Here is a 72,089-nt window from a genome sequence, read left to right as displayed (position 1 = left end):
TTCGTAGCGCTAAGTGGGTAATAGTGGAAAAAAGAATATGTTCAAATATAAACTACACAGAAGCATTGCATGAAACTTCTTTCTGTTCTGTGCATTCAACTAACAGAGTTGAACCTTACTTTTGATTGAGCCGTTCTGAAACACTCTTTCTGAAGAAACTGCAATTGGACATTCTGAGTGATAGGAGGCCTTTTTTGGGAAAAAGAATGTCTACAAATAAAAACTACACAGAAGAATTGTGTGAAACTTCCTTCTGTTCTGTTTGTTCAACTAAAAGAGTTGAACCTTAGTTTTGATTGAGCCGTTCTGAAACACTCTTTCTGTAGAAAATGCAAGTGGAGATTCGGAGCGCTAAGAGGGTAATAGTGGAAAAAGGAATGTCTCCAAATATAAACTACACAGAATCATTCTGTGAAACTTCTTTCTGATCTGTGCATTCAGCTAACAGAGTTAAACCATACTTTTGATTGAGCAGATCTGAACACTCTTTCTGTAGAAAATGCAACTGGACATTTGGAGCGCTAAGAGAGTAGTAGTGGAAAAAGGAATATATTCAAATATAAACTACACAGAAGCATTCTGTGAAACTTCTTTCTGATCTGAGCATTCAGCTAACAGAGTTAAACCGTACTTTTGATTGAGCAGTTTTGAAACACTCTGTCTGTAGAAAATGCAACTGGACATTCGTAGCGCTATGTGGGTAATAGTGGACAAAAGAATATGTTCAAATATAAACTACACAGAAGCATTGTATGAAACTTCTTTCTGTTCTGTGCATTCAACTAACAGAGTTGAACCTTACTTTTGATTGAGCCGTTCTGAAACACTCTTTCTGTAGAAACTGCAATTGGACATTCTGAGCGCTAAGAGGTCTATATTGGGAAAAAGAATGTCTACAAATAAAAACTACACAGAAGAATTGTGTGAAACTTCTTTCTGTTCTGTTTGTTCAACTAAAAGAGTTGAAACTTAGTTTTGATTGAGCCGTTCTGAAACACTCTTTCTGTAGAAAATGCAAGTGGAGATTCGGAGCGCTAAGATGGTAATAGTGGAAAAAGGAATGTCTCCAAATATAAACCACACAGAATCATTCTGTGAAACTTCTTTCTGATCTGCGCATTCAGCTAACAGAGTTAAACCATACTTTTGATTGAGCAGATCTGAACACTCTTTCTGTAGAAAATGCAACTGGACATTTTGAGCGCTAAGAGAGTAGTAGTGGAAAAAGGAATATATTCAAATATAAACTACACAGAAGCATTTTGTGAAACTTCTTTCTGATCTGAGCATTCAGCTAACAGAGTTAAACCATACTTTTGATTGAGCAGTTTTGAAACACTCTGTCTGTAGAAAACGCAACTGGACATTCGTAGCGCTAAGTGGGTAATAGTGGAAAAAAGAATATGTTCAAATATAAACTACACAGAAGCATTGTATGAAACTTCTTTCTGTTCTGTGCATTCAACTAACAGAGTTGAACCTTACTTTTGATTGAGCCGTTCTGAAACACTCTTTCTGTAGAAACTGCAATTGGACATTCTGAGCGCTAGGAGGCCTATATTGGGAAAAAGAATGTCTACAAATAAAAACTACACAGAAGAATTGTGTGAAACTTCTTTCTGTTCTGTTTGTTCGACTAAAAGAGTTGAAACTTAGTTTTGATTGAGCCGTTCTGAAACACTCTTTCTGTAGAAAATGCAAGTGTAGATTCGGAGCGCTAAGAGGGTAATAGTGGAAAAAGGAATGTCTCCAAATATAAACTACACAGAATCATTCTGTGAAACTTCTTTCTGATCTGTGCATTCAGCTAACAGAGTTAAACCATACTTTTGATTGAGCAGATCTGAACACTCTTTCTGTAGAAAATGCAACTGGACATTTTGTGCGCTAAGAGAGTAGTAGTGGAAAAAGGAATATATTCAAATATAAACTACACGGAAGCATTCTGTGAAACTTCTTTCTGATCTGAGCATTCAGCTAACAGAGTTAAACCATACTTTTGATTGAGCAGTTTTGAAACACTCTGTCTGTAGAAAATGCAACTGGACATTCGTAGCGCTAAGTGGGTAATAGTGGAAAAAAAATATGTTCAAATATAAACTACACAGAAGCATTGTATGAAACTTCTTTCTGTTCTGTGCATTCAACTAACAGAGTTGAACCTTACTTTTGATTGAGCCTTTCTGAAACACTCTTTCTGTAGAAACTGCAATTGGACATTCTGAGCGCTAAGAGGCCTCAATTGGGAAAAATAATATCTTCAAATAAAAACTACACAGAAGCATTGTTTGAAACTTATTTCTGATATGTTCATTAAGCTAACAGAGTTAAACCATACTTTTGATTGCGCAGTTCTGAACACTCTTTCTGTAGAAAATGCAAGTGGACATTCGGAGCGCTAAGAGGGTAATAGAGGAAAAAGGAATATATTCAAATATAAACTACACAGTAGCATTCTGTGAAAATTCTTTCTGTTCTGTGCATTCAACTAACAGAGTTGAACCTTACTTTTGATTGAGCCGTTCTGAAACACTCTTTCTGTAGAAACTGCAATTGGACAAGCTAAGCGCTAAGAGGCCTACATTGGGAAAAAGAATATCTTCAAATAAAAACTACACAGATGCATTCTGTGAAACTTATTTCTGATCTGTAAATTCAGTTGACAGAGATAAAACATATTTTTGATTGAGCAGTTATGAAACACTCTTTTTGTAGAAAATGCAAGTGGAGATTCGGAGCGCTAAGAGGGTAATAGTGGAAAAAGGAATGTCTTCAAATATAAACTACACAGAATCATTCGGTGAAACTTCTTTCTGATCTGAGCATTCAGCTAACAGAGTTAAACCATACTTTTGATTGAGCAGTTTTGAAACACTCTGTCTGTAGAAAAGGCAACTGGACATTCGTAGCGCTAAGTGGGTAATAGTGGAAAAAAGAATATGTTCAAATATAAACTACACAGAAGCATTGTATGAAACTTCTTTCTGTTCTGTGCATTCAACTAACAGAGTTGAACCTTACTTTTGATTGAGCCTTTCTGAAACACTCTTTCTGTAGAAACTGCAATTGGACATTCTGAGCGCTAAGAGGCTTCTATTGGGAAAAATAATATCTTCAAATAAAAACTACACAGAAGCATTGTGTGAAACTTATTTCTGATATGTTCATTAAGCTAACAGAGTTAAACCATACTTTTGATTGCGCAGTTCTGAACACTCTTTCTGTAGAAAATGCAAGTGGACATTCGGAGCGCTAAGAGGGTAATTGTGGAAAAAGGAATATATTCAAATATAAACTACACTGTAGCATTCTGTGAAAATTTTTTCTGTTCTGTGCATTCAACTAACAGAGTTGAACCTTACTTTTAATTGAGCCGTTCTGAAACACTCTTTCTGTAGAAACTGCAATTGGACATGCTAAGCGCTAAGAGGCCTATATTGGGAAAAAGAATATCTTCAAATAAAAACTACACAGATGCATTCTGTGAAATTTATTTCTGATCTGTAAATTCAGTTAACAGAGATAAAACATATTTTTGATTGAGCAGTTATGAAACACTCTTTTTGTAGAAAATGCAAGTGGAGATTCGGAGCGCTAAGAGGGTAATAGTGGAAAAAGGAATGTCTTCAAATATAAACTACACAGAATCATTCGGTGAAACTTCTTTCTGATCTGTGCATTCAGCTAACAGATTTAAACCATACTTTTGATTGAGCAGATCTGAACACTCTTTCTGTAGAAAATGCAACTGGACATTTGGAGCGCTAAGAGCGTAGAAGTGGAAAAAGGAATATATTCAAATATAAACTACACAGAAGCATTCTGTGAAACTTCTTTCTGATCTGAGCATTCAGCTAACAGAGTTAAACCATACTTTTGATTGAGCAGTTTTGAAACACTCTGTCTGTAGAAAATGCAACTGCACATTCGTAGCGCTAAGTGGGTAATAGTGGAAAAAAGAATATGTTCAAATATAAACGACACAGAAGCATTGTATGAAACTTCTTTCTCTTCTGTGCATTCAACTAACAGAGTTGAACCTTACTTTTGATTGAGCCTTTCTGAAACACTCTTTCTGTAGAAACTGCAATTGGACATTCTGAGCGCTAAGAGGCGTATATTGGGAAAAATAATATCTTCAAATAAAAACTACACAGAAGCATTGTGTGAAACTTATTTCTGATATGTTCATTAAGCTAACAGAGTTAAACCATACTTTTGATTGCGCAGTTCTGAACACTCTTTCTGTAGAAAATGCAAGTGGACATTCGGAGCGCTAAGAGGGTAATAGTGGAAAAAGGAATATATTCAAATATAAACTACACAGTAGCATTCTGTGAAAATTCTTTCTGTTCTGTGCATTCAACTAACAGAGTTGAACCTTATTTTTGATTGAGCCGTTCTGAAACACTCTTTCTGTAGAAACTGCAATTGGACATGCTAAGCGCTAAGAGGCCTACATTGGGAAAAAGAATATCTTCAAATAAAAACTACACAGATGCATTCTGTGAAACTTATTTCTGATCTGTAAATTCAGTTAACAGAGATAAAACATATTTTTGATTGAGCAGTTATGAAACACTCTTTTTGTAGAAAATGCAAGTGGAGAATCGGAGCGCTAAGAGGGTAATAGTGGAAAAAGGAATGTCTTCAAATATAAACTACACAGAATCATTCGGTGAAACTTCTTTCTGATCTGTGCATTCAGCTAACAGAGTTAAACCATACTTTTGATTGAGCAGATCTGAACACCCTTTCTGTAGAAAATGCAACTGGACATTCGTAGCGCTAAGTGGGTAATAGTGGAAAAAAGAATATGTTCAAATATAAACTACACAGAAGCATTGCATGAAACTTCTTTCTGTTCTGTGCATTCAACTAACAGAGTTGAACCTTACTTTTGATTGAGCCGTTCTGAAACACTCTTTCTGAAGAAACTGCAATTGGACATTCTGAGTGATAGGAGGCCTATTTTGGGAAAAAGAATGTCTACAAATAAAAACTACACAGAAGAATTGTGTGAAACTTCCTTCTGTTCTGTTTGTTCAACTAAAAGAGTTGAACCTTAGTTTTGATTGAGCCGTTCTGAAACACTCTTTCTGTAGAAAATGCAAGTGGAGATTCGGAGCGCTAAGAGGGTAATAGTGGAAAAAGGAATGTCTCCAAATATAAACTACACAGAATCATTCTGTGAAACTTCTTTCTGATCTGTGCATTCAGCTAACAGAGTTAAACCATACTTTTGATTGAGCAGATCTGAACACTCTTTCTGTAGAAAATGCAACTGGACATTTGGAGCGCTAAGAGAGTAGTAGTGGAAAAAGGAATATATTCAAATATAAACTACACAGAAGCATTCTGTGAAACTTCTTTCTGATCTGAGCATTCAGCTAACAGAGTTAAACCGTACTTTTGATTGAGCAGTTTTGAAACACTCTGTCTGTAGAAAATGCAACTGGACATTCGTAGCGCTAAGTGGGTAATAATGGAAAAAAGAATATGTTCAAATATAAACTACACAGAAGCATTGTATGAAACTTCTTTCTGTTCTGTGCATTCAACTAACAGAGTTGAAACTTACTTTTGATTGAGCCTTTCTGAAACACTCTTTCTGTAGAAACTGCAATGGGACATTCTGAGCGCTAAGATTCCTCTATTGGGAAAAATAATATTTTCAAATAAAAACTACACAGAATCATTGTGTGAAACTTATTTCTGATATGTTCATTAAGCTAACAGAGTTAAACCATACTTTTGATTGCGCAGTTCTGAACACTCTTTCTGTAGAAAATGCAAGTGGACATTCGGAGCGCTAAGAGGTTAATAGCGGAAAAAGGAATATATTCAAATATAAACTACACAGTAGCATTCTGTGAAAATTCTTTCTGTTCTGTGCATTCAACTAACAGAGTTGAACCTTACTTTTGATTGAGCCGTTCTGAAACACTCTTTCTGTAGAAAATTCAAGTGGAGATTCGGAGCGCTAAGAGGGTAATTGTGGAAAAAGGAATGTCTCCAAAAATAAACTATACAGAACCTTTCTGTGAAACTTCTTTCTGATCTGTGCATTCAGCTAACAGAGTTAAACCATACTTTTGATTGAGCAGATCTGAACACTCTTTCTGTAGAAAATGCAAGTGGACATTCGGAGCGCTAAGAGGGTAATAGTGGAAAAAGGAATATATTCAAATATAAACTACACAGTAGCATTCTGTGAAAATTCTTTCTGTTCTGTGCATTCAACTAACAGAGTTGAACCTTACTTTTGATTGAGCCGTTCTGAAACACTCTTTCTGTAGAAACTGCAATTGGACATGCTAAGCGCTAAGAGGCCTACATTGGGAAAAAGAATATCTTCAAATAAAAACTACACAGATGCATTCTGTGAAACTTATTTCTGATCTGTAAATTCAGTTAACAGAGATAAAACATATTTTTGATTGAGCAGTTATGAAACACTGTTTTTGTAGAAAATGCAAGTGGAGATTCGTAGCGCTAAGAGGGTAATAGTGGAAAAAGTAATATATTCAAATATAAACTACACAGAAGCATTCTGTGAAACTTCTTTCTGATCTGAGCATTCAGCTATCAGAGTTAAACCATACTTTTGATTGAGCAGTTTTGAAACACTCTGTCTGTAGAAAATGCAACTGGACATTCGTAGCGCTAAGTGGGTAATAGTGGAAAAAAGAATATGTTCAAATATAAACTACACAGAAGTATTGTATGAAACATCTTTCTGTTCTGTGCATTCAATTAACAGAGTTGAACCTTACTTTTGATTGAGCCGTTCTGAAACACTCTTTCTGTAGAAACTGCAATTGGACATGCTAAGCGCTAAGAGGCCTACATTGGGAAAAAGAATATCTTCAAATAAAAACTACACAGATGCATTCTGTGAAACTTATTTCTGATCTGTAAATTCAGTTAACAGAGATAAAACATATTTTTGATTGAGCAGTTATGAAACACTGTTTTTGTAGAAAATGCAAGTGGAGATTCGGAGCGCTAAGGGGGTAATAGTGGAAAAAGTAATGTCTTCAAATATAAACTACACAGAATCATTCGGTGAAACTTCTTTCTGATCTGTGCATTCAGCTAACATAGTTAAACCATACTTTTGATTGAGCAGATCTGAACACCCTTTCTGTAGAAAATGCAACTGGACATTTGGAGCGCTAAGAGCGTAGTAGTGGAAAAAGGAATATATTCAAATATAAACTACACAGAAGCATTCTGTGAAACTTCTTTCTGATCTGAGCGTTCAGCTAACAGAGTTAAACCATACTTTTGATTGAGCAGTTTTGAAACACTCTGTCTGTAGAAAATGGAACTGTACATTCGTAGCGCTAAGTGGGTAATAGTGGACAAAAGAATATGTACAAATATAAACTACACAGAAGCACTGTATGAAACTTCTTTCTGTTCTGTGCATTCAACTAACAGAGTTGAACCTTACTTTTGATTGAGCCGTTCTGAAACACTCTTTCTGTAGAAACTGCAATTGGACATTCTGAGCGCTAAGAGGCCTATATTGGGAAAAAGAATGTCTACAAATAAAAACTACACAGAAGAATTGTGTGAAACTTCTTTCTGTTCGGTTTGTTCAACTAAAAGAGTTGAACCTTAGTTTTGATTGAGCCGTTCTGAAACACTCTTTCTGTAGAAAATGCAAGTGGAGATTTGGAGCGCTAAGAGGGTAATAGTGGAAAAAGGAATGTCTCAAAATATAAACTACACAGAATCATTCTGTGAAACTTCTTTCTGATCTGTGCATTCAGCTAACAGAGTTAAACCATACTTTTGATTGAGCAGATCTGAACACTCTTTCTGTAGAAAATGCAACTGGACATTTGGAGCGCTAAGAGAGTAGTAGTGGAAAAAGGAATATATTCAAATATAAACTACACAGAAGCATTCTGTGAAACTTCATTCTGATCTGAGCATTCAGCTATCAGAGTTAAACCATACTTTTGATTGAGCAGTTTTGAAACACTCTGTCTGCAGAAAATGCAACTGGACATTCGTAGCGCTAAGTGGGTAATAGTGGAAAAAAGAATATGGTCAAATATAAACTACACAGAAGCATTGTATGAAACTTCTTTCTGTTCTGTGCATTCAACTAACAGAGTTGAACCTTACTTTTGATTGAGCCTTTCTGAAACACTCTTTCTGTAGAAACTGCAATTGGACATTCTGAGCGCTAAGAGGCCTCTATTGGGAAAAATAATATCTTCAAATAAAAACTACACAGAAGAATTGTGTGAAACTTATTTCTGATATGTTCATTAAGCTAAGAGATTTAAACCATACTTTTGATTGCGCAGTTTTGAACACTCTTTCTGTAGAAAATGCAAGTGGACATTCGGAGCGCTAAGATGGTAATAGTGGAAAAAGGAATATATTCAAATATAAACTACACAGTAGCATTCTGTGAAAATTCTTTCTGTTCTGTGCATTCAAATAACAGAGTTGAACCTTACTTTTGATTGAGCCGTTCTGAAACACTCTTTCTGTAGAAACTGCAATTGGACATGCTAAGCGCTAAGAGGCCTACATTGGGAAAAAGAATATCTTCAAATAAAAACTACACAGATGCATTCTGTGAATCTTATTTCTGATCTGTAAATTCAGTTAACAGAGATAAAACATATTTTTGATTGAGCAGTTATGAAACACTCTTTTTGTAGTAAATGCAAGTGGAGATTCGGAGCGCTAAGAGGGTAATAATGGAAAAAGGAATGTCTTCAAAAACAAACTACACAGAATCATTCGGTGAAACTTCTTTCTGATCTGTGCATTCAGCTAACAGAGTTAAACCATACTTTTGATTGAGCAGATCTGAACACTCTTTCTGTAGAAAATGCAACTGGACATTTGGAGCGCTAAGAGCGTAGTAGTGGAAAAAGGAATATATTCAAATATAAACTACACAGAAGCATTCTGTGAAACTTCTTTCTGATCTGAGCATTCAGCTAACAGAGTTAAACCATACTTTTGATTGAGCAGTTTTGAAACACTCTGTCTGTAGAAAATGCAACTGGACATTCGTAGCGCTAACTGGGTAATAGTGGAAAATAGAATATGTTCAAATATAAACTACACAGAAGCATTGTATGAAACTTCTTTCTGTTCTGTGCATTCAACTAACAGAGTTGAACCTTACTTTTGAGTGAGCCGTTCTGAAACACTCTTTCTGTAGAAACTGCAATTGGACATTCTGAGCGCTAAGAGGCCTATATTGGGAAAAAGAATGTCTGCAAATAAAAACTACACAGAAGAATTGTGTGAAACATCTTTCTGTTCTGTTTGTTCAACTAAAAGGGTTGAACATTAGTTTTGATTGAGCCGTTCTGAAACACTCTTTCTGTAGAAAATGCAAGTGGATATTCGTAGCGCTAAGAGGGTAATAGTGGAAAAAGGAATGTCTCCAAATATAAACTACACAGAATAATTCTGTGAAAATTCTTTCTGATCTGTGCATTCAGCTAACAGAGTTAAACCATACTTTTGAATGAGCAGATCTGAACACTCTTTCTGTAGAAAATGCAACTGGACATTTGGAGCGCTAAGAGAGTAGTAGTGGAAAAAGGAATATATTCAAATAAAAACTACACAGAAGCATTCTGTGAAACTTCTTTCTGATCTGAGCATTCAGCTAACAGAGTTAAAACATACTTTTGATTGAGCAGTTTTGAAACTCTCTGTCTGTAGAAAATGCAACTGGACATTCGTAGCGCTAAGTGGGTAATAGTGGAAAAAAGAATATGTTCAAATATAAACTACACAGAAGCATTGTATGAAACTTCTTTCTGTTCTGTGCATTCAACTAACGGAGTTGAACCTTACTTTTGATTGAGACTTTCTGAAACACTCTTTCTGTAGAAACTGCAATTGGACATTCTGAGCGCTAAGAGGCCTCTATTGGGAAAAATAATATCTTCAAATAAAAACTACACAGAAGCATTGTGTGAAACTTATTTCTGATATGTTCATTAAGCTAACAGAGTTAAACCATACTTTTGATTGCGCAGTTCTGAACACTCTTTCTGTAGAAAATGCAAGTGGAGATTCGGAGCGCTAAGAGGGTAATAGTGGAAAAAGGAATATATTCAAATATAAACTACACAGTAGCATTCTGTGAAAATTCTTTCTGTTCTGTGCATTCAACTAACAGAGTTGTACCTTACTTTTGATTGAGCCGTTCTGAAACACTCTTTCTGTAGAAACTGCAATTGGACATGCTAAGCGCTAAAAGGCCTACATTGGGAAAAAGAATATCTTCAAATAAAAACTACACAGATGCATTCTGTGAAACTTATTTCTGATCTGTAAATTCAGTTAACAGAGATAAAACATATTTTTGATTGAGCAGTTATGAAACACACTTTTTGTAGAAAATGCAGGTGGAGATTCGGAGAGCTAAGAGGGTAATAGTGGAAAAAGGAATGTCTTCAAATATAAACTACACAGAATCATTCGGTGAAACTTCTTTCTGATCTGTGTATTCAGCTAACAGAGTTAAACCATACTTTTGATTGAGCAGATCTGAACACTCTTTCTGTAGAAAATGCAACTGGACATTTTGAGCGCTAAGAGCGTAGTAGTGGAAAAAGGGATATATTCAAATATAAACTACACAGAAGCATTCTGTGAAACTTCTTTCTGAGCTGAGCATTCAGCTAACAGAGTTAAACCATACTTTTGATTGAGCAGTTTTGAAACACTCTGTCTGTAGAAAATGCAACTGGACATTCGTAGCGCTAAGTGGGTAATAGTGGACAAAAGAATATGTTCAAATATAAACTACACAGAAGCATTGTATGAAACTTCTTTCTGTTCTGTGCATTCAACTAACGGAGTTGAACCTTACTTTTGATTGAGAATTTCTGAAACACTCTTTCTGTAGAAACTGCAATTGGACATTCTGAGCGCTAAGAGGCCTCTATTGGGAAAAATAATATCTTCAAATAAAAACCACACAGAAGCATTTTGTGAAACTTATTTCTGATAAGTTCATTAAGCTAACGGAGTTAAACCATACTTTTGATTGCGCAGTTCTGAACACTCTTTCTGTAGAAAATGCAAGTGGAGATTCGGAGCGCTAAGAGGGTAATAGTGGAAAAAGGAATATATTCAAATATAAACTACACAGTAGCATTCTGTGAAAATTCTTTCTGTTCTGTGCATTCAACTAACAGAGTTGTACCTTACTTTTGATTGAGCCGTTCTGAAACACTCTTTCTGTAGAAACTGCAATTGGACATGCTAAGCGCTAAAAGGCCTACATTGGGAAAAAGAATATCTTCAAATAAAAACTACACAGATGCATTCTGTGAAACTTATTTGTGATCTGTAAATTCAGTTAACAGAGATAAAACATATTTTTGATTGAGCAGTTATGAAACACACTTTTTGTAGAAAATGCAAGTGGAGATTCGGAGCGCTAAGAGGGTAATAGTGGAAAAAGGAATGTCTTCAAATATAAACTACACAGAATCATTCGGTGAAACTTCTTTCTGATCTGTGCATTCAGCTAACAGAGTTAAACCATACTTTTGATTGAGCAGATCTGAACACTCTTTCTGTAGAAAATGCAACTGGACATTTGGAGCGCTAAGAGCGTAGTAGTGGAAAAAGGAATATATTCAAATATAAACTACACAGAAGCATTCTGTGAAACTTCTTTCTGATCTGAGCATTCAGCTAACAGAGTTAAACCATACTTTTGATTGAGCAGTTTTGAAACACTCTGTCTGTAGAAAATGCAACTGGACATTCGTAGCGCTAAGTGGGTAATAGTGGACAAAAGAATATGTTCAAATATAAACTACACAGAAGCATTGTATGAAACTTCTTTCTGTTCTGTGCATTCAACTAACAGAGTTGAACCTTACTTTTGATTGAGCCGTTCTGAAACACTCTTTCTGTAGAAACTGCAATTGGACATTCTGAGCGCTAAGAGGCCTATATTGGGAAAAAGAATGTCTGCAAATAAAAACTACAAAGAAGAATTGTGTGAAACATCTTTCTGTTCTGTTTGTTCAACTAAAATAGTTGAACATTAGTTTTGATTGAGCCGTTCTGAAACACTCTTTCTGTAGAAAATGCAAGTGGAGATTCGGAGCGCTAAGAGGGTAATAGTGGAAAAAGGAATGTCTCCAAATATAAACTACACAGAATCATTCTGTGAAACTTCTTTCTGATCTGTGCATTCAGCTAACAGAGTTAAACCATACTTTTGATTGAGCAGATCTGAACACTCTTTCTGTAGAAAATGCAACTGGACATTTGGAGCGCTAAGAGAGTAGCAGTGGAAAAAGGAATATATTCAAATATAAACTACACAGAAGCATTCTGTGAAACTTCTTTCTGATCTGAGCATTCAGCTAACAGAGTTAAACCATACTTTTGATTGAGCAGTTTTGAAACTCTCTGTCTGTAGAAAATGCAACTGGACATTCGTAGCGCTAAGTGGGTAATAGTGGAAAAAAGAATATGTTCAAATATAAACTACACAGAAGCATTGTATGAAACTTCTTTCTGTTCTGTGCATTCAACTAACGGAGTTGAACCTTACTTTTGATTGAGACTTTCTGAAACACTCTTTCTGTAGAAACTGCAATTGGACATTCTGAGCGCTAAGAGGCCTCTATTGGGAAAAATAATATCTTCAAATAAAAACTACACAGAAGCATTGTGTGAAACTTATTTCTGATATGTTCATTAAGCTAACAGAGTTAAACCATACTTTTGATTGCGCAGTTCTGAACACTCTTTCTGTAGAAAATGCAAGTGGAGATTCGGAGCGCTAAGAGGGTAATAGTGGAAAAAGGAATATATTCAAATATAAACTACACAGTAGCATTCTGTGAAAATTCTTTCTGTTCTGTGCATTCAACTAACAGAGTTGTACCTTACTTTTGATTGAGCCGTTCTGAAACACTCTTTCTGTAGAAACTGCAATTGGACATGCTAAGCGCTAAAAGGCCTACATTGGGAAAAAGAATATCTTCAAATAAAAACTACACAGATGCATTCTGTGAAACTTATTTCTGATCTGTAAATTCAGTTAACAGAGATAAAACATATTTTTGATTGAGCAGTTATGAAACACACTTTTTGTAGAAAATGCAGGTGGAGATTCGGAGAGCTAAGAGGGTAATAGTGGAAAAAGGAATGTCTTCAAATATAAACTACACAGAATCATTCGGTGAAACTTCTTTCTGATCTGTGTATTCAGCTAACAGAGTTAAACCATACTTTTGATTGAGCAGATCTGAACACTCTTTCTGTAGAAAATGCAACTGGACATTTGGAGCGCTAAGAGCGTAGTAGTGGAAAAAGGGATATATTCAAATATAAACTACACAGAAGCATTCTGTGAAACTTCTTTCTGAGCTGAGCATTCAGCTAACAGAGTTAAACCATACTTTTGATTGAGCAGTTTTGAAACACTCTGTCTGTAGAAAATGCAACTGGACATTCGTAGCGCTAAGTGGGTAATAGTGGACAAAAGAATATGTTCAAATATAAACTACACAGAAGCATTGTATGAAACTTCTTTCTGTTCTGTGCATTCAACTAACGGAGTTGAACCTTACTTTTGATTGAGACTTTCTGAAACACTCTTTCTGTAGAAACTGCAATTGGACATTCTGAGCGCTAAGAGGCCTCTATTGGGAAAAATAATATCTTCAAATAAAAACCACACAGAAGCATTTTGTGAAACTTATTTCTGATATGTTCATTAAGCTAACGGAGTTAAACCATACTTTTGATTGCGCAGTTCTGAACACTCTTTCTGTAGAAAATGCAAGTGGAGATTCGGAGCGCTAAGAGGGTAATAGTGGAAAAAGGAATATATTCAAATATAAACTACACAGTAGCATTCTGTGAAAATTCTTTCTGTTCTGTGCATTCAACTAACAGAGTTGTACCTTACTTTTGATTGAGCCGTTCTGAAACACTCTTTCTGTAGAAACTGCAATTGGACATGCTAAGCGCTAAAAGGCCTACATTGGGAAAAAGAATATCTTCAAATAAAAACTACACAGATGCATTCTGTGAAACTTATTTGTGATCTGTAAATTCAGTTAACAGAGATAAAACATATTTTTGATTGAGCAGTTATGAAACACACTTTTTGTAGAAAATGCAAGTGGAGATTCGGAGCGCTAAGTGGGTAATAGTGGAAAAAGGAATGTCTTCAAATATAAACTACACAGAATCATTCGGTGAAACTTCTTTCTGATCTGTGCATTCAGCTAACAGAGTTAAACCATACTTTTGATTGAGCAGATCTGAACACTCTTTCTGTAGAAAATGCAACTGGACATTTGGAGCGCTAAGAGCGTAGTAGTGGAAAAAGGAATATATTCAAATATAAACTACACAGAAGCATTCTGTGAAACTTCTTTCTGATCTGAGCATTCAGCTAACAGAGTTAAACCATACTTTTGATTGAGCAGTTTTGAAACACTCTGTCTGTAGAAAATGCAACTGGACATTCGTAGCGCTAAGTGGGTAATAGTGGACAAAAGAATATGTTCAAATATAAACTACACAGAAGCATTGTATGAAACTTCTTTCTGTTCTGTGCATTCAACTAACAGAGTTGAACCTTACTTTTGATTGAGCCGTTCTGAAACACTCTTTCTGTAGAAACTGCAATTGGACATTCTGAGCGCTAAGAGGCCTATATTGGGAAAAAGAATGTCTGCAAATAAAAACTACAAAGAAGAATTGTGTGAAACATCTTTCTGTTCTGTTTGTTCAACTAAAATAGTTGAACATTAGTTTTGATTGAGCCGTTCTGAAACACTCTTTCTGTAGAAAATGCAAGTGGAGATTCGGAGCGCTAAGAGGGTAATAGTGGAAAAAGGAATGTCTCCAAATATAAACTACACAGAATCATTCTGTGAAACTTCTTTCTGATCTGTGCATTCAGCTAACAGAGTTAAACCATACTTTTGATTGAGCAGATCTGAACACTCTTTCTGTAGAAAATGCAACTGGACATTTGGAGCGCTAAGAGAGTAGCAGTGGAAAAAGGAATATATTCAAATATAAACTACACAGAAGCATTCTGTGAAACTTCTTTCTGATCTGAGCATTCAGCTAACAGAGTTAAACCATACTTTTGATTGAGCAGTTTTGAAACTCTCTGTCTGTAGAAAATGCAACTGGACATTCGTAGCGCTAAGTTTGTAATAGTGGAAAAAAGAATATGTTCAAATATAAACTACACAGAAGCATTGTATGAAACTTCTTTCTGTTCTGTGCATTCAACTAACGGAGTTGAACCTTACTTTTGATTGAGACTTTCTGAAACACTCTTTCTGTAGAAACTGCAATTGGACATTCTGAGCGCTAAGAGGCCTCTATTGGGAAAAATAATATCTTCAAATAAAAACTACACAGAAGCATTGTGTGAAACTTATTTCTGATATGTTCATTAAGCTAACAGAGTTAAACCATACTTTTGATTGCGCAGATCTGAACACTCTTTCTGTAGAAAATGCAAGTGGACATTCGGAGTGCTAAGAGGGTAATAGTGGAAAAAGGAATATATTCAAATATAAACTACACAGTAGCATTCTGTGAAAATTCTTTCTGTTCTGTGCATTCAACTAACAGAGTTGAACATTACTTTTGATTGAGCCGTTCTGAAACACTCTTTCTCTAGAAACTGCAATTGGACATGCTAAGCGCTAAGAGGCCTACATTGGGAAAAAGAATATCTTCAAATAAAAACCACACAGATGCATTCTGTGAAACTTATTTCTGATCTGTAAATTCAGTTAACAGAGATAAAACATATTTTTGATTGAGCAGTTATGAAACACTCTTTTTGTAGAAAATGCAAGTGGAGTTTCGGAGCGCTAAGGGGGTAATAGTGGAAAAAGGAATGTCTTCAAATATAAACTACACAGAATCATTCGGTGAAACTTCTTTCTGATCTGTGCATTCAGCTAACAGAGTTAAACCATACTTTTGATTGAGCAGATCTGAACACTCTTTCTGTAGAAAATGCAACTGGACATTTGGAGCGCTAAGAGCGTAGTAGTGGAAAAAGGAATATATTCAAATATAAACTACACAGAAGCATTCTGTGAAACTTCTTTCTGATCTGAGCATTCAGCTAACAGAGTTAAACCATACTTTTGATTGAGCAGTTTTGAAACACTCTGTCTGTAGAAAATGCAACTGGACATTCGTAGCGCTAAGTGGGTAATAGTGGACAAAAGAATATGTTCAAATATAAACTACACAGAAGCATTGTATGAAACTTCTTTCTGTTCTGTGCATTCAACTAACAGAGTTGAACCTTACTTTTGATTGAGCCGTTCTGAAACACTCTTTCTGTAGAAACTGCAATTGGACATTCTGAGCGCTAAGAGGCCTATATTGGGAAAAAGAATGTCTACAAATAAAAACTACACAGAAGAATTGTGTGAAACTTATTTCTGTTCTGTTTTTTCAACTAAAAGAGTTGAACCTTAGTTTTGATTGAGCCGTTCTGAAACACTCTTTCTGTAGAAAATGCAAGTGGAGATTCGGAGCGCTAAGAGGGTAATAGTGGAAAAAGGAATGTCTCCAAATATAAACTACACAGAATCATTCTGTGAAACTTCTTTCTGATCTGTGCATTCAGCTAACAGAGTTAAACCATACTTTTGATTGAGCAGATCTGAACACTCTTTCTGTAGAAAATGCAACTGGACATTTGGAGCGCTAAGAGAGTAGTAGTGGAAAAAGGAATATATTCAAATATAAACTACAGAGAAGCATTCTGTGAAACTTCTTTCTGATCTGAGCATTCAGCTAACAGAGTTAAACCATACTTTTGATTGAGCAGTTTTGAAACTCTCTGTCTGTAGAAAATGCAATTGGAGATTCGGAGCGCTAAGAGGGTAATAGTGGAAAAAAGAATATGTTCAAATATAAACTACACAGAAGCATTGTATGAAACTACTTTCTGTTCTGTGCATTCAACTAACAGAGTTGAACCTTACTTTTGATTGAGCCTTTCTGAGACACTCTTTCTGTAGAAACTGCAATGGGACATTCTGAGCGCTAAGAGGCCTCTATTGGGAAAAAAAATATCTTCAAATAAAAACTACACAGATGCATTGTGTGAAACTTATTTCTGATATGTTCATTAAGCTAACAGAGTTAAACCATACTTTTGATTGCGCAGTTCTGAACACTCTTTCTGTAGAAAATGCAAGTGGACATTCGGAGCGCTAAGAGGGTAATAGTGGAAAAAGGAATATATTCAAATATAAACTACACAGTAGCATTCTGTGAAAATTCTTTCTGTTCTGTGCATTCAACTAACAGAGTTGAACCTTACTTTTGATTGAGCCGTTCTGAAACACTCTTTCTGTAGAAACTGCAATTGGACATTCTGAGCGCTAAGAGGCCTATATTGGGAAAAAGAATGTCTGCAAATAAAAACTACACAGAAGAATTCTGTGAAACATCTTTCTGTTCTGTTTGTTCAACTAAAAGAGTTGAACATTAGTTTTGATTGAGCCGTTCTGAAACACTCTTTCTGTAGAAAATGCAAGTGGAGATTCGGAGCGCTAAGAGGGTAATAGTGGAAAAAGGAATGTCTCCAAATATAAACTACACAGAATCATTCTGTGAAACTTCTTTCTGATGTGTGCATTCAGCTAACAGAGTTAAACCATACTTTTGATTGAGCAGATCTGAACACTCTTTCTGTAGAAAATGCAACTGGACATTTGGAGCGCTAAGAGAGTAGCAGTGGAAAAAGGAATATATTCAAATATAAACTACACAGAAGCATTCTGTGAAACTTCTTTCTGATCTGAGCATTCAGCTAACAGAGTTAAACCATACTTTTGATTGAGCAGTTTTGAAACTCTCTGTCTGTAGAAAATGCAACTGGACATTCGTAGCGCTAAGTGGGTAATAGTGGAAAAAAGTATATGTTCAAATATAAACTACACAGAAGCATTGTATGAAACTTCTTTCTGTTCTGTGCATTCAACTAACGGAGTTGAAACTTACTTTTGATTGAGACTTTCTGAAACACTCTTTCTGTAGAAACTGCAAGTGGACATTCTGAGCGCTAAGAGGCCTATATTGGGAAAAATAATATCTTCAAATAAAAACTACACAGAAGAATTGTGTGAAACTTATTTCTGATATGTTCATTAAGCTAACAGAGTTAAACCATACTTTTGATTGCGCAGTTCTGAACACTCTTTCTGTAGAAAATGCAAGTGGACATTCGGAGCGCTAAGAGGGTAATAGTGGAAAAAGGAATATATTCAAATATAAACTACACAGTAGCATTCTGTGAAAATGCTTTCTGTTCTGTGCATTCAGCTAACAGAGTTAAACCATACTTTTGATTGAGCAGATCTGAACACTCTTTCTGTAGAAAATGCAACTGGACATTTGGAGCGCTAAGAGCGTAGTAGTCTAAAAAGGAATATATTCAAATATAAACTACACAGAAGCATTCTGTGAAACTTCTTTCTGAGCTGAGCATTCAGCTAACAGAGTTAAACCATACTTTTGATTGAGCAGTTTTGAAACACTCTGTCTGTAGAAAATGCAACTGGACATTCGTAGCGCTAAGTTGGTAATAGTGGACAAAAGAATATGTTCAAATATAAACTACACAGAAGCATTGTATGAAACTACTTTGTGTTCTGTGCATTCAACTAACAGAGTTGAACCTTACTTTTGATTGAGCCGTTGTGAAACACTCTTTCTGTAGAAACTGCAATTGGACATTCTGAGCGCTAAGAGGCCTATATTGGGAAAAAGAATGTCTGCAAATAAAACTACACAGAAGAATTGTGTGAAACATCTTTCTGTTCTGTTTGTTCAACTAAAAGAGTTGAACCTTAGTTTTGATTGAGCCGTTCTGAAACACTATTTCTGTAGAAAATGCAAGTGGAGATTCGGAGCGCTAAGAGGGTAATAGTGGAAAAAGGAATGTCTCCAAATATAAACTACACAGAATCATTCTGTGAAACTTCTTTCTGATCTGTGCATTCAGCTAACAGAGTTAAACCATACTTTTGATTGAGCAGATCTGAACACTCTTTCTGTAGAAAATGCAACTGGACATTTGGAGCGCTAAGAGAGTAGTAGTGGAAAAAGGAATATATTCAAATATAACCTACACAGAAGCATTCTGTGAAACTTCTTTCTGATCTGAGCATTCAGCTAACAGAGTTAAACCATACTTTTGATTGAGCAGTTTGGAAACACTCTGTCTGTAGAAAATGCAACTGGACATTCGTAGCGCTAAGTGGGTAATAGAGGAAAAAAGAATATGTTCAAATATAAACTACACAGAAGCATTGTATGAAACTTCTTTCTGTTCTGTGCATTCAACTAACGGAGTTGAACCTTACTTTTGATTGAGACTTTCTGAAACACTCTTTCTGTAGAAACTGCAATTGGACATTCTGAGCGCTAAGAGGCCTCTATTGGGAAAAATAATATCTTCAAATAAAAACTACACAGAAGCATTGTGTGAAACTTATTTCTGATATGTTCATTAAGCTAACAGAGTTAAACCATACTTTTGATTGCGCAGTTCTGAACACTCTTTCTGTAGAAAACGCAAGTGGAGATTCGGAGCGCTAAGAGGGTAATAGTGGAAAAAGGAATATATTCAAATATAAACTACACAGTAGCATTCTGTGAAAATTCTTTCTGTTCTGTGCATTCAACTAACAGAGTTGTACCTTACTTTTGATTGAGCCGTTCTGAAACACTCTTTCTGTAGAAACTGCAATTGGACATGCTAAGCGCTAAAAGGCCTACATTGGGAAAAAGAATATCTTCAAATAAAAACTACACAGATGCATTCTGTGAAACTTATTTGTGATCTGTAAATTCAGTTAACAGAGATAAAACATATTTTTGATTGAGCAGTTATGAAACACACTTTTTGTAGAAAATGCAAGTGGAGATTCGGAGCGCTAAGAGGGTAATAGTGGAAAAAGGAATGTCTTCAAATATAAACTACACAGAATCATTCGGTGAAACTTCTTTCTGATCTGTGCATTCAGCTAACAGAGTTAAACCATACTTTTGATTGAGCAGATCTGAACACTCTTTCTGTAGAAAATGCAACTGGACATTTGGAGCGCTAAGAGCGTAGTAGTGGAAAAAGGAATATATTCAAATATAAACTACACAGAAGCATTCTGTGAAACTTCTTTCTGATCTGAGCATTCAGCTAACAGAGTTAAACCATACTTTTGATTGAGCAGTTTTGAAACACTCTGCCTGTAGAAAATGCAACTGGACATTCGTAGCGCTAAATGGGTAATAGTGGACAAAAGAATATGTTCAAATATAAACTACACAGAAGCATTGTATGAAACTTCTTTCTGTTCTGTGCATTCAACTAACAGAGTTGAACCTTACTTTTGATTGAGCCTTTCTGAAACACTCTTTCTGTAGAAACTGCAATTGGACATTCTGAGCGCTAAGAGGCCTATATTGGGAAAAAGAATGTCTGCAAATAAAAACTACAAAGAAGAATTGTGTGAAACATCTTTCTGTTCTGTTTGTTCAACTAAAATAGTTGAACATTAGTTTTGATTGAGCCGTTCTGAAACACTCTTTCTGTAGAAAATGCAAGTGGAGATTCGGAGCGCTAAGAGGGTAATAGTGGAAAAAGGAATGTCTCCAAATATAAACTACACAGAATCATTCTGTGAAACTTCTTTCTGATCTGTGCATTCAGCTAACAGAGTTAAACCATACTTTTGATTGAGCAGATCTGAACACTCTTTCTGTAGAAAATGCAACTGGACATTTGGAGCGCTAAGAGAGTAGCAGTGGACAAAGGAATATATTCAAATATAAACTACACAGAAGCATTCTGTGAAACTTCTTTCTGATCTGAGCATTCAGCTAACAGAGTTAAACCATACTTTTGATTGAGCAGTTTTGAAACTCTCTGTCTGTAGAAAATGCAACTGGACATTCGTAGCGCTAAGTTTGTAATAGTGGAAAAAAGAATATGTTCAAACATAAACTACACAGAAGCATTGTATGAAACTTCTTTCTGTTCTGTGCATTCAACTAACGGAGTTGAACCTTACTTTTGATTGAGACTTTCTGAAACACTCTTTCTGTAGAAACTGCAATTGGACATTCTGAGCGCTAAGAGGCCTCTATTGGGAAAAATAATATCTTCAAATAAAAACTACACAGAAGCATTGTGTGAAACTTATTTCTGATATGTTCATTAAGCTAACAGAGGTAAACCATACTTTTGATTGCGCAGATCTGAACACTCTTTCTGTAGAAAATGCAAGTGGACATTCGGAGTGCTAAGAGGGTAATAGTGGAAAAAGGAATATATTCAAATATAAACTACACAGTAGCATTCTGTGAAAATTCTTTCTGTTCTGTGCATTCAACTAACAGAGTTGAACATTACTTTTGATTGAGCCGTTCTGAAACACTCTTTCTCTAGAAACTGCAATTGGACATGCTAAGCGCTAAGAGGCCTACATTGGGAAAAAGAATATCTTCAAATAAAAACCACACAGATGCATTCTGTGAAACTTATTTCTGATCTGTAAATTCAGTTAACAGATATAAAACATATTTTTGATTGAGCAGTTATGAAACACTCTTTTTGTAGAAAATGCAAGTGGAGTTTCGGAGCGCTAAGGGGGTAATAGTGGAAAAAGGAATGTCTTCAAATATAAACTACACAGAATCATTCGGTGAAACTTCTTTCTGATCTGTGCATTCAGCTAACAGAGTTAAACCATACTTTTGATTGAGCAGATCTGAACACTCTTTCTGTAGAAAATGCAACTGGACATTTGGAGCGCTAAGAGCGTAGTAGTGGAAAAAGGAATATATTCAAATATAAACTACACAGAAGCATTCTGTGAAACTTCTTTCTGATCTGAGCATTCAGCTAACAGAGTTAAACCATACTTTTGATTGAGCAGTTTTGAAACACTCTGTCTGTAGAAAATGCAACTGGACATTCGTAGCGCTAAGTGGGTAATAGTGGACAAAAGAATATGTTCAAATATAAACTACACAGAAGCATTGTATGAAACTTCTTTCTGTTCTGTGCATTCAACTAACAGAGTTGAACCTTACTTTTGATTGAGCCGTTCTGAAACACTCTTTCTGTAGAAACTGCAATTGGACATTCTGAGCGCTAAGAGGCCTATATTGGGAAAAAGAATGTCTACAAATAAAAACTACACAGAAGAATTGTGTGAAACTTCTTTCTGTTCTGTTTTTTCAACTAAAAGAGTTGAACCTTAGTTTTGATTGAGCCGTTCTGAAACACTCTTTCTGTAGAAAATGCAAGTGGAGATTCGGAGCGCTAAGAGGGTTATAGTGGAAAAAGGAATGTCTCCAAATATAAACTACACAGAATCATTCTGTGAAACTTCTTTCTGATCTGTGCATTCAGCTAACAGAGTTAAACCATACTTTTGATTGAGCAGATCTGAACACTCTTTCTGTAGAAAATGCAACTGGACATTTGGAGCGCTAAGAGAGTAGTAGTGGAAAAAGGAATATATTCAAATATAAACTACACAGAAGCATTCTGTGAAACTTCTTTCTGATCTGAGCATTCAGCTAACAGAGTTAAACCATACTTTTGATTGAGCAGTTTTGAAACTCTCTGTCTGTAGAAAATGCAATTGGAGATTCGGAGCGCTAAGAGGGTAATAGTGGAAAAAAGAATATGTTCAAATATAAACTACACAGAAGCATTGTATGAAACTACTTTCTGTTCTGTGCATTCAACTAACAGAGTTGAACCTTACTTTTGATTGAGCCTTTCTGAGACACTCTTTCTGTAGAAACTGCAATGGGACATTCTGAGCGCTAAGAGGCCTCTATTGGGAAAAAAAATATCTTCAAATAAAAACTACACAGATGCATTGTGTGAAACTTATTTCTGATATGTTCATTAAGCTAACAGAGTTAAACCATACTTTTGATTGCGCAGTTCTGAACACTCTTTCTGTAGAAAATGCAAGTGGACATTCGGAGCGCTAAGAGGGTAATAGTGGAAAAAGGAATATATTCAAATATAAACTACACAGTAGCATTCTGTGAAAATTCTTTCTGTTCTGTGCATTCAACTAACAGAGTTGAACCTTACTTTTGATTGAGCCGTTCTGAAACACTCTTTCTGTAGAAACTGCAATTGGACATTCTGAGCGCTAAGAGGCCTATATTGGGAAAAAGAATGTCTGCAAATAAAAACTACACAGAAGAATTCTGTGAAACATCTTTCTGTTCTGTTTGTTCAACTAAAAGAGTTGAACATTAGTTTTGATTGAGCCGTTCTGAAACACTCTTTCTGTAGAAAATGCAAGTGGAGATTCGGAGCGCTAAGAGGGTAATAGTGGAAAAAGGAATGTCTCCAAATATAAACTACACAGAATCATTCTGTGAAACTTCTTTCTGATGTGTGCATTCAGCTAACAGAGTTAAACCATACTTTTGATTGAGCAGATCTGAACACTCTTTCTGTAGAAAATGCAACTGGACATTTGGAGCGCTAAGAGAGTAGCAGTGGAAAAAGGAATATATTCAAATATAAACTACACAGAAGCATTCTGTGAAACTTCTTTCTGATCTGAGCATTCAGCTAACAGAGTTAAACCATACTTTTGATTGAGCAGTTTTGAAACTCTCTGTCTGTAGAAAATGCAACTGGACATTCGTAGCGCTAAGTGGGTAATAGTGGAAAAAAGTATATGTTCAAATATAAACTACACAGAAGCATTGTATGAAACTTCTTTCTGTTCTGTGCATTCAACTAACGGAGTTGAAACTTACTTTTGATTGAGACTTTCTGAAACACTCTTTCTGTAGAAACTGCAAGTGGACATTCTGAGCGCTAAGAGGCCTATATTGGGAAAAATAATATCTTCAAATAAAAACTACACAGAAGAATTGTGTGAAACTTATTTCTGATATGTTCATTAAGCTAACAGAGTTAAACCATACTTTTGATTGCGCAGTTCTGAACACTCTTTCTGTAGAAAATGCAAGTGGACATTCGGAGCGCTAAGAGGGTAATAGTGGAAAAAGGAATATATTCAAATATAAACTACACAGTAGCATTCTGTGAAAATGCTTTCTGTTCTGTGCATTCAGCTAACAGAGTTAAACCATACTTTTGATTGAGCAGATCTGAACACTCTTTCTGTAGAAAATGCAACTGGACATTTGGAGCGCTAAGAGCGTAGTAGTCTAAAAAGGAATATATTCAAATATAAACTACACAGAAGCATTCTGTGAAACTTCTTTCTGAGCTGAGCATTCAGCTAACAGAGTTAAACCATACTTTTGATTGAGCAGTTTTGAAACACTCTGTCTGTAGAAAATGCAACTGGACATTCGTAGCGCTAAGTTGGTAATAGTGGACAAAAGAATATGTTCAAATATAAACTACACAGAAGCATTGTATGAAACTACTTTGTGTTCTGTGCATTCAACTAACAGAGTTGAACCTTACTTTTGATTGAGCCGTTGTGAAACACTCTTTCTGTAGAAACTGCAATTGGACATTCTGAGCGCTAAGAGGCCTATATTGGGAAAAAGAATGTCTGCAAATAAAACTACACAGAAGAATTGTGTGAAACATCTTTCTGTTCTGTTTGTTCAACTAAAAGAGTTGAACCTTAGTTTTGATTGAGCCGTTCTGAAACACTATTTCTGTAGAAAATGCAAGTGGAGATTCGGAGCGCTAAGAGGGTAATAGTGGAAAAAGGAATGTCTCCAAATATAAACTACACAGAATCATTCTGTGAAACTTCTTTCTGATCTGTGCATTCAGCTAACAGAGTTAAACCATACTTTTGATTGAGCAGATCTGAACACTCTTTCTGTAGAAAATGCAACTGGACATTTGGAGCGCTAAGAGAGTAGTAGTGGAAAAAGGAATATATTCAAATATAACCTACACAGAAGCATTCTGTGAAACTTCTTTCTGATCTGAGCATTCAGCTAACAGAGTTAAACCATACTTTTGATTGAGCAGTTTGGAAACACTCTGTCTGTAGAAAATGCAACTGGACATTCGTAGCGCTAAGTGGGTAATAGAGGAAAAAAGAATATGTTCAAATATAAACTACACAGAAGCATTGTATGAAACTTCTTTCTGTTCTGTGCATTCAACTAACGGAGTTGAACCTTACTTTTGATTGAGACTTTCTGAAACACTCTTTCTGTAGAAACTGCAATTGGACATTCTGAGCGCTAAGAGGCCTCTATTGGGAAAAATAATATCTTCAAATAAAAACTACACAGAAGCATTGTGTGAAACTTATTTCTGATATGTTCATTAAGCTAACAGAGTTAAACCATACTTTTGATTGCGCAGTTCTGAACACTCTTTCTGTAGAAAACGCAAGTGGAGATTCGGAGCGCTAAGAGGGTAATAGTGGAAAAAGGAATATATTCAAATATAAACTACACAGTAGCATTCTGTGAAAATTCTTTCTGTTCTGTGCATTCAACTAACAGAGTTGTACCTTACTTTTGATTGAGCCGTTCTGAAACACTCTTTCTGTAGAAACTGCAATTGGACATGCTAAGCGCTAAAAGGCCTACATTGGGAAAAAGAATATCTTCAAATAAAAACTACACAGATGCATTCTGTGAAACTTATTTGTGATCTGTAAATTCAGTTAACAGAGATAAAACATATTTTTGATTGAGCAGTTATGAAACACACTTTTTGTAGAAAATGCAAGTGGAGATTCGGAGCGCTAAGAGGGTAATAGTGGAAAAAGGAATGTCTTCAAATATAAACTACACAGAATCATTCGGTGAAACTTCTTTCTGATCTGTGCATTCAGCTAACAGAGTTAAACCATACTTTTGATTGAGCAGATCTGAACACTCTTTCTGTAGAAAATGCAACTGGACATTTGGAGCGCTAAGAGCGTAGTAGTGGAAAAAGGAATATATTCAAATATAAACTACACAGAAGCATTCTGTGAAACTTCTTTCTGATCTGAGCATTCAGCTAACAGAGTTAAACCATACTTTTGATTGAGCAGTTTTGAAACACTCTGCCTGTAGAAAATGCAACTGGACATTCGTAGCGCTAAGTGGGTAATAGTGGACAAAAGAATATGTTCAAATATAAACTACACAGAAGCATTGTATGAAACTTCTTTCTGTTCTGTGCATTCAACTAACAGAGTTGAACCTTACTTTTGATTGAGCCTTTCTGAAACACTCTTTCTGTAGAAACTGCAATTGGACATTCTGAGCGCTAAGAGGCCTATATTGGGAAAAAGAATGTCTGCAAATAAAAACTACAAAGAAGAATTGTGTGAAACATCTTTCTGTTCTGTTTGTTCAACTAAAATAGTTGAACATTAGTTTTGATTGAGCCGTTCTGAAACACTCTTTCTGTAGAAAATGCAAGTGGAGATTCGGAGCGCTAAGAGGGTAATAGTGGAAAAAGGAATGTCTCCAAATATAAACTACACAGAATCATTCTGTGAAACTTCTTTCTGATCTGTGCATTCAGCTAACAGAGTTAAACCATACTTTTGATTGAGCAGATCTGAACACTCTTTCTGTAGAAAATGCAACTGGACATTTGGAGCGCTAAGAGAGTAGCAGTGGACAAAGGAATATATTCAAATATAAACTACACAGAAGCATTCTGTGAAACTTCTTTCTGATCTGAGCATTCAGCTAACAGAGTTAAACCATACTTTTGATTGAGCAGTTTTGAAACTCTCTGTCTGTAGAAAATGCAACTGGACATTCGTAGCGCTAAGTTTGTAATAGTGGAAAAAAGAATATGTTCAAACATAAACTACACAGAAGCATTGTATGAAACTTCTTTCTGTTCTGTGCATTCAACTAACGGAGTTGAACCTTACTTTTGATTGAGACTTTCTGAAACACTCTTTCTGTAGAAACTGCAATTGGACATTCTGAGCGCTAAGAGGCCTCTATTGGGAAAAATAATATCTTCAAATAAAAACTACACAGAAGCATTGTGTGAAACTTATTTCTGATATGTTCATTAAGCTAACAGAGGTAAACCATACTTTTGATTGCGCAGATCTGAACACTCTTTCTGTAGAAAATGCAAGTGGACATTCGGAGTGCTAAGAGGGTAATAGTGGAAAAAGGAATATATTCAAATATAAACTACACAGTAGCATTCTGTGAAAATTCTTTCTGTTCTGTGCATTCAACTAACAGAGTTGAACATTACTTTTGATTGAGCCGTTCTGAAACACTCTTTCTCTAGAAACTGCAATTGGACATGCTAAGCGCTAAGAGGCCTACATTGGGAAAAAGAATATCTTCAAATAAAAACCACACAGATGCATTCTGTGAAACTTATTTCTGATCTGTAAATTCAGTTAACAGATATAAAACATATTTTTGATTGAGCAGTTATGAAACACTCTTTTTGTAGAAAATGCAAGTGGAGTTTCGGAGCGCTAAGGGGGTAATAGTGGAAAAAGGAATGTCTTCAAATATAAACTACACAGAATCATTCGGTGAAACTTCTTTCTGATCTGTGCATTCAGCTAACAGAGTTAAACCATACTTTTGATTGAGCAGATCTGAACACTCTTTCTGTAGAAAATGCAACTGGACATTTGGAGCGCTAAGAGCGTAGTAGTGGAAAAAGGAATATATTCAAATATAAACTACACAGAAGCATTCTGTGAAACTTCTTTCTGATCTGAGCATTCAGCTAACAGAGTTAAACCATACTTTTGATTGAGCAGTTTTGAAACACTCTGTCTGTAGAAAATGCAACTGGACATTCGTAGCGCTAAGTGGGTAATAGTGGACAAAAGAATATGTTCAAATATAAACTACACAGAAGCATTGTATGAAACTTCTTTCTGTTCTGTGCATTCAACTAACAGAGTTGAACCTTACTTTTGATTGAGCCGTTCTGAAACACTCTTTCTGTAGAAACTGCAATTGGACATTCTGAGCGCTAAGAGGCCTATATTGGGAAAAAGAATGTCTACAAATAAAAACTACACAGAAGAATTGTGTGAAACTTCTTTCTGTTCTGTTTTTTCAACTAAAAGAGTTGAACCTTAGTTTTGATTGAGCCGTTCTGAAACACTCTTTCTGTAGAAAATGCAAGTGGAGATTCGGAGCGCTAAGAGGGTTATAGTGGAAAAAGGAATGTCTCCAAATATAAACTACACAGAATCATTCTGTGAAACTTCTTTCTGATCTGTGCATTCAGCTAACAGAGTTAAACCATACTTTTGATTGAGCAGATCTGAACACTCTTTCTGTAGAAAATGCAACTGGACATTTGGAGCGCTAAGAGAGTAGTAGTGGAAAAAGGAATATATTCAAATATAAACTACACAGAAGCATTCTGTGAAACTTCTTTCTGATCTGAGCATTCAGCTAACAGAGTTAAACCATACTTTTGATTGAGCAGTTTTGAAACTCTCTGTCTGTAGAAAATGCAATTGGAGATTCGGAGCGCTAAGAGGGTAATAGTGGAAAAAAGAATATGTTCAAATATAAACTACACAGAAGCATTGTATGAAACTACTTTCTGTTCTGTGCATTCAACTAACAGAGTTGAACCTTACTTTTGATTGAGCCTTTCTGAGACACTCTTTCTGTAGAAACTGCAATTGGACATTCTGAGCGCTAAGAGGCCTCTATTGGGAAAAAAAATATCTTCAAATAAAAACTACACAGATGCATTGTGTGAAACTTATTTCTGATATGTTCATTAAGCTAACAGAGTTAAACCATACTTTTGATTGCGCAGTTCTGAACACTCTTTCTGTAGAAAATGCAAGTGGACATTCGGAGCGCTAAGAGGGTAATAGTGGAAAAAGGAATATATTCAAATATAAACTACACAGTAGCATTCTGTGAAAATTCTTTCTGTTCTGTGCATTCAACTAACAGAGTTGAACCTTACTTTTGATTGAGCCGTTCTGAAACACTCTTTCTGTAGAAACTGCAATTGGACATTCTGAGCGCTAAGAGGCCTATATTGGGAAAAAGAATGTCTGCAAATAAAAACTACACAGAAGAATTCTGTGAAACATCTTTCTGTTCTGTTTGTTCAACTAAAAGAGTTGAACATTAGTTTTGATTGAGCCGTTCTGAAACACTCTTTCTGTAGAAAATGCAAGTGGAGATTCGGAGCGCTAAGAGGGTAATAGTGGAAAAAGGAATGTCTCCAAATATAAACTACACAGAATCATTCTGTGAAACTTCTTTCTGATGTGTGCATTCAGCTAACAGAGTTAAACCATACTTTTGATTGAGCAGATCTGAACACTCTTTCTGTAGAAAATGCAACTGGACATTTGGAGCGCTAAGAGAGTAGCAGTGGAAAAAGGAATATATTCAAATATAAACTACACAGAAGCATTCTGTGAAACTTCTTTCTGATCTGAGCATTCAGCTAACAGAGTTAAACCATACTTTTGATTGAGCAGTTTTGAAACTCTCTGTCTGTAGAAAATGCAACTGGACATTCGTAGCGCTAAGTGGGTAATAGTGGAAAAAAGTATATGTTCAAATATAAACTACACAGAAGCATTGTATGAAACTTCTTTCTGTTCTGTGCATTCAACTAACGGAGTTGAAACTTACTTTTGATTGAGACTTTCTGAAACACTCTTTCTGTAGAAACTGCAAGTGGACATTCTGAGCGCTAAGAGGCCTATATTGGGAAAAATAATATCTTCAAATAAAAACTACACAGAAGAATTGTGTGAAACTTATTTCTGATATGTTCATTAAGCTAACAGAGTTAAACCATACTTTTGATTGCGCAGTTCTGAACACTCTTTCTGTAGAAAATGCAAGTGGACATTCGGAGCGCTAAGAGGGTAATAGTGGAAAAAGGAATATAATCAAATATAAACTACACAGTAGCATTCTGTGAAAATGCTTTCTGTTCTGTGCATTCAGCTAACAGAGTTAAACCATACTTTTGATTGAGCAGATCTGAACACTCTTTCTGTAGAAAATGCAACTGGACATTTGGAGCGCTAAGAGCGTAGTAGTGGAAAAAGGAATATATTCAAATATAAACTACACAGAAGCATTCTGTGAAACTTCTTTCTGAGCTGAGCATTCAGCTAACAGAGTTAAACCATACTTTTGATTGAGCAGTTTTGAAACACTCTGTCTGTAGAAAATGCAACTGGACATTCGTAGCGCTAAGTTGGTAATAGTGGACAAAAGAATATGTTCAAATATAAACTACACAGAAGCATTGTATGAAACTACTTTGTGTTCTCTGCATTCAACTAACAGAGTTGAACCTTACTTTTGATTGAGCCGTTGTGAAACACTCTTTCTGTAGAAACTGCAATTGGACATTCTGAGCGCTAAGAGGCCTATATTGGGAAAAAGAATGTCTGCAAATAAAACTACACAGAAGAATTGTGTGAAACATCTTTCTGTTCTGTTTGTTCAACTAAAAGAGTTGAACCTTAGTTTTGATTGAGCCGTTCTGAAACACTATTTCTGTAGAAAATGCAAGTGGAGATTCGGAGCGCTAAGAGGGTAATAGTGGAAAAAGGAATGTCTCCAAATATAAACTACACAGAATCATTCTGTGAAACTTCTTTCTGATCTGTGCATTCAGCTAACAGAGTTAAACCATACTTTTGATTGAGCAGATCTGAACACTCTTTCTGTAGAAAATGCAACTGGACATTTGGAGCGCTAAGAGAGTAGTAGTGGAAAAAGGAATATATTCAAATATAAACTACACAGAAGCATTCTGTGAAACTTCTTCTGATCTGAGCATTCAGCTAACAGAGTTAAACCATACTTTTGATTGAGCAGTTTGGAAACACTCTGTCTGTAGAAAATGCAACTGGACATTCGTAGCGCTAAGTGGGTAATAGTGGAAAAAAGAATATGTTCAAATATAAACTACACAGAAGCATTGTATGAAACTTCTTTCTGTTCTGTGCATTCAACTAACGGAGTTGAACCTTACTTTTGATTGAGACTTTCTGAAACACTCTTTCTGTAGAAACTGCAATTGGACATTCTGAGCGCTAAGAGGCCTCTATTGGGAAAAATAATATCTTCAAATAAAAACTACACAGAAGCATTGTGTGAAACTTATTTCTGATATGTTCATTAAGCTAACAGAGTTAAACCATACTTTTGATTGCGCAGTTCTGAACACTCTTTCTGTAGAAAATGCAAGTGGAGATTCGGAGCGCTAAGAGGGTAATAGTGGAAAAAGGAATATATTCAAATATAAACTACACAGTAGCATTCTGTGAAAATTCTTTCTGTTCTGTGCATTCAACTAACAGAGTTGTACCTTACTTTTGATTGAGCCGTTCTGAAACACTCTTTCTGTAGAAAGTGCAATTGGACATGCTAAGCGCTAAAAGGCCTACATTGGGAAAAAGAATATCTTCAAATAAAAACTACACAGATGCATTCTGTGAAACTTATTTGTGATCTGTAAATTCAGTTAACAGAGATAAAACATATTTTTGATTGAGCAGTTATGAAACACACTTTTTGTAGAAAATGCAAGTGGAGATTCGGAGCGCTAAGAGGGTAATAGTGGAAAAAGGAATGTCTTCAAATATAAACTACACAGAATCATTCGGTGAAACTTCTTTCTGATCTGTGCATTCAGCTAACAGAGTTAAACCATACTTTTGATTGAGCAGATCTGAACACTCTTTCTGTAGAAAATGCAACTGGACATTTGGAGCGCTAAGAGCGTAGTAGTGGAAAAAGGAATATATTCAAATATAAACTACACAGAAGCATTCTGTGAAACTTCTTTCTGATCTGAGCATTCAGCTAACAGAGTTAAACCATACTTTTGATTGAGCAGTTTTGAAACACTCTGTCTGTAGAAAATGCAACTGGACATTCGTAGCGCTAAGTGGGTAATAGTGGACAAAAGAATATGTTCAAATATAAACTACACAGAAGCATTGTATGAAACTTCTTTCTGTTCTGTGCATTCAACTAACAGAGTTGAACCTTACTTTTGATTGAGCCTTTCTGAAACACTCTTTCTGTAGAAACTGCAATTGGACATTCTGAGCGCTAAGAGGCCTATATTGGGAAAAAGAATGTCTGCAAATAAAAACTACAAAGAAGAATTGTGTGAAACAACTTTCTGTTCTGTTTGTCCAACTAAAATAGTTGAACATTAGTTTTGATTGAGCCGTTCTGAAACACTCTTTCTGTAGAAAATGCAAGTGGAGATTCGGAGCGCTAAGAGGGTAATAGTGGAAAAAGGAATGTCTCCAAATATAAACTACACAGAATCATTCTGTGAAACTTCTTTCTGATCTGTTCATTCAGCTAACAGAGTTAAACCATACTTTTGATTGAGCAGATCTGAACACTCTTTCTGTAGAAAATGCAACTGGACATTTGGAGCGCTAAGAGAGTAGCAGTGGACAAAGGAATATATTCAAATATAAACTACACAGAAGCATTCTGTGAAACTTCTTTCTGATCTGAGCATTCAGCTAACAGAGTTAAACCATACTTTTGATTGAGCAGTTTTGAAACTCTCTGTCTGTAGAAAATGCAACTGGACATTCGTAGCGCTAAGTTTGTAATAGTGGAAAAAAGAATATGTTCAAATATAAACTACACAGAAGCATTGTATGAAACTTCTTTCTGTTCTGTGCATTCAACTAACGGAGTTGAACCTTACTTTTGATTGAGACTTTCTGAAACACTCTTTCTGTAGAAAGTGCAATTGGACATTCTGAGCGCTAAGAGGCCTCTATTGGGAAAAATAATATCTTCAAATAAAAACTACACAGAAGCATTGTGTGAAACTTATTTCTGATATGTTCATTAAGCTAACAGAGTTAAACCATACTTTTGATTGCGCAGATCTGAACACTCTTTCTGTAGAAAATGCAAGTGGACATTCGGAGTGCTAAGAGGGTAATAGTGGAAAAAGGAATATATTCAAATATAAACTACACAGTAGCATTCTGTGAAAATTCTTTCTGTTCTGTGCATTCAACTAACAGAGTTGAACATTACTTTTGATTGAGCCGTTCTGAAACACTCTTTCTGTAGAAACTGCAATTGGACATGCTAAGCGCTAAGAGGCCTACATTGGGAAAAAGAATATCTTCAAATAAAAACCACACAGATGCATTCTGTGAAACTTATTTCTGATCTGTAAATTCAGTTAACAGAGATAAAACATATTTTTGATTGAGCAGTTATGAAACACTCTTTTTGTAGAAAATGCAAGTGGAGTTTCGGAGCGCTAAGGGGGTAATAGTGGAAAAAGGAATGTCTTCAAATATAAACTACACAGAATCATTCGGTGAAACTTCTTTCTGATCTGTGCATTCAGCTAACAGAGTTAAACCATACTTTTGATTGAGCAGATCTGAACACTCTTTCTGTAGAAAATGCAACTGGACATTTGGAGCGCTAAGAGCGTAGTAGTGGAAAAAGGAATATATTCAAATATAAACTACACAGAAGCATTCTGTGAAACTTCTTTCTGATCTGAGCATTCAGCTAACAGAGTTAAACCATACTTTTGATTGAGCAGTTTTGAAACACTCTGTCTGTAGAAAATGCAACTGGACATTCGTAGCGCTAAGTGGGTAATAGTGGACAAAAGAATATGTTCAAATATAAACTACTCAGAAGCATTGTATGAAACTTCTTTCTGTTCTGTGCATTCAACTAACAGAGTTGAACCTTACTTTTGATTGAGCCGTTCTGAAACACTCTTTCTGTAGAAACTGCAATTGGACATTCTGAGCGCTAAGAGGCCTATATTGGGAAAAAGAATGTCTACAAATAAAAACTACACAGAAGAATTGTGTGAAACTTCTTTCTGTTCTGTTTGTTCAACTAAAAGAGTTGAACCTTAGTTTTGATTGAGCCGTTCTGAAACACTCTTTCTGTAGAAAATGCAAGTGGAGATTCGGAGCGCTAAGAGGGTAATAGTGGAAAAAGGAATGTCTCCAAATATAAACTACACAGAATCATTCTGTGAAACTTCTTTCTGATCTGTGCATTCAGCTAACAGAGTTAAACCATACTTTTGATTGAGCCGTTCTGAAACACTCTTTCTGTAGAAACTGCAATTGGACATGCTAAGCGCTAAGAGGCCTACATTGGGAAAAAGAATATCTTCAAATTAAAACTACAGAGATGCATTCTGTGAAACTTATTTGTGATCTGTAAATTCAGTTAACAGAGATAAAACATATTTTTGATTGAGCAGTTATGAAACACTCTTTTTGTAGAAAATGCAAGTGGAGATTCGGAGCGCTAAGAGGGTAGTAGTGGAAAAAGGAATGTCTTCAAATATAAACTACACAGAATCATTCGGTGAAACTTCTTTCTGATCTGTGCATTCAGCTAACAGAGTTAAACCATACTTTTGATTGAGCAGATCTGAACACTCTTTCTGTAGAAAATGCAACTGGACATTTGGAGCGCTAAGAGCGTAGTAGTGGAAAAAGGAATATATTCAAATATAAACTACACAGAAGCATTCTGTGAAACTTCTTTCTGATCTGAGCATTCAGCTAACAGATTTAAACCATACTTTTGATTGAGCAGTTTTGAAACACTCTGTCTGTAGAAAATGCAACTGGACATTCGTAGCGCTAAGTGGGTAATAGTGGACAAAAGAATATGTTCAAATATAAACTACACAGAAGCATTGTATGAAACTTCTTTCTGTTCTGTGCATTCAACTAACAGAGTTGAACCTTACTTTTGATTGAGCCGTTCTGAAACACTCTTTCTGTACAAACTGCAATTGGACATTCTGAGCGCTAAGAGGCCTATATTGGGAAAAAGAATGTCTGCAAATAAAAACTACACAGAAGAATTGTGTGAAACATCTTTCTGTTCTGTTTGTTCAACTAAAAGAGTTGAACATTAGTTTTGATTGAGCCGTTCTGAAACACTCTTTCTGTAGAAAATGCAAGTGGAGATTCGGAGCGCTAAGAGGGTAATAGTGGAAAAAGGAATGTCTCCAAATATAAACTACACAGAATCATTCTGTGAAACTTCTTTCTGATCTGTGCATTCAGCTAACAGAGTTAAACCATACTTTTGATTGAGCAGATCTGAACACTCTTTCTGTAGAAAATGCAACTGGACATTTGGAGCGCTAAGAGAGTAGCAGTGGAAAAAGGAATATATTCAAATATAAACTACACAGAAGCATTCTGTGAAACTTCTTTCTGATCTGAGCATTCAGCTAACAGAGTTAAACCATACTTTTGATTGAGCAGTTTTGAAACTCTCTGTCTGTAGAAAATGCAACTGGACATTCGTAGCGCTAAGTGGGTAATAGTGGAAAAAAGAATATGTTCAAATATAAACTACACAGAAGCATTGTATGAAACTTCTTTCTGTTCTGTGCATTCAACTAACGGAGTTGAACCTTACTTTTGATTGAGACTTTCTGAAACACACTTTCTGTAGAAACTGCAAGTGGTCATTCTGAGCGCTAAGAGGCCTATATTTGGAAAAAAAATATCTTCAAATAAAAACTACACAGAAGCATTGTGTGAAACTTATTTCTGATATGTTCATTAAGCTAACAGAGTTAAACCATACTTTTGATTGCGCAGTTCTGAACACTCTTTCTGTAGAAAATGCAAGTGGACATTCGGAGCGCTAAGAGGGTAATAGTGGAAAAAGGAATATATTCAAATATAAACTACAAAGTAGCATTCTGTGAAAATTCTTTCTGTTCTGTGCATTCAACTAACAGAGTTGAACCTTACTTTTGATTGAGCCGTTCTGAAACACTCTTTCTGTAGAAACTGCAATTGGACATGCTAAGCGCTAAGAGGCCTACATTGGGAAAAAGAATATCTTCAAATAAAAACTACACAGATGCATTCTGTGAAACTTATTTGTGATCTGTAAATTCAGTTAACAGAGATAAAACATATTTTTGATTGAGCAGTTATGAAACACTCTTTTTGTAGAAAATGCAAGTGGAGATTCGGAGCGCTAAGAGGGTAATAGTGGAAAAAGGAATGTCTTCAAATATAAACTACACAGAATCATTCGGTGAAACTTCTTTCTGATCTGTGCATTCAGCTAACAGAGTTAAACCATACTTTTGATTGAGCAGATCTGAACACTCTTTCTGTAGAAAATGCAACTGGACATTTGGAGCGCTAAGAGCGTAGTAGTGGAAAAAGGAATATATTCAAATATAAACTACACAGAAGCATTCTGTGAAACTTCTTTCTGATCTGAGCATTCAGCTAACAGAGTTAAACCATACTTTTGATTGAGCAGTTTTGAAACACTCTGTCTGTAGAAAATGCAACTGGACATTCGTAGCGCTAAGTGGGTAATAGTGGACAAAAGAATATGTTCAAATATAAACTACACAGAAGCATTGTATGAAACTTCTTTCTGTTCTGTGCATTCAACTAACAGAGTTTAACCTTACTTTTGATTGAGCCGTTCTGAAACACTCTTTCTGTAGAAACTGCAATTGGACATTCTGAGCGCTAAGAGGCCTATATTGGGAAAAAGAATGTCTGCAAATAAAAACTACACAGAAGAATTCTGTGAAACATCTTTCTGTTCTGTTTGTTCAACTAAAAGAGTTGAACATTACTTTTGATTGAGCCGTTCTGAAACACTCTTTCTGTAGAAAATGCAAGTGGAGATTCGCAGCGCTAAGAGGGTAATAGTGGAAAAAGGAATGTCTCCAAATATAAACTACACAGAATCATTCTGTGAAACTTCTTTCTGATCTGTGCATTCAGCTAACAGAGTTAAACCATACTTTTGATTGAGCAGATCTGAACACTCTTTCTGTAGAAAATGCAACTGGACATTTGGAGCGCTAAGAGAGTAGCAGTGGAAAAAGGAATATATTCAAATATAAACTACACAGAAGCATTCTGTGAAACTTCTTTCTGATCTGAGCATTCAGCTAACAGAGTTAAACCATACTTTTGATTGAGCAGTTTTGAAACTCTCTGTCTGTAGAAAATGCAACTGGACATTCGTAGCGCTAAGTGGGTAATAGTGGAAAAAAGAATATGTTCAAATATAAACTACACAGAAGCATTGTATGAAACTTCTTTCTGTTCTGTGCATTCAACTAACGGAGTTGAAACTTACTTTTGATTGAGACTTTCTGAAACACTCTTTCTGTAGAAACTGCAAGTGGACATTCTGAGCGCTAAGAGGCCTATATTGGGAAAAATAATATCTTCAAATAAAAACTACACAGAAGCATTGTGTGAAACTTATTTCTGATATGTTCATTAAGCTAACAGAGTTAAACCATACTTTTGATTGCGCAGTTCTGAACACTCTTTCTGTAGAAAATGCAAGTGGACATTCGGAGCGCTAAGAGGGTAATAGTGGAAAAAGGAATATATTCAAATATAAACTACACAGTAGCATTCTGTGAAAATGCTTTCTGTTCTGTGCATTCAACTAACAGAGTTGAACCTTACTTTTGATTGAGCCGTTCTGAAACACTCTTTCTGTAGAAACTGCAATTGGACATGCTAAGGGCTAAGAGGCCTACATTGGGAAAAAGAATACCTTCAAATAAAAACTACACAGATGCATTCTGTGAAACTTATTTCTGATCTGTAAATTCAGTTAACAGAGACAAAACATATTTTTGATTGAGCAGTTATGAAACACTCTTTTTGTAGAAAATGCAAGTGGAGATTCGGAGCGCTAAGAGGGTAATAGTGGAAAAAGGAATGTCTTCAAATATAAACTACACAGAATCATTCGGTGAAACTTCTTTCTGATCTGTGCATTCAGCTAACAGAGTTAAACCATACTTTTGATTGAGCAGATCTGAACACTCTTTCTGTAGAAAATGCAACTGGACATTTGGAGCGCTAAGAGCGTAGTAGTGGAAAAAGGAATATATTCAAATATAAACTACACAGAAGCATTCTGTGAAACTTCTTTCTGAGCTGAGCATTCAGCTAACAGAGTTAAACCATACTTTTGATTGAGCAGTTTTGAAACACTCTGTCTGTAGAAAATGCAACTGGAAATTCTTAGCGCTAAGTGGGTAATAGTGGACAAAAGAATATGTTCAAATATAAACTACACAGAAGCATTGTATGAAACAACATTGTGTTCTGTGCATTCAACTAACAGAGTTGAACCTTACTTTTGATTGAGCCGTTCTTAAACACTCTTTCTGTAGAAACTGCAATTGGACATTCTGAGCGCTAAGAGGCCTATATTGGGAAAAAGAATGTCTGCAAATAAAAACTACACAGAAGAATTTTGTGAAACATCTTTCTGTTCTGTTTGTTCAACTAAGAGAGTTGAACCTAAGTTTTGATTGAGCCGTTCTGAAACACTCTTTCTGTAGAAAATGCAAGTGGAGATTCGGAGGGCTAAGAGGGTAATAGTGGAAAAAGGAATGTCTCCAAATATAATCTACACAGTATCATTCTGTGAAACTTCTTTCTGATCTGTGCATTCAGCTAACAGATTTAAACCATACTTTTGATTGAGCAGATCTGAACACTCTTTCTGTAGAAAATGCAACTGGACATTTGGAGCGCTAAGAGAGTAGTAGTGGAAAAAGGAATATATTCAAATATAAACTACACAGAAGCATTCTGTGAAACTTCTTTCTGATCTGAGCATTCAGCTAACAGAGTTAAACCATACTTTTGATTGAGCAGTTTTGAAACTCTCTGTCTGTAGAAAATGCAACTGGACATTCGTAGCGCTAAGTGGGTAATAGTGGAAAAAAGAATATGTTCAAATATAAACTACACAGAAGCATTGTATGAAACTTCTTTCTGTTCTGTGCATTCAACTAACGGAGTTGAACCTTACTTTTGATTGAGACTTTCTGAAACACACTTTCTGTAGAAACTGCAAGTGGTCATTCTGAGCGCTAAGAGGCCTATATTGGGAAAAAAAATATCTTCAAATAAAAACTACACAGAAGCATTGTGTGAAACTTATTTCTGATATGTTCATTAAGCTAACAGAGTTAAACCATAATTTTGATTGCGCAGTTCTGAACACTCTTTCTGTAGAAAATGCAAGTGGACATTCGGAGCGCTAAGAGGGTAAAAGTGGAAAAAGGAATATATTCAAATATAAACTACAAAGTAGCATTCTGTGAAAATTCTTTCTGTTCTGTGCATTCAACTAACAGAGTTGAACCTTACTTTTGATTGAGCCGTTCTGAAACACTCTTTCTGTAGAAACTGCAATTGGACATGCTAAGCGCTAAGAGGCCTACATTGGGAAAAAGAATATCTTCAAATAAAAACTACACAGATGCATTCTGTGAAACTTATTTGTGATCTGTAAATTCAGTTAACAGAGATAAAACATATTTTTGATTGAGCAGTTATGAAACACTCTTTTTGTAGAAAATGCAAGTGGAGATTCGGAGCGCTAAGAGGGTAATAGTGGAAAAAGGAATGTCTTCAAATATAAACTACACAGAATCATTCGGTGAAACTTCTTTCTGATCTGTGCATTCAGCTAACAGAGTTAAACCATACTTTTGATTGAGCAGATCTGAACACTCTTTCTGTAGAAAATGCAACTGGACATTTGGAGCGCTAAGAGCGTAGTAGTGGAAAAAGGAATATATTCAAATATAAACTACACAGAAGCATTCTGTGAAACTTCTTTCTGATCTGAGCATTCAGCTAACAGAGTTAAACCATACTTTTGATTGAGCAGTTTTGAAACACTCTGTCTGTAGAAAATGCAACTGGACATTCGTAGCGCTAAGTGGGTAAGAGTGGACAAAAGAATATGTTCAAATATAAACTACACAGAAGCATTGTATGAAACTTCTTTCTGTTCTGTGCATTCAACTAACAGAGTTGAACCTTACTTTTGATTGAGCCGTTCTGAAACACTCTTTCTGTAGAAACTGCAATTGGACATTCTGAGCGCTAAGAGGCCTATATTGGGAAAAAGAATGTCTGCAAATCAAAACTACACAGAAGAATTGTGTGAAACATCTTTCTGTTCTGTTTGTTCAACTAAAAGAGTTGAACATTAGTTTTGATTGAGCTGTTCTGAAACACTCTTTCTGTAGAAAATGCAAGTGGAGATTCGGAGCGCTAAGAGGGTAATAGTGGAAAAAGGAATGTCTCCAAATATAAACTACACAGAATCATTCTGTGAAACTTCTTTCTGATCGGTGCATTCAGCTAACAGAGTTAAACCATACTTTTGATTGAGCAGATCTGAACACTCTTTCTGTAGAAAATGCAACTGGACATTTGGAGCGCTAAGAGAGTAGCAGTGGAAAAAGGAATATATTCAAATATAAACTACACAGAAGCATTCTGTGAAACTTCTTTCTGATCTGAGCATTCAGCGAACAGAGTTAAACCATACTTTTGATTGAGCAGTTTTGAAACTCTCTGTCTGTAGAAAATGCAACTGGACATTCGTAGCGCTAAGTGGGTAATAGTGGAAAATAGAATATTTTCAAATATAAACTACACAGAAGCATTGTATGAAACTTCTTTCTGTTCTGTGCATTCAACTAACGGAGTTGAACCTTACTTTTGATTGAGACTTTCTGAAACACTCTTTCTGTAGAAACTGCAATTGGACATTCTGAGCGCTAAGAGGCCTCTATTGGGGAAAATAATATCTTCAAATAAAAACTACACAGAAGCATTGTGTGAAACTTATTTCTGATATGTTCATTAAGCTAACAGAGTTAAACCATACTTTTGATTGCGCAGTTCTGAACACTCTTTCTGTAGAAAATGCAAGTGGACATTCGGAGCGCTAAGAGGGTAATAGTGGAAAAAGGAATATATTCAAATATAAACTACACAGTAGCATTCTGTGAAAATGCTTTCTGTTCTGTGCATTCAACTAACAGAGTTGAACCTTACTTTTGATTGAGCCGTTCTGAAACACTCTTTCTGTAGAAACTGCAATTGGACATGCTAAGCGCTAAGAGGCCTACATTGGGAAAAAGAATATCTTCAAATAAAAACTACACAGATGCATTCTGTGAAACTTATTTCTGATCTGTAAATTCAGTTAACAGAGATAAAACATATTTTTGATTGAGCAGTTATGAAACACTCTTTTTGTAGAAAATGCAAGTGGAGATTCGGAGCGCTAAGAGGGTAATAGTGGAAAAAGGAATGTCTTCAAATATAAACTACACAGAATCATTCGGTGAAACTTATTTCTGATCTGTGCATTCAGCTAACAGAGTTAAACCATACTTTTGATTGAGCAGATCTGAACACTCTTTCTGTAGAAAATGCAACTGGACATTTGGAGCGCTAAGAGCGTAGTAGTGGAAAAAGGAATATATTCAAATATAAACTACACAGAAGCATTCTGTGAAACTTCTTTCTGAGCTGAGCATTCAGCTAACCGAGTTAAACCATACTTTTGATTGAGCAGTTTGGAAACACTCTGTCTGTAGAAAATGCAACTGGAAATTCTTAGCGCTAAGTGGGTAATAGTGGACAAAAGAATATGTTCAAATATAAACTACACAGAAGCATTGTATGAAACTTCTTTCTGTTCTGTGCATTCAACTAACAGAGTTGAACCTTACTTTTGATTGAGCCGTTCTTAAACACTCTTTCTGTAGAAACTGCAATTGGACATTCTGAGCGCTAAGAGGCCTATATTGGGAAAAAGAATGTCTGCAAATAAAAACTACACAGAAGAATTTTGTGAAACATCTTTCTGTTCTGTTTGTTCAACTAAGAGAGTTGAACCTAAGTTTTGATTGAGCCGTTCTGAAACACTCTTTCTGTAGAAAATGCAAGTGGAGATTCGGAGGGCTAAGAGGGTAATAGTGGAAAAAGGAATGTCTCCAAATATAATCTACACAGTATCATTCTGTGAAACTTCTTTCTGATCTGTGCATTCAGCTAACAGATTTAAACCATACTTTTGATTGAGCAGATCTGAACACTCTTTCTGTAGAAAATGCAACTGGACATTTGGAGCGCTAAGAGAGTAGTAGTGGAAAAAGGAATATATTCAAATATAAACTACACAGAAGCATTCTGTGAAACTTCTTTCTGATCTGAGCATTCAGCTAACAGAGTTAAACCATACTTTTGATTGAGCAGTTTTGAAACACTCTGTCTGTAGAAAATGCAAGTGGGGATTCGGAGCGCTAAGAGGGTAATAGTGGAAAAAAGAATATGTTCAAATATAAACTACACAGAAGCATTGTATGAAACTACTTTCTGTTCTGTGCATTCAACTAACAGAGTTGAACCTTACTTTTGATTGAGCCTTTCTGAAACACTCTTTCTGTAGAAACTGCAATTGGACATTCTGAGCGCTAAGAGGCCTCTATTGGGAAAAATAATATCTTCAAATAAAAACTACACAGAAGCATTGTGTGAAACTTATTTCTGATATGTTCATTAAGCTAACAGAGTTAAAGCATACTTTTGATTGCGCAGATCTGAACACTCTTTCTGTAGAAAATGCAAGTGGACATTCGGAGCGCTAAGAAGGTAATAGTGGAAAAAGGAATATAATCAAATATAAACTACACAGTAGCATTCTGTGAAAATTCTTTCTGTTCTGTGCATTCAACTAACAGAGTTGAACATTACTTTTGATTGAGCCGTTCTGAAACACTCTTTCTGTAGAAACTGCAATTGGACATTCTGAGCGCTAAGAGGCCTATATTGGGAAAAAGAATGTCTACAAATAAAAACTACACAGAAGAATTGTGTGAAACTTCTTTCTGTTCTGATTGTTCAACTAAAAGAGTTGAACCTTAGTTTTGATTGAGCCGTTCTGAAACACTCTTTCTGTAGAAAATGCAAGTGGAGATTCGGAGCGCTAAGAGGGTAATAGTGGAAAAAGGAATGTCTCCAAATATAAACTACACAGAATCATTCTGTGAAACTTCTTTCTGATCTGTGCATTCAGCTAACAGAGTTAAACCATACTTTTGATTGAGCAGATCTGAACACTCTTTCTGTAGAAAATGCAACTGGACATTTGGAGCGCTAAGAGAGTAGTAGTGGAAAAAGGAATATATTCAAATATAAACTACACAGAAGCATTCTGTGAAACTTCTTTCTGATCTGAGCATTCAGCTAACAGATTTAAACCATACTTTTGATTGAGCAGTTTGGAAACACTCTGTCTGTAGAAAATGCAACTGGACATTCGTAGCGCTAAGTGGGTAATAGTGGAAAAAAGAATATGTTCAAATATAAACTACACAGAAGCATTGTATGAAACTACTTTCTGTTCTGTGCATTCAACTCACAGAGTTGAACCTTACTTTTGATTGAGCCTTTCTGAAACACTCTTTCTGTAGAAACTGCAATTGGACATTCTGAGCGCTAAGAGGCCTCTATTGGGAAAAATAATATCTTCAAATAAAAACTACACAGAAGCATTGTGTGAAACTTATTTGTGATATGTTCATTAAGCTAACAGAGTTAAACCATACTTTTGATTGCGCAGTTCTGAACACTCTTTCTGTAGAAAATGCAAGTGGACATTCTGAGCGCTAAGAGGGTAATAGTGGAAAAAGGAATATATTCAAATATAAACTACACAGTAGCATTCTGTGAAAATTCTTTCTGTTCTGTGCATTCAACTAACAGATTTGAACCTTACTTTTGATTGAGCCGTTCTGAAACACTCTTTCTGTAGAAACTGCAATTGGACATGCTAAGCGCTAAGAGGCCTACATTGGGAAAAAAATATCTTCAAATAAAAACTACACAGATGCATTCTGTGAAACTTATTTCTGATCTGTAAATTCAGTTAACAGAGATAAAACATATTTTTGATTGAGCAGTTATGAAACACTCTTTTTGTAGAAAATGCAAGTGGAGATTCGGAGCGCTAAGGGGGTAATAGTGGAAAAAGGAATGTCTTCAAATATAAACTACACAGAATCATTCGGTGAAACTTCTTTCTGATCTGTGCATTCAGCTAACAGAGTTAAACCATACTTTTGATTGAGCAGATCTGAACACTCTTTCTGTAGAAAATGCAACTGGACATTTGGAGCGCTAAGAGCGTAGTAGTGGAAAAAGGAATATATTCAAATATAAACTACACAGAAGCATTCTGTGAAACTTCTTTCTGATCTGAGCATTCAGCTAACAGAGTTAAACCATACTTTTGATTGAGCAGTTTTGAAACACTCTGTCTGTAGAAAATGCAACTGGACATTCGTAGCGCTAAGTGGGTAATAGTGGACAAAAGAATATGTTCAAATATAAACTACACAGAAGCATTGTATGAAACTTCTTTCTGTTCTGTGCATTCAACTAACGGAGTTGAACCTTACTTTTGATTGAGACTTTCTGAAACACTCTTTCTGTAGAAACTGCAATTGGACATTCTGAGCGCTAAGAGGCCTCTATTGCGAAAAATAATATCTTCAAATAAAAACTACACAGAAGCATTGTGTGAAACTTATTTCTGATATGTTCATTAAGCTAACAGAGTTAAACCATACTTTTGATTGCGCAGTTCTGAACACTCTTTCTGTAGAAAATGCAAGTGGACATTCGGAGCGCTAAGAGGGTAATAGTGGAAAAAGGAATATATTCAAATATAAACTACACAGTAGCATTCTGTGAAAATGCTTTCTGTTCTGTGCATTCAACTAACAGAGTTGAACCTTACTTTTGATTGAGCCGTTCTGAAACACTCTTTCTGTAGAAACTGCAATTGGACATGCTAAGCGCTAAGAGGCCTACATTGGGAAAAAGAATATCTTCAAATAAAAACTACACAGATGCATTCTGTGAAACTTATTTCTGATCTGTAAATTCAGTTAACAGAGATAAAACATATTTTTGATTGAGCAGTTATGAAACACTCTTTTTGTAGAAAATGCAAGTGGAGATTCGGAGCGCTAAGATTGTAATAGTGGAAAAAGGAATGTCTTCAAATATAAACTACACAGAATCATTCGGTGAAACTTCTTTCTGATCTGTGCATTCAGCTAACAGAGTTAAACCATACTTTTGATTGAGCAGATCTGAACACTCTTTCTGTTGAAAATGCAACTGGACATTTGGAGCGCTAAGAGCGTAGTAGTGGAAAAAGGAATATATTCAATTATAAACTACACAGAAGCATTCTGTGAAACTTCTTTCTGAGCTGAGCATTCAGCTAACAGAGTTAAACCATACTTTTGATTGAGCAGTTTTGAAACACTCTGTCTGTAGAAAATGCAACTGGAAATTCTTAGCGCTAAGTGGGTAATAGTGGACAAAAGAATATGTTCAAATATAAACTACACAGAAGCATTGTATGAAACAACTTTGTGTTCTGTGCATTCAACTAACAGAGTTGAACCTTACTTTTGATTGAGCCGTTCTGAAACACTCTTTCTGTAGAAACTGCAGTTGGACATTCTGAGCGCTAAGAGGCCTATATTGGGAAAAAGAATGTCTGCAAATAAAATCTACACAGAAGAATTTTGTGAAACATCTTTCTGTTCTGTTTGTTCAACTAAGAGAGTTGAACCTAAGTTTTGATTGAGCCGTTCTGAAACACTCTTTCTGTAGAAAATGCAAGTGGAGATTCGGAGGGCTAAGAGGGTAATAGTGGAAAAAGGAATGTCTCCAAATATAATCTACACAGTATCATTCTTTGAAACTTCTTTCTGATCTGTGCATTCAGCTAACAGATTTAAACCATACTTTTGATTGAGCAGATCTGAACACTCTTTCTGTAGAAAATGCAACTGGACATTTGGAGCGCTAAGAGAGTAGTAGTGGAAAAAGGAATATATTCAAATATAAACTACACAGAAGCATTCTGTGAAACTTCTTTCTGATCTGAGCATTCAGCTAACAGAGTTAAACCATACTTTTGATTGAGCAGTTTTGAAACACTCTGTCTGTAGAAAATGCAAGTGGGGATTCGGAGCGCTAAGAGGGTAATAGTGGAAAAAAGAATATGTTCAAATATAAACTACACAGAAGCATTGTATGAAACTACTTTCTGTTCTGTGCATTCAACTAACAGAGTTGAACCTTACTTTTGATTGAGCCTTTCTGAAACACTCTTTCTGTAGAAACTGCAATTGGACATTCTGAGCGCTAAGAGGCCTCTATTGGGAAAAATAATATCTTCAAATAAAAACTACACAGAAGCATTGTGTGAAACTTATTTCTGATATGTTCATTAAGCTAACAGAGTTAAAGCATACTTTTGATTGCGCAGATCTGAACACTCTTTCTGTAGAAAATGCAAGTGGACATTCGGAGCGCTAAGAAGGTAATAGTGGAAAAAGGAATATAATCAAATATAAACTACACAGTAGCATTCTGTGAAAATTCTTTCTGTTCTGTGCATTCAACTAACAGAGTTGAACATTACTTTTGATTGAGCCGTTCTGAAACACTCTTTCTGTAGAAACTGCAATTGGACATTCTGAGCGCTAAGAGGCCTATATTGGGAAAAAGAATGTCTACAAATAAAAACTACACAGAAGAATTGTGTGAAACTTCTTTCTGTTCTGATTGTTCAACTAAAAGAGTTGAACCTTAGTTTTGATTGAGCCGTTCTGAAACACTCTTTCTGTAGAAAATGCAAGTGGAGATTCGGAGCGCTAAGAGGGTAATAGTGGAAAAAGGAATGTCTCCAAATATAAACTACACAGAATCATTCTGTGAAACTTCTTTCTGATCTGTGCATTCAGCTAACAGAGTTAAACCATACTTTTGATTGAGCAGATCTGAACACTCTTTCTGTAGAAAATGCAACTGGACATTTGGAGCGCTAAGAAAGTAGTAGTGGAAAAAGGAATATATTCAAATATAAACTACACAGAAGCATTCTGTGAAACTTCTTTCTGATCTGAGCATTCAGCTAACAGATTTAAACCATACTTTTGATTGAGCAGTTTGGAAACACTCTGTCTGTAGAAAATGCAACTGGACATTCGTAGCGCTAAGTGGGTAATAGTGGAAAAAAGAATATGTTCAAATATAAACTACACAGAAGCATTGTATGAAACTACTTTCTGTTCTGTGCATTCAACTAACAGAGTTGAACCTTACTTTTGATTGAGCCTTTCTGAAACACTCTTTCTGTAGAAACTGCAATTGGACATTCTGAGCGCTAAGAGGCCTCTATTGGGAAAAATAATATCTTCAAATAAAAACTACACAGAAGCATTGTGTGAAACTTATTTCTGATATGTTCATTAAGCTAACAGAGTTAAACCATACTTTTGATTGCGCAGTTCTGAACACTCTTTCTGTAGAAAATGCAAGTGGACATTCTGAGCGCTAAGAGGGTAATAGTGGAAAAAGGAATATATTCAAATATAAACTACACAGTAGCATTCTGTGAAAATTCTTTCTGTTCTGTGCATTCAACTAACAGATTTGAACCTTACTTTTGATTGAGCCGTTCTGAAACACTCTTTCTGTAGAAACTGCAATTGGACATGCTAAGCGCTAAGAGGCCTACATTGGGAAAAAAATATCTTCAAATAAAAACTACACAGATGCATTCTGTGAAACTTATTTCTGATCTGTAAATTCAGTTAACAGAGATAAAACATATTTTTGATTGAGCAGTTATGAAACACTCTTTTTGTAGAAAATGCAAGTGGAGATTCGGAGCGCTAAGGGGGTAATAGTGGAAAAAGGAATGTCTTCAAATATAAACTACACAGAATCATTCGGTGAAACTTCTTTCTGATCTGTGCATTCAGCTAACAGAGTTAAACCATACTTTTGATTGAGCAGATCTGAACACTCTTTCTGTAGAAAATGCAACTGGACATTTGGAGCGCTAAGAGCGTAGTAGTGGAAAAAGGAATATATTCAAATATAAACTACACAGAAACATTCTGTGAAACTTCTTTCTGATCTGAGCATTCAGCTAACAGAGTTAAACCATACTTTTGATTGAGCAGTTTTGAAACACTCTGTCTGTAGAAAATGCAACTGGACATTCGTAGCGCTAAGTGGGTAATAGTGGACAAAAGAATATGTTCAAATATAAACTACACAGAAGCATTGTATTAAACTTCTTTCTGTTCTGTGCATTCAACTAACAGAGCTGAACCTTACTTTTGATTGAGCCGTTCTGAAACACTCTTTCTGTAGAAACTGCAATTGGACATTCTGAGCGCTAAGAGGCCTATATTGGGAAAAAGAATGTCTACAAATAAAAACTACACAGAAGAATTGTGTGAAACTTCTTTCTGTTCTGTTTGTTCAACTAAAAGATTTGAACCTTAGTTTTGATTGAGCCGTTCTGAAACACTCTTTCTGTAGAAAATGCAAGTGGAGATTCGGAGGGCTAAGATGGTAATAGTGGAAAAAGGAATGTCTCCAAATATAATCTACACAGAATCATTCTGTGAAACTTCTTTCTGATCTGTGCATTCAGCTAACAGAATTAAAACATACTTTTGATTGAGCAGATCTGAACACTCTTTCTGTAGAAAATGCAACTGGACATTTTGAGCGCTAACAGAGTAGTAGTGGAAAAAGGAATATATTCAAATATAAACTACACAGAAGCATTCTGTGAAACTTCTTTCTGATCTGAGCATTCAGCTAACAGAGTTAAACCATACTTTTGATTGAGCAGTTTTGAAACACTCTGTCTGTAGAAAATGCAACTGGACATTCGTAGCTCTAAGTGGGTAATAGTGGAAAAAAGAATATGTTCAAATATAAACTACACAGAAGCATTGTATGAAACTTCTTTCTGTTCTGTGCATTCAACTAACGGAGTTGAACCTTACTTTTGATTGAGACTTTCTGAAACACTCTTTCTGTAGAAACTGCAATTGGACATTCTGAGCGCTAAGAGGCCTCTATTGGGAAAAATAATATCTTCAAATAAAAACTACACAGAAGCATTGTGTGAAACTTATTTCTGATATGTTCATTAAGCAAACAGAGTTAAACCATCCTTTTGATTGCGCAGTTCTGAACACTCTTTCTGTAGAAAATGCAAGTGGACATTCGGAGCGCTAAGAGGGTAATAGTGGAAAAAGGAATATATTCAAATATAAACTACACAGTAGCATTCTGTGAAAATTCTTTCTGTTCTGTGCATTCAACTAACAGAGTTGAACCTTAATTTTGATTGAGCCGTTCTGAAACACTCTTTCTGTAGAAACTGCAATTGGACATGCTAAGCGCTAAGAGGCCTACATTGGGAAAAAGAATATCTTCAAATTAAAACTACACAGATGCATTCTGTGAAACTTATTTGTGATCTGTAAATTCAGTTAACAGAGATAAAACATATTTTTGATTGAGCAGTTATGAAACACTCTTTTTGTAGAAAATGCAAGTGGAGATTTGGAGCGCTAAGAGGGTAATAGTGGAAAAAGGAATGTCTTCAAATATAAACTACACAGAATCATTCGGTGAAACTTCTTTCTGATCTGTGCATTCAGCTAACAGAGTTAAACCATACTTTTGATTGAGCAGATCTGAACACTCTTTCTGTAGAAAATGCAACTGGACATTTGGAGCGCTAAGAGCGTAGTAGTGGAAAAAGGAATATATTCAAATATAAACTACACAGAAGCATTCTGTGAAACTTCTTTCTGATCTGAGCATTCAGCTAACAGAGTTAAACCATACTTTTGATTGAGCAGTTTTGAAACACTCTGTCTGTAGAAAATGCAACTGGACATTCGTAGCGCTAAGTGGGTAAGAGTGGACAAAAGAATATGTTCAAATATAAACTACACAGAAGCATTGTATGAAACTTCTTTCTGTTCTGTGCATTCAACTAACAGAGTTGAACCTTACTTTTGATTGAGCCGTTCTGAAACACTCTTTCTGTAGAAACTGCAATTGGACATTCTGAGCGCTAAGAGGCCTATATTGGGAAAAAGAATGTCTGCAAATCAAAACTACACAGAAGAATTGTGTGAAACATCTTTCTGTTCTGTTTGTTCAACTAAAAGAGTTGAACATTAGTTTTGATTGAGCTGTTCTGAAACACTCTTTCTGTAGAAAATGCAAGTGGAGATTCGGAGCGCTAAGAGGGTAATAGTGGAAAAAGGAATGTCTCCAAATATAAACTACACAGAATCATTCTGTGAAACTTCTTTCTGATCGGTGCATTCAGCTAACAGAGTTAAACCATACTTTTGATTGAGCAGATCTGAACACTCTTTCTGTAGAAAATGCAACTGGACATTTGGAGCGCTAAGAGAGTAGCAGTGGAAAAAGGAATATATTCAAATATAAACTACACAGAAGCATTCTGTGAAACTTCTTTCTGATCTGAGCATTCAGCGAACAGAGTTAAACCATACTTTTGATTGAGCAGTTTTGAAACTCTCTGTCTGTAGAAAATGCAACTGGACATTCGTAGCGCTAAGTGGGTAATAGTGGAAAATAGAATATTTTCAAATATAAACTACACAGAAGCATTGTATGAAACTTCTTTCTGTTCTGTGCATTCAACTAACGGAGTTGAACCTTACTTTTGATTGAGACTTTCTGAAACACTCTTTCTGTAGAAACTGCAATTGGACATTCTGAGCGCTAAGAGGCCTCTATTGGGGAAAATAATATCTTCAAATAAAAACTACACAGAAGCATTGTGTGAAACTTATTTCTGATATGTTCATTAAGCTAACAGAGTTAAACCATACTTTTGATTGCGCAGTTCTGAACACTCTTTCTGTAGAAAATGCAAGTGGACATTCGGAGCGCTAAGAGGGTAATAGTGGAAAAAGGAATATATTCAAATATAAACTACACAGTAGCATTCTGTGAAAATGCTTTCTGTTCTGTGCATTCAACTAACAGAGTTGAACCTTACTTTTGATTGAGCCGTTCTGAAACACTCTTTCTGTAGAAACTGCAATTGGACATGCTAAGCGCTAAGAGGCCTACATTGGGAAAAAGAATATCTTCAAATAAAAACTACACAGATGCATTCTGTGAAACTTATTTCTGATCTGTAAATTCAGTTAACAGAGATAAAACATATTTTTGATTGAGCAGTTATGAAACACTCTTTTTGTAGAAAATGCAAGTGGAGATTCGGAGCGCTAAGGGGGTAATAGTGGAAAAAGGAATGTCTTCAAATATAAACTACACAGAATCATTCGGTGAAACTTATTTCTGATCTGTGCATTCAGCTAACAGAGTTAAACCATACTTTTGATTGAGCAGATCTGAACACTCTTTCTGTAGAAAATGCAACTGGACATTTGGAGCGCTAAGAGCGTAGTAGTGGAAAAAGGAATATATTCAAATATAAACTACACAGAAGCATTCTGTGAAACTTCTTTCTGAGCTGAGCATTCAGCTAACCGAGTTAAACCATACTTTTGATTGAGCAGTTTGGAAACACTCTGTCTGTAGAAAATGCAACTGGAAATTCTTAGCGCTAAGTGGGTAATAGTGGACAAAAGAATATGTTCAAATATAAACTACACAGAAGCATTGTATGAAACTTCTTTCTGTTCTGTGCATTCAACTAACAGAGTTGAACCTTACTTTTGATTGAGCCGTTCTTAAACACTCTTTCTGTAGAAACTGCAATTGGACATTCTGAGCGCTAAGAGGCCTATATTGGGAAAAAGAATGTCTGCAAATAAAAACTACACAGAAGAATTTTGTGAAACATCTTTCTGTTCTGTTTGTTCAACTAAGAGAGTTGAACCTAAGTTTTGATTGAGCCGTTCTGAAACACTCTTTCTGTAGAAAATGCAAGTGGAGATTCGGAGGGCTAAGAGGGTAATAGTGGAAAAAGGAATGTCTCCAAATATAATCTACACAGTATCATTCTGTGAAACTTCTTTCTGATCTGTGCATTCAGCTAACAGATTTAAACCATACTTTTGATTGAGCAGATCTGAACACTCTTTCTGTAGAAAATGCAACTGGACATTTGGAGCGCTAAGAGAGTAGTAGTGGAAAAAGGAATATATTCAAATATAAACTACACAGAAGCATTCTGTGAAACTTCTTTCTGATCTGAGCATTCAGCTAACAGAGTTAAACCATACTTTTGATTGAGCAGTTTTGAAACACTCTGTCTGTAGAAAATGCAAGTGGGGATTCGGAGCGCTAAGAGGGTAATAGTGGAAAAAAGAATATGTTCAAATATAAACTACACAGAAGCATTGTATGAAACTACTTTCTGTTCTGTGCATTCAACTAACAGAGTTGAACCTTACTTTTGATTGAGCCTTTCTGAAACACTCTTTCTGTAGAAACTGCAATTGGACATTCTGAGCGCTAAGAGGCCTCTATTGGGAAAAATAATATCTTCAAATAAAAACTACACAGAAGCATTGTGTGAAACTTATTTCTGATATGTTCATTAAGCTAACAGAGTTAAAGCATACTTTTGATTGCGCAGATCTGAACACTCTTTCTGTAGAAAATGCAAGTGGACATTCGGAGCGCTAAGAAGGTAATAGTGGAAAAAGGAATATAATCAAATATAAACTACACAGTAGCATTCTGTGAAAATTCTTTCTGTTCTGTGCATTCAACTAACAGAGTTGAACATTACTTTTGATTGAGCCGTTCTGAAACACTCTTTCTGTAGAAACTGCAATTGGACATTCTGAGCGCTAAGAGGCCTATATTGGGAAAAAGAATGTCTACAAATAAAAACTACACAGAAGAATTGTGTGAAACTTCTTTCTGTTCTGATTGTTCAACTAAAAGAGTTGAACCTTAGTTTTGATTGAGCCGTTCTGAAACACTCTTTCTGTAGAAAATGCAAGTGGAGATTCGGAGCGCTAAGAGGGTAATAGTGGAAAAAGGAATGTCTCCAAATATAAACTACACAGAATCATTCTGTGAAACTTCTTTCTGATCTGTGCATTCAGCTAACAGAGTTAAACCATACTTTTGATTGAGCAGATCTGAACACTCTTTCTGTAGAAAATGCAACTGGACATTTGGAGCGCTAAGAGAGTAGTAGTGGAAAAAGGAATATATTCAAATATAAACTACACAGAAGCATTCTGTGAAACTTCTTTCTGATCTGAGCATTCAGCTAACAGATTTAAACCATACTTTTGATTGAGCAGTTTGGAAACACTCTGTCTGTAGAAAATGCAACTGGACATTCGTAGCGCTAAGTGGGTAATAGTGGAAAAAAGAATATGTTCAAATATAAACTACACAGAAGCATTGTATGAAACTACTTTCTGTTCTGTGCATTCAACTCACAGAGTTGAACCTTACTTTTGATTGAGCCTTTCTGAAACACTCTTTCTGTAGAAACTGCAATTGGACATTCTGAGCGCTAAGAGGCCTCTATTGGGAAAAATAATATCTTCAAATAAAAACTACACAGAAGCATTGTGTGAAACTTATTTGTGATATGTTCATTAAGCTAACAGAGTTAAACCATACTTTTGATTGCGCAGTTCTGAACACTCTTTCTGTAGAAAATGCAAGTGGACATTCTGAGCGCTAAGAGGGTAATAGTGGAAAAAGGAATATATTCAAATATAAACTACACAGTAGCATTCTGTGAAAATTCTTTCTGTTCTGTGCATTCAACTAACAGATTTGAACCTTACTTTTGATTGAGCCGTTCTGAAACACTCTTTCTGTAGAAACTGCAATTGGACATGCTAAGCGCTAAGAGGCCTACATTGGGAAAAAAATATCTTCAAATAAAAACTACACAGATGCATTCTGTGAAACTTATTTCTGATCTGTAAATTCAGTTAACAGAGATAAAACATATTTTTGATTGAGCAGTTATGAAACACTCTTTTTGTAGAAAATGCAAGTGGAGATTCGGAGCGCTAAGGGGGTAATAGTGGAAAAAGGAATGTCTTCAAATATAAACTACACAGAATCATTCGGTGAAACTTCTTTCTGATCTGTGCATTCAGCTAACAGAGTTAAACCATACTTTTGATTGAGCAGATCTGAACACTCTTTCTGTAGAAAATGCAACTGGACATTTGGAGCGCTAAGAGCGTAGTAGTGGAAAAAGGAATATATTCAAATATAAACTACACAGAAGCATTCTGTGAAACTTCTTTCTGATCTGAGCATTCAGCTAACAGAGTTAAACCATACTTTTGATTGAGCAGTTTTGAAACACTCTGTCTGTAGAAAATGCAACTGGACATTCGTAGCGCTAAGTGGGTAATAGTGGACAAAAGAATATGTTCAAATATAAACTACACAGAAGCATTGTATGAAACTTCTTTCTGTTCTGTGCATTCAACTAACGGAGTTGAACCTTACTTTTGATTGAGACTTTCTGAAACACTCTTTCTGTAGAAACTGCAATTGGATATTCTGAGCGCTAAGAGGCCTCTATTGGGAAAAATAATATCTTCAAATAAAAACTACACAGAAGCATTGTGTGAAACTTATTTCTGATATGTTCATTAAGCTAACAGAGTTAAACCATACTTTTGATTGCGCAGTTCTGAACACTCTTTCTGTAGAAAATGCAAGTGGACATTCGGAGCGCTAAGAGGGTAATAGTGGAAAAAGGAATATATTCAAATATAAACTACACAGTAGCATTCTGTGAAAATTCTTTCTGTTCTGTGCATTCAACTAACAGAGTTGTACCTTACTTTTGATTGAGCCGTTCTGAAACACTCTTTCTGTAGAAACTGCAATTGGACATGCTAAGCGCTAAGAGGCCTACATTGGGAAAAAGAATATCTTCAAATAAAAACTACACAGATGCATTCTGTGAAACTTATTTCTGATCTGTAAATTCAGTTAACAGAGATAAAACATATTTTTGATTGAGCAGTTATGAAACACTCTTTTTGTAGAAAATGCAAGTGGAGATTCGGAGCGCTAAGATTGTAATAGTGGAAAAAGGAATGTCTTCAAATATAAACTACACAGAATCATTCGGTGAAACTTCTTTCTGATCTGTGCATTCAGCTAACAGAGTTAAACCATACTTTTGATTGAGCAGATCTGAACACTCTTTCTGTTGAAAATGCAACTGGACATTTGGAGCGCTAAGAGCGTAGTAGTGGAAAAAGTAATATATTCAAATATAAACTACACAGAAGCATTCTGTGAAACTTCTTTCTGAGCTGAGCATTCAGCTAACAGAGTTAAACCATACTTTTGATTGAGCAGTTTTGAAACACTCTGTCTGTAGAAAATACAACTGGACATTCGTAGCGCTAAGTGGGTAATAGTGGACAAAAGAATATGTTCAAATATAAACTACACAGAAGCATTGTATGAAACTACTTTCTGTTCTGTGCATTCAACTAACAGAGTTGAACCTTACTTTTGATTGAGCCGTTCTGAAACATTCTTTCTGTAGAAACTGCAGTTGGACATTCTGAGCGCTAAGAGGCCTATATTGGGAAAAAGAATGTCTGCAAATAAAAACTACACAGAAGAATTGTGTGAAACATCTTTCTGTTCTGTTTGTTCAACTAAAAGAGTTGAACATTAGTTTTGATTGAGCCGTTCTGAAACACTCTTTCTGTAGAAAATGCAAGTGGAGATTCGGAGCGCTAAGAGGGTAATAGTGGAAAAAGGAATGTCTCCAAATATAAACTACACAGAATCATTCTGTGAAACTTCTTTCTGATCTGTGCATTCAGCTAACAGATTTAAACCATACTTTTGTTTGAGCAGATCTGAACCCTCTTTCTGTAGAAAATGCAACTGGACATTTGGAGCGCTAAGAGAGTAGTAGTGGAAAAAGGAATATATTCAAATATAAACTACACAGAAGCATTCTGTGAAACTTCTTTCTGATCTGAGCATTCAGCTAACAGAGTTAAACCATACTTTTGATTGAGCAGTTTTGAAACTCTCTGTCTGTAGAAAATGCAACTGGACATTCGTAGCGCTAAGTGGGTAATAGTGGAAAAAAGAATATGTTCAAATATAAACTACACAGAATCATTGTATGAAACTTCTTTCTGTGCTGTGCATTCAACTAACAGAGTTGAACCTTACTTTTGATTGAGCCTTTCTGAAACACTCTTTCTGTAGAAACTGCAATTGGATATTCTGAGCGCTAAGAGGCCTCCATTGGGAAAAATAATATCTTCAAATAAAAACTACACAGAAGCATTGTGTGAAACATATTTCTGATATGTTCATTAAGCTAACAGAGTTAAACCATACTTTTGATTGCGCAGATCTGAACACTCTTTCTGTAGAAAATGCAAGTGGACATTCGGAGTGCTAAGAGGGTAATAGTGGAAAAAGGAATATATTCAAATATAAACTACACAGTAGCATTCTGTGAAAATTCTTTCTGTTCTGTGCATTCAACTAACAGAGTTGAACATTACTTTTGATTGAGCCGTTCTGAAACACTCTTTCTGTAGAAACTGCAATTGGACATGCTAAGCGCTAAGAGGCCTACATTGGGAAAAATAATATCTTCAAATTAAAAGTACACAGATGCATTCTGTGAAACTTATTTCTGATCTGTAAATTCAGTTAACAGAGATAAAACATATTTTTGATTGAGCAGTTATGAAACACTCTTTTTGTAGAAAATTCAAGTGGAGATTCGGGGCGCTAAGAGGGTAATAGTGGAAAAAGGAATGTCTTCAAATATAAACTACACAGAATCATTCGGTGAAACTTCTTTCTGATCTGTGCATTCAGCTAACAGAGTTAAACCATACTTTTGATTGAGCAGATCTGAACACTCTTTCTGTAGAAAATGCAACTGGACATTTGGAGCGCTAAGAGCGTAGTAGTGGAAAAAGGAATATATTCAAATATAAACTACACAGAAGCATTCTGTGAAACTTCTTAATGATCTGAGCATTCAGCTAACAGAGTTAAACCATACTTTTGATTGAGCAGTTTTGAAACACTCTGTCTGTAGAAAATGCAACTGGACATTCGTAGCGCTAAGTGGGTAATAGTGGACAAAAAATATGTTCAAATATAAACTACACAGAAGCATTGTATGAAACTTCTTTCTGTTCTGTGCATTCAACTAACAGAGTTGAACCTTACTTTTGATTGAGCCGTTCTGAAACACTCTTTCTGTAGAAACTGCAATTGGACATTCTGAGCGCTAAGAGGCCTATATTGGGAAAAAGAATGTCTACAAATAAAAACTACACAGAAGAATTGTGTGAAACTTCTTTCTGTTCTGTTTGTTCAACTAAAAGAGTTGAACCTTAGTTTTGATTGAGCCGTTCTGAAACACTCTTTCTGTAGAAAATGCAAGTGGAGATTCGGAGCGCTAAGAGGGTAATAGTGGAAAAAGGAATGTCTCCAAATATAAACTACACAGAATCATTCTGTGAAACTTCTTTCTGATCTGTGCATTCAGCTAACAGAGTTAAACCATACTTTTGATTGAGCAGATCTGAACACTCTTTCTGTAGAAAATGCAACTGGACATTTGGAGCGCTAAGAGAGTAGTAGTGGAAAAAGGAATATATTCAAATATAAACTACACAGAAGCATTCTGTGAAACTTCTTTCTGATCTGAGCATTCAGCTAACAGAGTTAAACCATACTTTTGATTGAGCAGTTTTGAAACACTCTGTCTGTAGAAAATGCAACTGGACATTCGTAGCGCTAAGTGGGTAATAGTGGAAAAAAGAATATGTTCAAATATAACCTACACAGAAGCATTGTATGAAACTTCTTTCTGTTCTGTGCATTCAACTAACAGAGTTGAACCTTACTTTTGATTGAGCCTTTCTGAAACACTCTTTCTGTAGAAACTGCAATTGGACATTCTGAGCGCTAAGAGGATTCTATTGGGAAAAATAATATCTTCAAATAAAAACTACACAGAATCATTGTGTGAAACTTTTTTCTGATATGTTCATTAAGCTAACAGAGTTAAACCATACTTTTGATTGCGCAGTTCTGAACACTCTTTCTGTAGAAAATGCAAGTGGACATTCGGAGTGCTAAGAGGGTAATAGTGGAAAAAGGAATATATTCAAATATAAACTACACAGTAGCATTCTGTGAAAATTCTTTCTGTTCTGTGCATTCAACTAACAGAGTTGAACATTACTTTTGATTGAGCCGTTCTGAAACACTCTTTCTGTAGAAACTGCAATTGGACATGCTAAGCGCTAAGAGGCCTACATTGGGAAAAAGAATATCTTCAAATAAAAACTACACAGATGCATTCTGTGAAAATTATTTCTGATCTGTAAATTCAGTTAACAGAGATAAAACATATTTTTGATTGAGCAGTTATGAAACACTCTTTTTGTAGAAAATTCAAGTGGAGATTCGGAGCGCTAAGAGGGTAATAGTGGAAAAAGGAATGTCTTCAAATATAAACTACACAGAATCATTCGGTGAAACTTCTTTCTGATCTGTGCATTCAGCTAACAGAGTTAAACCATACTTTTGATTGAGGAGATCTGAACACTCTTTCTGTAGAAAATGCAACTGGACATTTGGAGCGCTAAGAGCGTAGTAGTGGAAAAAGGAATATATTCAAATATAAACTACACAGAAGCATTCTGTGAAACTTCTTAATGATCTGAGCATTCAGCTAACAGAGTTAAACCATACTTTTGATTGAGCAGTTTTGAAACACTCTGTCTGTAGAAAATGCAACTGGACATTCGTAGCGCTAAGTGGGTAATAGTGGACAAAAGAATATGTTCAAATATAAACTACACAGAAGCATTGTATGAAACTTCTTTCTGTTCTGTGCATTCAACTAACAGAGTTGAACCTTACTTTTGATTGAGCCGATCTGAAACACTCTTTCTGTAGAAACTGCAATTGGACATTCTGAGCGCTAAGAGGCCTATATTGGGAAAAAGAATGTCTACAAATAAAAACTACACAGAAGAATTGTGTGAAACTTCTTTCTGTTCTGTTTGTTCAACTAAAAGAGTTGAACCTTAGTTTTGATTGAGCCGTTCTGAAACACTCTTTCTGTAGAAAATGCAAGTGGAGATTCGGAGCGCTAAGAGGGTAATAGTGGAAAAAGGAATGTCTCCAAATATAAACTACACAGAATCATTCTGTGAAACTTCTTTCTGATCTGTGCATTCAGCTAACAGAGTTAAACCATACTTTTGATTGAGCAGATCTGAACACTCTTTCTGTAGAAAATGCAACTGGACATTTGGAGCGCTAAGAGAGTAGTAGTGGAAAAAGGAATATATTCAAATATAAACTACACAGAAGCATTCTGTGAAACTTCTTTCTGATCTGAGCATTCAGCTAACAGAGTTAAACCATACTTTTGATTGAGCAGTTTTGAAACACTCTGTCTGTAGAAAATGCAACTGGACATTCGTAGCGCTAAGTGGGTAATAGTGGAAAAAAGAATATGTTCAAATATAAACTACACAGAAGCATTGTATGAAACTACTTTCTGTTCTGTGCATTCAACTATCAGAGTTGAACCTTACTTTTGATTGAGCCTTTCTGAAACTCTCTTTCTGTAGAAACTGCAATTGGACATTCTGAGCGCTAAGAGGCCTCTATTGGGAAAAATAATATCTTCAAATAAAAACTACACAGAAGCATTGTGTGAAACTTATTTCTGATATGTTCATTAAGCTAACAGAGTTAAACCATACTTTTGATTGCGCAGTTCTGAACACTCTTTCTGTAGAAAATGCAAGTGGACATTCGGAGCGCTAAGAGGGTAATAGTGGAAAAAGGAATATATTCAAATATAAACTACACAGTAGCATTCTGTGAAAATTCTTTCTGTTCTGTGCATTCAACTAACAGAGTTGAACCTTACTTTTGATTGAGCCGTTCTGAAACACTCTTTCTGTAGAAACTGCAATTGGACATCCTAAGCGCTAAGAGGCCTACATTGGGAAAAAGAATATCTTCAAATTAAAACTACACAGATGCATTCTGTGAAACTTATTTCTGATCTGTAAATTCAGTTAACAGAGATAAAACATATTTTTGATTGAGCAGTTATGAAACACTTTTTGTAGAAAATGCAAGTGGAGATTCGGAGCGCTAAGAGGGTAATAGTGGAAAAAGGAATGTCTTCAAATATAAACTACACAGAATCATTCGGTGAAACTTCTTTCTGATCTGTGCATTCAGCTAACAGAGTTAAACCATACTTTTGATTGAGCAGATCTGAACACTCTTTCTGTAGAAAATGCAACTGGACATTTGGAGCGCTAAGAGCGTAGTAGTGGAAAAAGGAATATATTCAAATATAAACTACACAGAAGCATTCTGTGAAACTACTTTCTGATCTGAGCATTCAGCTAACAGAGTTAAACCATACTTTTGATTGAGCAGTTTTGAAACACTCTGTCTGTAGAAAATGCAACTGGACATTCGTAGCGCTTAGTGGGTAATAGTGGACAAAAGAATATATTCAAATATAAACTACACAGAAGCATTGTATGAAACTTCTTTCTGTTCTGTGCATTCAACTAACAGAGTTGAACCTTACTTTTGATTGAGCCGTTCTGAAACACCCTTTCTGTAGAAACTGCAATTGGACATTCTGAGCGCTAAGAGGCCTATATTGGGAAAAAGAATGTCTGCAAATAAAAACTACACAGAAGAATTGTGTGAAACATCTTTCTGTTCTGTTTGTTCAACTAAAAGAGTTGAACATTAGTTTTGATTGAGCCGTTCTGAAACACTCTTTCTGTAGAAAATGCAAGTGGAAATTCGGAGCGCTAAGAGGGTAATAGTGGAAAAAGGAATGTCTCCAAATATAAACTACACAGAATCATTTTGTGAAACTTGTTTCTGATCTGTGCATTCAGCCAGCAGAGTTAAACCATACTTTTGATTGAGCAGATCTGAACACTCTTTCTGTAGAAAATGCAACTGGACATTTGGAGCGCTAAGAGAATAGTAGTGGAAAAAGGAATATATTCAAATATGAACTACACAGAAGCATTCTGTGAAACTTCTTTCTGAACTGAGCATTCAGCTAACAGAATTAAACCATACTTTTTATTGAGCAGTTTTGAAACACTCTGTCTGTCGAAAATGCAACTGGACATTCGTAGCGCTAAGTGGGTAATAGTGGAAAAAAGAATATGTTCAAATATAAACTACACAGAAGCATTGTATGAAACTACTTTCTGTTCTGTGCATTCAACTAACAGAGTTGAACCTTACTTTTGATTGAGCCTTTCTGAAACACTCTTTCTGTAGAAACTGCAATTGCACATTCTGAGCGCTAAGAGGCCTCTATTGCGAAAAATAATATCTTCACATAAAAACTACACAGAAGCATTGTGTGAAACTTATTTCTGATATGTCCATTAAGCTAACAGAGTTAAACCATACTTTTGATTGCGCAGTTCTGAACACTCTTTCTGTAGAAAATGCAAGTGGACATTCGGAGCGCTAAGAGGGTAATAGTGGAAAAAGGAATATATTCAAATATAAACTACACAGTAGCATTCTGTGAAAATTCTTTCTGTTCTGTGCATTCAACTAACAGAGTTGAACCTTACTTTTGATTGAGCCGTTCTGAAGCACTCTTTCTGTAGAAACTGCAATTGGACATGCTAAGCGCTAAGAGGCCTACATTGGGAAAAAGAATATCTTCAAATTAAAACTACACAGATGCATTCTGTGAAACTTATTTCTGATCTGTAAATTCAGTTAACAGAGATAAAACATATTTTTGATTGAGCAGTTATGAAACACTCTTTTTGTAGAAAATGCAAGTGGAGATTCGAAGCGCTAAGGGGGTAATAGTGGAAAAAGGAATGTCTTCAAATATAAACTACACAGAATCATTCGGTGAAACTTCTTTCTGATCTGTGCATTCAGCTAACAGAGTTAAACCATACTTTTGATTGAGCAGATCTGAACACTCTTTCTGTAGAAAATGCAACTGGACATTTGGAGCGCTAAGAGCGTAGTAGTGGAAAAAGGAATATATTCAAATATAAACTACACAGAAGCATTCTGTGAAACTTCTTTCTGATCTGAGCATTCAGCTAACAGAGTTAAACCATACTTTTGATTGAGCAGTTTTGAAACACTCTGTCTGTAGAAAATGCAACTGGACATTCGTAGCGCTAAGTGGGTAATAGTGGAAAAAAGAATATGTTCAAATATAAACTACACAGAAGCATTGTATGAAACTTCTTTCTGTTCTGTGCATTCAACTAAGAGAGTTGAACCATATTTTTGATTGAGCCGTTCTGAAACACTCTTTCTGTAGAAACTGCAAATGGACATTCTGAGCGCTAAGAGGCCTATATTGGGAAAAAGAATGTCTACAAATAAAAACTACACAGAAGAATTGTGTGAAACATCTTTTTGTTCTGTTTGTTCAACTAAAAGAGTTGAACATTAGTTTTGATTGAGCCGTTCTGAAACACTCTTTCTGTAGAAAATGCAAGTGGAGATTCGGAGCGCTAAGAGGGTAATAGTGGAAAAAGGAATGTCTCCAAATATAAACTACACAGAATCATTCTGTGAAACTTCTTTCTGATCTGTGCATTCAGCTAACAGATTTAAACCATACTTTTGATTGAGCAGATCTGAACCCTCTTTCTGTAGAAAATGCAACTGGACATTTGGAGCGCTAAGAGAGTAGTAGTGGAAAAAGGAATATATTCAAATATAAACTACACAGAAGCATTCTGTGAAACTTCTTTCTGATCTGAGCATTCAGCTAACAGAGTTAAACCATACTTTTGATTGAGCAGTTTTGAAACTCTCTGTCTGTAGAAAATGCAACTGGACATTCGTAGCGCTAAGTGGGTAATAGTGGAAAAAAGAATATGTTCAAATATAAACTACACAGAAGCATTGTATGAAACTTCTTTCTGTTCTGTGCATTCAACTAACAGAGTTGAACCTTACTTTTGATTGAGCCTTTCTGAAACACTCTTTCTGTAGAAACTGCAATTGGATATTCTGAGCGCTAAGAGGCCTCCATTGGGAAAAATAATATCTTCAAATAAAAACTACACAGAAGCATTGTGTGAAACATATTTCTGATATGTTCATTAAGCTAACAGAGTTAAACCATACTTTTGATTGCGCAGATCTGAACACTCTTTCTGTAGAAAATGCAAGTGGACATTCGGAGTGCTAAGAGGGTAATAGTGGAAAAAGGAATATATTCAAATATAAACTACACAGTAGCATTCTGTGAAAATTCTTTCTGTTCTGTGCATTCAACTAACAGAGTTGAACATTACTTTTGATTGAGCCGTTCTGAAACACTCTTTCTGTAGAAACTGCAATTGGACATGCTAAGCGCTAAGAGGCCTACATTGGGAAAAATAATATCTTCAAATTAAAAGTACACAGATGCATTCTGTGAAACTTATTTCTGATCTGTAAATTCAGTTAACAGAGATAAAACATATTTTTGATTGAGCAGTTATGAAACACTCTTTTTGTAGAAAATTCAAGTGGAGATTCGGAGCGCTAAGAGGGTAATAGTGGAAAAAGGAATGTCTTCAAATATAAACTACACAGAATCATTCGGTGAAACTTCTTTCTGATCTGTGCATTCAGCTAACAGAGTTAAACCATACTTTTGATTGAGCAGATCTGAACACTCTTTCTGTAGAAAATGCAACTGGACATTTGGAGCGCTAAGAGCGTAGTAGTGGAAAAAGGAATATATTCAAATATAAACTACACAGAAGCATTCTGTGAAACTTCTTAATGATCTGAGCATTCAGCTAACAGAGTTAAACCATACTTTTGATTGAGCAGTTTTGAAACACTCTGTCTGTAGAAAATGCAACTGGACATTCGTAGCGCTAAGTGGGTAATAGTGGACAAAAGAATATGTTCAAATATAAACTACACAGAAGCATTGTATGAAACTTCTTTCTGTTCTGTGCATTCAACTAACAGAGTTGAACCTTACTTTTGATTGAGCCGTTCTGAAACACTCTTTCTGTAGAAACTGCAATTGGACATTCTGAGCGCTAAGAGGCCTATATTGGGAAAAAGAATGTCTACAAATAAAAACTACACAGAAGAATTGTGTGAAACTTCTTTCTGTTCTGTTTGTTCAACTAAAAGAGTTGAACCTTAGTTTTGATTGAGCCGTTCTGAAACACTCTTTCTGTAGAAAATGCAAGTGGAGATTCTGAGCGCTAAGAGGGTAATAGTGGAAAAAGGAATGTCTCCAAATATAAACTACACAGAATCATTCTGTGAAACTTCTTTCTGATCTGTGCATTCAGCTAACAGAGTTAAACCATACTTTTGATTGAGCAGATCTGAACACTCTTTCTGTAGAAAATGCAACTGGACATTTGGAGCGCTAAGAGAGTAGTAGTGGAAAAAGGAATATATTCAAATATAAACTACACAGAAGCATTCTGTGAAACTTCTTTCTGATCTGAGCATTCAGCTAACAGAGTTAAACCATACTTTTGATTGAGCAGTTTTGAAACACTCTGTCTGTAGAAAATGCAACTGGACATTCGTAGCGCTAAGTGGGTAATAGTGGAAAAAAGAATATGTTCAAATATAAACTACACAGAAGCATTCTATGAAACTTCTTTCTGTTCTGTGCATTCAACTAACAGAGTTGAACCTTACTTTTGATTGAGCCTTTCTGAAACACTCTTTCTGTAGAAACTGCAATTGGACATTCTGAGCGCTAAGAGGATTCTATTGGGAAAAATAATATCTTCAAATAAAAACTACACAGAATCATTGTGTGAAACTTATTTCTGATATGTTCATTAAGCTAACAGAGTTAAACCATACTTTTGATTGCGCAGTTCTGAACACTCTTTCTGTAGAAAATGCAAGTGGACATTCGGAGTGCTAAGAGGGTAATAGTGGAAAAAGGAATATATTCAAATATAAACTACACAGTAGCATTCTGTGAAAATTCTTTCTGTTCTGTGCATTCAACTAACAGAGTTGAACATTACTTTTGATTGAGCCGTTCTGAAACACTCTTTCTGTAGAAACTGCAATTGGACATGCTAAGCGCTAAGAGGCCTACATTGGGAAAAAGAATATCTTCAAATAAAAACTACACAGATGCATTCTGTGAAAATTATTTCTGATCTGTAAATTCAGTTAACAGAGATAAAACATATTTTTGATTGAGCAGTTATGAAACACTCTTTTTGTAGAAAATTCAAGTGGAGATTCGGAGCGCTAAGAGGGTAATAGTGGAAAAAGGAATGTCTTCAAATATAAACTACACAGAATCATTCGGTGAAACTTCTTTCTGATCTGTGCATTCAGCTAACAGAGTTAAACCATACTTTTGATTGAGCAGATCTGAACACTCTTTCTGTAGAAAATGCAACTGGACATTTGGAGCACTAAGAGCGTAGTAGTGGAAAAAGGAATATATTCAAATATAAACTACACAGAAGCATTCTGTGAAACTTCTTAATGATCTGAGCATTCAGCTAACAGAGTTAAACCATACTTTTGATTGAGCAGTTTTGAAACACTCTGTCTGTAGAAAATGCAACTGGACATTCGTAGCGCTAAGTGGGTAATAGTGGACAAAAGAATATGTTCAAATATAAACTACACAGAAGCATTGTATGAAACTTCTTTCTGTTCTGTGCATTCAACTAACAGAGTTGAACCTTACTTTTGATTGAGCCGTTCTGAAACACTCTTTCTGTAGAAACTGCAATTGGACATTCTGAGCGCTAAGAGGCCTATATTGGGAAAAAGAATGTCTACAAATAAAAACTACACAGAAGAATTGTGTGAAACTTCTTTCTGTTCTGTTTGTTCAACTAAAAGAGTTGAACCTTAGTTTTGATTGAGCCGTTCTGAAACACTCTTTCTGTAGAAAATGCAAGTGGAGATTCGGAGCGCTAAGAGGGTAATAGTGGAAAAAGGAATGTCTCCAAATATAAACTACACAGAATCATTCTGTGAAACTTCTTTCTGATCTGTGCATTCAGCTAACAGAGTTAAACCATACTTTTGATTGAGCAGATCTGAACACTCTTTCTGTAGAAAATGCAACTGGACATTTGGAGCGCTAAGAGAGTAGTAGTGGAAAAAGGAATATATTCAAATATAAACTACACAGAAGCATTCTGTGAAACTTCTTTCTGATCTGAGCATTCAGCTAACAGAGTTAAACCATACTTTTGATTGAGCAGTTTTGAAACACTCTGTCTGTAGAAAATGCAACTGGACATTCGTAGCGCTAAGTGGGTAATAGTGGAAAAAAGAATATGTTCAAATATAAACTACACAGAAGCATTGTATGAAACTACTTTCTGTTCTGTGCATTCAACTATCAGAGTTGCACCTTACTTTTGATTGAGCCTTTCTGAAACTCTCTTTCTGTAGAAACTGCAATTGGACATTCTGAGCGCTAAGAGGCCTCTATTGGGAAAAATAATATCTTCAAATAAAAACTACACAGAAGCATTGTGTGAAACTTATTTCTGATATGTTCATTAAGCTAACAGAGTTAAACCATACTTTTGATTGCGCAGTTCTGAACACTCTTTCTGTAGAAAATGCAAGTGGACATTCGGAGCGCTAAGAGGGTAATAGTGGAAAAAGGAATATATTCAAATATAAACTACACAGTAGCATTCTGTGAAAATTCTTTCTGTTCTGTGCATTCAACTAACAGATTTGAACCTTACTTTTGATTGAGCCGTTCTGAAACACTCTTTCTGTAGAAACTGCAATTGGACATGCTAAGCGCTAAGAGGCCTACATTGGGAAAAAGAATATCTTCAAATTAAAACTACACAGATGCATTCTGTGAAACTTATTTCTGATCTGTAAATTCAGTTAACAGAGATAAAACATATTTTTGATTGAGCAGTTATGAAACACTCTTTTTGTAGAAAATGCAAGTGGAGATTCGGAGCGCTTAGAGGGTAATAGTGGAAAAAGGAATGTCTCCAAATACAAACTACACAGAATCATTCTGTGAAACTTCTTTCTGATCTGTGCATTCAGCTAACAGAGTTAAACCATACTTTTGATTGAGCAGATCTGAACACTCTTTCTGTAGAAAATGCAACTGGACATTTGGAGCGCTAAGAGAGTAGTAGTGGAAAAAGGAATAGATTCAAATATAAACTACACAGAAGCATTCTGTGAAACTTCTTTCTGATCTGAGCATTCAGCTGACAGAGTTAAACCATACTTTTGATTGAGCAGTTTTGAAACTCTCTGTCTGTAGAAAATGCAACTGGACATTCGTAGCGCTAAGTGGGTAATAGTGGGAAATGAATATGTTCAAATATAAACTACACAGAAGCATTGTATGAAACTTCTTTCTGTTCTGTGCATTCAACTAACAGAGTTGAACCTTACTTTTGATTGAGCCTTTCTGAAACACTCTTTCTGTAGAAACTGCAATTGGACATTCTGAGCGCTAAGAGGATTCTATTGGGAAAAATAATATCTTCAAATAAAAACTACACAGAAGCATTGTGTGAAACTTATTTCTGATATGTTCATTAAGCTAACAGAGTTAAACCATACTTTTGATTGCGCAGTTCTGAACACTCTTTCTGTAGAAAATGCAAGTGGACATTCGGAGCGCTAAGAGGGTAATAGTGGAAAAAGGAATATATTCAAATATAAACTACACAGTAGCATTCTGTGAAAATCCTTTCTGTTCTGTGCATTCAACTAACTGAGTTGAACCTTACTTTTGATTGAGCCGTTCTGAAACACTCTTTCTGTAGAAACTGCAATTGGACATCCTAAGCGCTAAGAGGCCTACATTGGGAAAAAGAATATCTTCAAATTAAAACTACACAGATGCATTCTGTGAAACTTATTTCTGATCTGTAAATTCAGTTAACAGAGATAAAACATATTTTTGATTGAGCAGTTATGAAACACTTTTTGTAGAAAATGCAAGTGGAGATTCGGAGCGCTAAGAGGGTAATAGTGGAAAAAGGAATGTCTTCAAATATAAACTACACAGAATCATTCGGTGAAACTTCTTTCTGATCTGTGCATTCAGCTAACAGAGTTAAACCATACTTTTGATTGAGCAGATCTGAACACTCTTTCTGTAGAAAATGCAACTGGACATTTGGAGCGCTAAGAGCGTAGTAGTGGAAAAAGGAATATATTCAAATATAAACTACACAGAAGCATTCTGTGAAACTACTTTCTGATCTGAGCATTCAGCTAACAGAGTTAAACCATACTTTTGATTGAGCAGTTTTGAAACACTCTGTCTGTAGAAAATGCAACTGGACATTCGTAGCGCTTAGTGGGTAATAGTGGACAAAAGAATATATTCAAATATAAACTACACAGAAGCATTGTATGAAACTTCTTTCTGTTCTGTGCATTCAACTAACAGAGTTGAACCTTACTTTTGATTGAGCCGTTCTGAAACACCCTTTCTGTAGAAACTGCAATTGGACATTCTGAGCGCTAAGAGGCCTATATTGGGAAAAAGAATGTCTGCAAATAAAAACTACACAGAAGAATTGTGTGAAACATCTTTCTGTTCTGTTTGTTCAACTAAAAGAGTTGAACATTAGTTTTGATTGAGCCGTTCTGAAACACTCTTTCTGTAGAAAATGCAAGTGGAAATTCGGAGCGCTAAGAGGGTAATAGTGGAAAAAGGAATGTCTCCAAATATAAACTACACAGAATCATTTTGTGAAACTTCTTTCTGATCTGTGCATTCAGCTAACAGAGTTAAACCATACTTTTGATTGAGCAGATCTGAACACTCTTTCTGTAGAAAATGCAACTGGACATTTGGAGCGCTAAGAGAATAGTAGTGGAAAAAGGAATATATTCAAATATGAACTACACAGAAGCATTCTGTGAAACTTCTTTCTGAACTGAGCATTCAGCTAACAGAGTTAAACCATACTTTTTATTGAGCAGTTTTGAAACACTCTGTCTGTCGAAAATGCAACTGGACATTCGTAGCGCTAAGTGGGTAATAGTGGAAAAAAGAATATGTTCAAATATAAACTACACAGAAGCATTGTATGAAACTACTTTCTGTTCTGTGCATTCAACTAACAGAGTTGAACCTTACTTTTGATTGAGCCTTTCTGAAACACTCTTTCTGTAGAAACTGCAATTGCACATTCTGAGCGCTAAGAGGCCTCTATTGCGAAAAATAATATCTTCACATAAAAACTACACAGAAGCATTGTGTGAAACTTATTTCTGATATGTCCATTAAGCTAACAGAGTTAAACCATACTTTTGATTGCGCAGTTCTGAACAATCTTTCTGTAGAAAATGCAAGTGGACATTCGGAGCGCTAAGAGGGTAATAGTGGAAAAAGGAATATATTCAAATATAAACTACACAGTAGCATTCTGTGAAAATTCTTTCTGTTCTGTGCATTCAACTAACAGAGTTGAACCTTACTTTTGATTGAGCCGTTCTGAAGCACTCTTTCTGTAGAAACTGCAATTGGACATGCTAAGCGCTAAGAGGCCTACATTGGGAAAAAGAATATCTTCAAATTAAAACTACACAGATGCATTCTGTGAAACTTATTTCTGATCTGTAAATTCAGTTAACAGAGATAAAACATATTTTTGATTGAGCAGTTATGAAACACTCTTTTTGTAGAAAATGCAAGTGGAGATTCGAAGCGCTAAGGGGGTAATAGTGGAAAAAGGAATGTCTTCAAATATAAACTACACAGAATCATTCGGTGAAACTTCTTTCTGATCTGTGCATTCAGCTAACAGAGTTAAACCATACTTTTGATTGAGCAGATCTGAACACTCTTTCTGTAGAAAATGCAACTGGACATTTGGAGCGCTAAGAGCGTAGTAGAGGAAAAAGTAATATATTCAAATATAAACTACACAGAAGCATTCTGTGAAACTTCTTTCTGATCTGAGCATTCAGCTAACAGAGTTAAACCATACTTTTGATTGAGCAGTTTTGAAACACTCTGTCTGTAGAAAATGCAACTGGACATTCGTAGCGCTAAGTGGGTAATAGTGGAAAAAAGAATATGTTCAAATATAAACTACACAGAAGCATTGTATGAAACTTCTTTCTGTTCTGTGCATTCAACTAACAGAGTTGAACCTTATTTTTGATTGAGCCGTTCTGAAACACTCTTTCTGTAGAAACTGCAAATGGACATTCTGAGCGCTAAGAGGCCTATATTGGGAAAAAGAATGTCTACAAATAAAAACTACACAGAAGAATTGTGTGAAACATCTTTCTGTTCTGTTTGTTCAACTAAAAGAGTTGAACATTAGTTTTGATTGAGCCGTTCTGAAACACTCTTTCTGTAGAAAATGCAAGTGGAGATTCGGAGCACTAAGAGGGTAATAGTGGAAAATGGTATGTCTCCAAATATAAACTACACAGAATCATTGTGTGAAACTTCTTTCTGATCTGTGCATTCAGCTCACAGAGATAAACCATACTTTTGATTGAGCAGATCTGAACACTCTTTCTGTAGAAAATGCAACTGGACATTTGGAGCGCTAAGACAGTAGTAGTGGAAAAAGGAATATATTCAAATATAAACTACACGGAAGCATTCTGTGAAACTTCTTTCTGATCTGAGCATTCAGCTAACAGAGTTAAACCATACTTTTGATTGAGCAGTTTTGAAACTCTCTGTCTGTAGAAAATGCAACTGGACATTCGTAGCGCTAAGTGGGTAATAGTGGAAAAAAGAATATGTTCAAATATAAACTACACAGAAGCATTGTATGAAACTTCTTTCTGTTCTGTGCATTCAACTAACAGAGTTGAACCTTACTTTTGATTGAGCCTTTCTGAAACACTCGTTCTGTAGAAACTGCAATTGGACATTCTGAGCGCTAAGAGGCCTCTATTGGGAAAAATAATATCTTCAAATAAAAACTACACAGAAGAATTGTGTGAAACTTATTTCTGATATGTTCATTAAGCTAACATAGTTAAACCATACTTTTGATTGCGCAGTTCTGAACACTCTTTCTGTAGAAAATGCAAGTGGACATTCGGAGCGCTAAGAGGGTAATAGTGGAAAAAGGAATATATTCAAATATAAACTACACAGTAGCATTCTGTGAAAATACTTTCTGTTCTGTGCATTCAACTAACAGAGTTGAACCTTACTTTTGATTGAGCCGTTCTGAAACACTCTTTCTGTAGTAACTGCAATTGGACATGCTAAGCGCTAAGAGGCCTACATTGGGAAAAAGAATATCTTCAAATAAAAACTACACAGATGCATTCTGTGAAACTTATTTCTGATCTGTAAATTCAGTTAACAGAGATAAAACATATGTTTGATTGAGCAGTTATGAAACACTCTTTTTGTAGAAAATGCAAGTGGAGATTCGGAGCGCTAAGTGGGTAATAGTGGAAAAAGGAATGTCTTCAAATATAAACTACACAGAATCATTCGGTGAAACTTCTTTCTGATCTGTGCATTCAGCTAACAGAGTTAAACCATACTTTTGATTGCGCAGTTCTGAACACTCTTTCTGTAGAAAATGCAAGTGGACATTCGGAGCGCTAACAGGGTAATAGTGAAAAAAGGAATATATTCAAATATAAACTACACAGTAGCATTCTGTGAAAATACTTTCTGTTCTGTGCATTCAACTAACAGAGTTGAACCTTACTTTTGATTGAGCCGTTCTGAAACACTCTTTCTGTAGAAACTGCAATTGGACATTCTGAGCGCTAAGAGGCCTATATTGGGAAAAAGAATGTCTACAAATAAAAACTACACAGAAGAATTGTGTGAAACATCTTTCTGTTCTGTTTGTTCAACTAAAAGAGTTGAACCTTAGTTTTGATTGAGTCGTTCTGAAACACTCTTTCTGTAGAAAATGCAAGTGGAGATTCGGAGCGCTAAGAGGGTAATAGTGGAAAAAAAAAATGTCTCGAAATATAAACTACACAGAATCATTCTGTGAAACTTCTTTCTGCTCTGTGCATTCAGCTAACAGGGTTAAACCATACTTTTGATTGAGCAGATCTGAACACTCTTTCTGTAGATAATGCAACTGGACATTTGGAGCGCTAAGAGAGTAGTAGTGGAAAAAGGAATATATTCAAATATAAACTACACAGAAGCATTCTGTGAAATTTCTTTCTGATCTGAGCATTCAGCTAACAGAGTTAAACCATAATTTTGATTGAGCAGTTTTGAAACACTCTGTCTGTAGAAAGTGCAACTGGACATTCGTAGCGCTAAGCGGGTAATAGTGGAAAAAAGAATATGTTCAAATATAAACTACACAGAAGCATTGT

The sequence above is a fragment of the Symphalangus syndactylus genome, chromosome 11 (assembly GCF_028878055.3).
Source record: "Symphalangus syndactylus isolate Jambi chromosome 11, NHGRI_mSymSyn1-v2.1_pri, whole genome shotgun sequence".
Taxonomy (NCBI): domain Eukaryota; kingdom Metazoa; phylum Chordata; class Mammalia; order Primates; family Hylobatidae; genus Symphalangus; species Symphalangus syndactylus.
This window is presented reverse-complemented; position numbering follows the sequence as displayed.